The 72,089-nt window shown below is 42.3% G+C and overlaps 2 protein-coding genes and 1 long non-coding RNA gene across 4 annotated transcripts in view; 2 read left to right on the top strand and 1 right to left on the bottom strand.

Moving 5' to 3' along the window:
- wars2 (tryptophanyl tRNA synthetase 2, mitochondrial) overlaps nt 1–13,923 on the top strand; it is a gene marked incomplete at its 5' end in the record, with an annotated part of 27,882 nt that extends 13,959 nt beyond the window's left edge. For both annotated transcript variants that reach the window (XM_083997165.1, XM_083997166.1), the window contains 5 exons: nt 1,554–1,817; nt 5,555–5,635; nt 7,908–7,990; nt 9,126–9,244; nt 13,390–13,923. In XM_083997165.1, coding sequence (XP_083853291.1) covers nt 1,554–1,817; nt 5,555–5,635; nt 7,908–7,990; nt 9,126–9,244; nt 13,390–13,838 — 996 coding nt within the window. In that variant the 3' untranslated portion in view covers nt 13,839–13,923. The remainder of the gene's footprint in view (nt 1–1,553; nt 1,818–5,554; nt 5,636–7,907; nt 7,991–9,125; nt 9,245–13,389) is intronic.
- An 8,581-nt stretch (nt 13,924–22,504) lies between these two features.
- On the top strand, nt 22,505–65,278 carry tbx15 (T-box transcription factor 15; the record flags this gene model as incomplete). The annotated part of the gene is made up of 8 exons (XM_083997157.1): nt 22,505–22,998; nt 29,895–30,105; nt 38,216–38,317; nt 47,320–47,491; nt 53,918–54,085; nt 54,593–54,657; nt 61,591–61,688; nt 64,425–65,278. Exons 1-8 carry the CDS (start codon nt 22,812–22,814, stop codon nt 65,276–65,278), a joined length of 1,857 nt encoding a protein of 618 aa, XP_083853283.1. The 5' UTR covers nt 22,505–22,811.
- Nucleotides 31,772–32,731, bottom strand: LOC311004550. The gene is made up of 3 exons (XR_014596312.1): nt 32,584–32,731; nt 32,370–32,458; nt 31,772–31,863 (listed from the first exon to the last, which is right to left on the bottom strand). It is a non-coding gene; the product is annotated as an uncharacterized lncRNA (long non-coding RNA).
- Nucleotides 65,279–72,089: the final 6,811 nt, after the last annotated feature.

Genomic DNA, 72,089 nt, shown 5'->3' with positions numbered 1-72,089 from the left:
CATGTTAGGGCTGGTTGGGTTCTGTTTAATCCTGTTTGTTGGGTTATTTTGGGTTCTATTGACTCATTTTGGGTCCTGTTAGGTAGTGTTGGTTCCCGTTTGGTCATGTAAGGTTGTGTTAGCTACATCGTGTCTGTTGTAGTTGGTGGTTGGGTTCTGGTGGAAACTATTTATCTTGGGGCCCTTTAGGTCCTTTTGGGTTCTTCTGACTACTTCTACTGTTGGGATGAACCAAATTATTCAGAGCTGGACTTCCTGTTTTGTTCCATTGTCTTGTTAATACCTTTAGCATCACACCTGTAACAACACGGCCCATTGCACTGTATCAGAACCATATTCTGTCTTTTCATACGTTGTAAGTAAACTCTCTCTGTCACTGTGTAGATCTAACCTCTGTGCAAGAGGTACGTTTTTCATCCAGCACACACTCCCACCCCCCCCCTCCTCACCCCAACAAACACACGATCCCCTCTCACCTTCTCACCTGTGAGTCTGAGCTTCCTGCCAAGCCACAACACAGCTCCTCGGCCGGGAGCTGAATACCGGTCTCCACTCCACTCTGAGCTCTTCATGTCCAGGCACCAACAAAAACACACAGCTCCTCCTGGTCTACTCTGAGCCTTTGAGTTTTTCCGCTCTGTCGAAGCTCTAATCTACTGTGAAACGGCTCTGGTGAAGAAGCCTTAGATTTCGGATGCCATCGCGGTTTCATGTCTCATGACAGGTACCGATCTGCTCACCCTCTAATTGTATCATGCGGTGCTCGGTGCCACAAGCGGCGGTTAAGACTCTTCCAGCAGTGCAAGCCGAGGTTCAGCGGAGCCGGTGCCAGGAGAAATGAGGCGGTCTGGCTTTCGACCGGGTTCTGCGAAAAGAGAAACACAATGTTTGCCCAACGCTCCCTGTTTCTTTCAGAGGCGACCTCAGCTCCAACTCTTTTTCAATAAGCTCCTTGTTGTTGGTGTTGGTGATGTTGTGGGCTGCATGTTGTATTGTACATTGGATGTGTTTCTGTGGGCCTGCCTGCCTCCCCCCTCTCTCTCCCCTCTCTCTCTCCCAGTGTCCTCCCCTGTTGTGGTAACGGAGGCCTTGAAGTTGCTTGGATGGATGTTAAGTGTTATTGTTGGCCGGTGAGGTGATGCATTCTTTGTGCTGGATGTGTTTGGGGGAGAACAGAGGTGCTAGCCATGGAGTTAGCATCTCAGTAATACAAGCGTGACCGCAGCTGGCCTCTAACCTGCCAATAGTTTAGCACTGACACTTCAGTCTCTGCAGGCGTCTTTCCAGTTGTGACTTTCTCACCTTTTCACCTTCACCCTCTCTCTCCAAAGACTCCTCTCTGTTTTTATTGCTGCTTTTCTTGTTGTCGAAGACACATTTTTATATTGACAAACTCTTACTTGATGTCATGACTTTAATAGAAGGCAACGGTCCACATCTGGTTGGTTTATAATGATTATCCCAAGATGCAATCATTTCATTTGATCGTTAAATACTCGTGCGAATATCATCACAGATCGTCTTTAGCTCACCAAGTCTCTCGTCTTCTCCAGGAGGCTTCAGGAGGAGGCGGGCGTGTGTTTTCTGGGATCCAGCCAACCGGGGTGCCACATCTGGGCAACTACCTGGGCGCCCTGGAGAACTGGGTGGCCCTGCAGCACCAGTACCCGTCGGTGCTCTACAGCATCGTGGACCTGCACTCCATCACTCAGCCCCAGGACCCGACGCAGCTCAGGACCAACATCCTGGACATGGCCGCCAGCCTGCTGGCCTGTGGCATCGACCCGGAGAGGGCGATCCTCTTCCAGCAGTCCAAGGTGATGCTCCCCTATGCTCCCCTATGCTCCCCTATGCTCCTTGTTTTTATCATGTGAAGCACTTTGAGCTGCTGTGGGCATGAAAAGTGCTATACAAATAAAGCCTGAATGAAATGAAATGAAAGATAACCAGGAATACAGTCATATAGATGTGATACGTTACAATCACAATCGCTTTAATGACAACATAAAGTAGCTAATTAGCATCAAGTGAACAGATGTGCATTTAGTCTATGATGAACATTTGAGCTTGTTTTCCTGAAAATCAAGTATAAAACATAATCATGTAAACATAATCAATCTACCAATAGTCAATCAATTATATTTATTATATTTCATGTAAACAATGCAATACAAAGTGCTTTCCAGAATAAAAGCAGTACAACACAAACAGACCAATTAACAACCAAGTAATAAATAAAAATGTTAGAAATAAATAACAACAGGGTAAAATACTGAAATAGAGAGTTTTATTCAAGAGTCAAACAAGAAATAAAAGAAAGGATTTAAAAACTGCAGCAAAAATGAAGATATGATGGGAATAATAAAATAATAATGTACCAAAAGAAAGCGAGTGTTTCAAAGTGACTAAGAATAAAAAAAAAGTAAAATATCATCAGTGTAAATATCATGCTGTTAGTTTAATCCTGATAAATGTTCCTGAGATTCATTTCCCTCTGCAGTTTGTCACGTATCATCGGTGTGTAATGAATGAGCCACATGTTCCTACACACACACATTCAGCTCACGTCTGCACATTTACTCTGGAACGTCGAGTCAGATCTCAACATAATCATAGCTGCTACACTGAGATGTCAGTGGGTTAGAAATACAACAGTCCTGCTATAAATCCTCCTCCTGACGGTTTATAACGTCCCGGTTCTGTTTAAACTGTGTTGAAGAGGCGCTGAGCTCGCTGTTCCTAATAAACTGACAGCGGACTGTGTACACTGCAAGTCTCTCTGCAGGTTTGTCATCTAGACGTTTGGCTGTGTCAACTGTTTATTTCACTCCTGTGTTTACCTGCTGTCACAACTCGCCAAAAAACGCTCTTGATTCTTATCTCTGCTGCGGCCTCGCACAGAGTGGGCGAAGTGAGACGCATAATGACAGATTCAGTGTTTACAGCTGATTCTGGGTTTTAGGTTCAGATTCACAGCTGTTTCCTTGAGTGTGTGTGTGTTTTGTTTTCTTCTACACAAGTTTAGATAGCTCTGTCCATCTGTGTTTCTCTGCCACCCCCTCCTCCACACACACACACACACACACACACACTCACACACTCACACACTCACACACTCACAGTCCTATTTTTACTCCCGTTTAGCTTCATGCCACATAACTTGGCAGCGAGGGGACCCTCCTGTCGAACACGCCTGCTCCACATGTAAAAATACGTCGGCCGCCCAAAGAAAATACTCAACTCCAGAGCAAGAAAGAAAGAAAAAAAAAGAAAAAGAAAAGAGAGAAAAAGGAAAAAGAAATAAGAGGAGAACAAGTGACGGGCTGAACTCGCTGCTATCAGAGAAGAAGCTGATGAATCAGCAGATCTGTGAGGTTTTTGAGTAGTACTTTGGTAACACTTTACAATAAGGGTCCCTTAATTAACTTATGTTAGTACATTATTAAGCATTAATGAACTGTTTACAGATATTAACAATCATTATGTATTACTTGAATGAATTAATTAATTAATTTATTTAAAACAGGGACAATGCACAAAAAACATTATCTTGTAAAACAAGAAGAGATGCTTTGAGCCAGGTTATAGCAACAATTGCTAATTTCCGCCTGTAGTCACTTAGGATTAGGAAACACATTAATTAATGTAGCCTATTAGTAAGCAGTTAATTAATGTTTACTACTCAAAGTTAGTTACTAAATTATTAGGTAGTATAATAAAAGTTGAATAATGTAATACTTATCATTATGTATGCATTACTCAGCATTAATTAACACATTAGTTTATACATTAATGCTTAATAATACTAACTAACGTTAATTAAGGGACCCTTATTGTAAAGTTTTACCAATAGATTTTTTCTGTGGAGAACCAACTGTTCCTCCTCCTTTCATAAATCATAAGGAGCCGTTGCCATGGCAGCATCATAAGCCGCCGCCGGTGCCGCCATCAGTACGATGATGCGTAACGTTAGCATATCTCTCTTGTTGCGGTGCATTCCTGCCACGCAGCATGAATGGAGGCCTTGTTCTTCCCCTCCAAAGCCTTTAAATATCAGAGTTTTATTGCACTTCAGCCCGTATCCATCTCTTCCTGCGCCGTCAGCGACATCTGTCCCGTCTCTCGTCCGTCTGCAGCCTGTAATGAAAACCGACCCCCCGACGTGTTCGTTCGCCCTCAAATCCGGCTTTATGTCCCCGGACTAGACCCGTCCCCGCTGTCTGCCGCTGACGTCACGCTGCCCAGAATGCTTTTCAAGAGCTGAGATAGAAGAGGCCAGTGTCTATAAACTTTAATTTGCTAAAGCGGGATGATATTTCCTGCAAACACACACACATGCACAAACACACACACATGCACAAACACGCACACATATACACACATGTGCAGTGTTTTCATATCGACAGCCTCCATGAAAGCAGATATGTTGGAGTTAATTTACCGCAGCCAGATGATGCACCAGATACGCTTCATTAACATTCACGTCTTATCATTGCTTATATGATTATTATTATTACTACTACTGCTGCTCTGTTTTTAACCACATGAAAAACGTTTTTATTTAATTAACTGCTTCAATAAACAAATCGACATCTTTAACCTAAAGGGCAGATGCACAGACCTGCGCGACGACAATAAAAGCAGATGGTGCGTTAGAAGTCGCAGGAAGTTTGGAGTGTGTCCCTGCTGAGAGATTTGAAACGCAGCTGTTTACTGTCACACACACACACACACACACACACACACACACACACACACACATAGACACACAGACACACACACACACTGTTGAAAACCTTGTTAAATAAAGAGTTAATAATCATATTAAAATGAAATAAATCATTATATTGATCTCTGAGCTGGAGGTAACGGTGGTGTGTGGTTGGAGTCAGGTGTGAGCTGGTGCACCTGCAGCAGGGAGGGAGGTGTAGAGGGGCAGTACCGGTGTCTGCCACTAGGAGGCGGTAGGGAGTCGCCGCCCTCCTCCTCTTCCTCCTCCTCCTCTTCCTCCTCCTCCTGTGTGACAGCAGAGCTCTCCGTCCATTCATCTGCGTTTGTTTAATGTCTCCACTTAATTCATTTCTTCTGTGAAGCTGCTCCGGGGCTCCAGGACTCAGGCGGTTTGCAGCTTATTGACAAACCTGCTATTAGTCCGTTGTCTAAACTTATATCTACTACATTATTATATTATTATATTATTATATTATTATATTATTATATTATTATATTATTATTATTATTATTATGTATATTGAGTATTTATAGAAATAGTTTCTCTGGCTCATCCAGACTCACAGACCGACTGTGATGTTTGTTCTCAGCTCAGCGGAGATGAAGAATGAAACAAGAGGAGAGAGAAAAACCACAAAAAAAAGAGAACGCAAAAAGCAAATTACAAACTACACAAAGAACAAACAGCTCCGTCCTGTGCAGTGTGTTAATTAACGAGCCGACAGATTTGCAGATGGTCGTTAGTTGATTACAGAGAGTTCTGCTGCTGGTTGGGATACGTAAAGAAACTGAAAACTGTGTGTGTGTGTGTTCTCTCCTGCAGGTGTCTGAACACGCTGAACTCTCCTGGATCCTCGGCTGTCTGACCAGTATGCCCCGCCTCCGACACCTGCCCCAGTGGAAGGTCCAGTATATACAATATTTATATATATATAACACACACACACACACAAAATTGATCAGACTAATGATGAGTCACTGGTAAATGATGTACAGTATAATAAATATCTATAGTAAATATCTACTTTTCTTTTATAAAGAAGCATTTTATGGAGCTAATTTATTCCCTAATTTTGGGGAAGACGTACTGGTGTGGGTGGAGTTCTGTTTTGTTTAGTTTACAATTGAGTAAATACATTGTATGATGACGTCACCTCAGATTATTTTAAATTTTAAATCCTCACTGATTTGATCTGTGATCATATTTACATGTGATTATAGAAACATTGTTACATTATGATAAACATATTTTAACCATTTAAATGTGAACTAGTAACACAACATTTACTTAACGATAATCCTTTTTTAAAGACATTATTACATAATCAACAATTATATAATGTATGTATTATTTTTTTGACCAGTACTGATAATGAATAATTGATTTAAAATATGCTGTACACTGATGATTAATCAGCATTAGATCAACATTAAGGAAGTCAGCTGTAACACACATCAGTGGAGGCTTCTGTACAAACTGATAATAAATGACAATATTGTAAAACACAAAAATGTTCATAGTAAATGATAAATATAAAGTTCATAATATGAAGTTTAAACACCATAACAAGGCTCAGATGTTCACCTGGAGCTCACCTGCTTTACGTTATGGACAGATATTTTTTTTTTTTGTGATCAAGTTTTTATTATTTCATCCCCCCCGCCCGTTTTACAATATGCCCACATTAAATCAAATTCACAGTTACTTAATTGACATATGTACATACACCACCTTAAATCATATATATATATACCACCGTACATCGTACATATACCACCATATACATCATATACAAAATGAGTATGTCATAACCATGTGGGCTATTGTCCCACCCTTATCCCACCCATACCACCCCTACCCCTCTGGCTTATTTCCCTCCCCTCCCCTTCCCCTTGCTGGATTTAGTCTCTGAACATAAAGGGGGAAGTACATCACAGTTCAATTAATTAACACAGAAATGTCAAGTCCCCTTGTCCCTCTCCTCTTCTACTAACAAATGTCCAAAGAGTTATGAGTTACGTTATGGACAGATATTGATGCTGTAGCTCACAGATCTGAAGTTATAGATGATTTATCAAAGCTTCGGGTTCGGTCGGAGAATCAATGTTGTGTTATGATTTTGTGGCCAGCTTCACTGTGTTTTTTGCTCATAATGATAAATACGTATATATATTTTTTAATGTTTATTACATTTTCAAGAGATAGTGGCTTTGTTTTGTTTTCTTTGAGGAAAAATAATTTTTAGATTTATGGAAACTTTTTAATGTTTGTTTGAACTTTTTTAACATCAGGTATATTATAGTTGTATTTGTTAATGTATGACATATTGAAGATGCGATTTCCTGTGCGTATTTTGTGTTGTTCCTTGTGGAGCAAAACTAGTGTGTTACTATGGTACCAGCTAATGGGGATCCTTAATAAACAATTAAACATAAATGACAAAACAAACAAACATTTGGATCACATAATATATAATATGTATATATAAAATGATAGATTTAATCTTGTAGCTGAACACATTTGATACTATTAAAGTCGACCTTTAAATCCAGCTCCTGTTTCTATGGTTCTAAGTTTTCTGAAGCCAAATCAGATGTCAAACAAGCTGAAGATGAAAATATATTCTATATATTATACATTTATACATGTTCTGGGGTTGTAACGGAGACTGTAGGTTGCCCTCCTCTCTCCGTCATGCTGATTTAATTATCACAACTTCAAATTAAAATTATTCTTTCTTTCCCACCACTTTATTCACATCTCTGTTTATTTTATTCTTTTTATTTCTCTGCTCCACCTGCCAGTTTTTTTAATTACAGTTATTTTCTCCGGCCACATGCAGTTTTTAGTTTTTTAGTGTTGTGTTGAGTGGGAGCCAGCCGCCCTCTGAAAAAAAAAAAAAACACCTTTTTATTCTTCTTGTTTTCCCGACAGCTGAGTTCATCTCAAACACGGTGGAAAAACGTCACGAGAACTCGACCGTGGGCCGTTTGTCTGAGAATCAATGAGTCGTAAAAGTGAAAATGGCTCCTCGTGGGGGGAAGGAGAAGTCAGCTGCAGGCTGCGTTTTTAGTTGTTGTTGTTTTTTTTATTATTATAATTTTCCTTTCCTCCTTTTTTTTTCTTTTCCTCTTCTGTCTCAACATGTTTCTCTCCATCCTTTCCTTTCATCCAGATGAAGAGCAAACAGAAGAACGAGGGCAGCGTCGGCCTCTACACGTACCCCGTCCTGCAGGCCGCAGACATCCTGCTCTACAAGTACGTCACTTCTTTCACTACTCAAATCTAATCAGTTCATCCTCGAGTCCAGGTGAAGCTTTTTACCAAATAAAAATAGATAAATAAATAAAATAAACTCCCTGAAGGCATCATAGTTACAGAGATACATTAGACTGGCCTCTTCTCTGCTGGGTTTTTTTAAATCTCTTCTTAAAACCCACCTCTTCTCCTTGGCCTTTGTTCCCTAGTATGACGTTGGCTTGATTTGATTAGATTTTTATCTTATTTTATTGTTTCTTTTATTGTACGGCTATTATTTTACCCTTGTTATATGCCTTTTAAATTATTTTATCCGTTTTTATATGTGTAATTTTATGTAATTTTATTTTATGGATATTCTCATTCATCCAGGTCATCGTTCTTTCTGGGCAAATTGAATCATAGGCAACTGGACTTGTAGTCAACTTGTAGTCCAGTTGCCTATGATTCAATTTGCCCAGAAAAAAAAGTGTAATTTTATGTTTATGTAAGATGTTGTGTCTTTATTTCTGGTACTTTTTTATTTATTATCCTGTACAGCACTTTGGTCCACTGTGGATGTTTTAAAGTGCTCAACAAATAAAGTTGGATTGGATTGGATGAGGCCAAAACTGTGTTTCATGAGGTCACTGTGATCTTGACCTTTGACCTTTTATCACCAAATGCAGATCAGGTCGTCGCTGCATCCTGTTTAACCTTTGAACAAAATTAGAAAGAAGTTGTGTTAAAGAGTTACTGAGATTTAGATGAATATGACGGATGGACGACTTGAAAACAACATGGCCGCTCTGACTGACTGACGCTTAAAAACATATTATTTCACACATTTTTCACAGAATGAGACTTTAAAGCTGAGAAACTGACTCAGGATCAGTGTTTTTTTTTACGTGAGCACAGTGAAAATTAATGTTTCTTATAAGTTGATTTCTTCATCTGTTTCTCTTCAGACCATCAAACAGCTAAAACTCTCATTTCCTGTGGAAGCAGATAAAACTCCTCTGCTTTTATTAAAGACTGAGTGAACGCACCGACGACTCCTCAGGTTGTGTGTCTGTGTGTGTGCATGTTGACACCTGTATGTGTGTATATGTGTGAGTGTGCACATGTGTCAGGAAGCTGTGTGTTTGTGTTTCAGGTCGACTCATGTCCCGGTCGGAGAGGATCAGGTGCAGCATTTGGAGCTGGCCCAGGATCTGGCTCGGATCTTCAACCACCAGTACGGCGACGTGTTCCCTGAACCCCGCGCCCTGCTCAGTACGAACACACACACACACACACACACAGACACACACACACACACACATACATACACACAGACACACACACACACACACACAGATCGAGCCAGTGATCGGAGCATTCGGTTGCTTTTCATTTTTATTTTCTTCCAGTTTGAACCTCACGGCTCATTAATCTCACACTCCAACACTAAAGACGCTTCATTAGCGTCAGCAGCTGTTTAAGTCCGATACGAGTCCTCACACTGCGCAGAGACGTTTATACCGCTCATTAATGTGTTTATAGAAAGTTGAGTCTTTAATGGAGAGAGAGAAGCGGGGATTTCTGAATTAAAATGTTTTAAAGTGTCTTTTTTTTTCTTTTATCCTTTATTCTTTTAAAACAAATGAAAAAAAGGCAAATTTTATTCATTTTGGCCTTCATCTGAATGGACACAATATAAAATGGTACTTATTTTCATAAAAGCATGTATTAAAAGAGTAATTTCTTTCATTTTGAAAAGAATAATAATATAATAAACTTCACTTATTATTCAGTTCAGAGAGTTTGCATCGATCGATCGCAGAGCAGTGATTTATCTTCTTTACTGAAGTTCGGCCGCTCGCTCTGCAGAACAGCCGTCGTCTCATAATCTACAAATCTGGACGGTTTTATGACGTTTGGACGGACTGAAAGTAACTTTTTTACCACCATGTGTTTGTGTTATTGTTGTTGTGTTGAGTTGAACATGTGTGAGGATTTATAAAGACATAAGACTCATACAGAATGTGCCGATGTGAGTGTGTATATGAGCATTTACGCATGCATGCACACGCATTTGTATGAGCTGGAGTTGATCCGTAAACATGTTAACAAAGAAATGAGTCTGAACAGAAATCATCTTGTTTCAGTCAAAAATACTCCTAGAAATTAAAAAGAAAAAGCGTTTTGTTTTGATGAAGTTCAGATCAAATCGTTCAAATTTTTATAAAATAGTTGAAATCGATTGATTTGCATCGGTTGTTTTTACTCTGCACTGACAGATTCTCACTTGTTATTCGAGAATAACATTTTAATTGTGAGTTCGGGGAGGTCGACATCGCTGAGGACTCGTCACTAAAATGAATTCTATCATCAAATCCTGTTTTTTAGTCGCTGGAAACATCTGGAAACATCTGGGAACATCCGGATGAGAAAGAAAAACAACAAATGTGAATCGCTGCGTGTTCGGGATGGATCCATTTATTTAATTTAGATTTTAATTTGATGATCCAGCGGTGGAGACAGGAAACGACAGAGCGTGACCCGCCTCAGAGGTCGGAGCTGAATCAGACCTGACGTGACCTTTGACCCCTCGGCCACAGAATCTCCCTTGTTTTGCAAAAACTTTATTTCACAGAGTCGTTTTTTTTTTTTTTTACTTTACGATCTTTATTTTTAACTCGTGTGTTTTTGTCGTCGCCAAAACCTTGGATGGAGATGAAGAGAGAGGAGGGAGCTTCGTGTTTTCTTGCTGCCGCCGCCGCTGCTGCTGTTGCTGCTGCTGGGAAAAAAAGTCTGTAGGAGGAAATTAAAACGAGAGGGGGAAACTCGTCGTCGTATCTGAGGCCAAACAAAATCAAGACGACCGCAAAATTCGGTGGTAAATGACGGTTGTAATCGTCTCCTTTCATGAGTATTGTTCCGCCTCTTTGTAGCTGTTGTTGTCTGTTCGGGAGACAAACAAGAGAAAAAACAGACCAGTCTTGTTTTGTTGAAGACGTCACATGACATGAGGATGTAAAAGTTCAAATACCAGCCTGCAACCCTCTACTGAACCTTATTATATCATATTTTTGAATTATTTCTATGCTTACTAACATGCACACACATGCACACACACACACATGCACACCCCCTCCCTCCCTTCAGTTTGCCCCCAGTTTGATTCTCCTTGATTATCAGTATCATAAAAGCACAAGATGGAGTCAGTCATGTGTGCAGCGCAGCTTTGATTAAAGAACCGTCGTCTTCCTCCTCGTCTTCCTCCTCTATCAGAACAACAGAGTGATAATAGACCAGAGGGGATGATGTCACCGCGTGTGTGTGTGTGTGTGTGTCTCCACCTTCCCTTTGAAACCAAACCAAAGACTGTTTTTTTTTTTTAGATTTTCTTTCTTTTTTTTTTTTTTTTGATTCGGCTGTAATGATGACGTCTCCGTGGTGATGGAGAGCATGTGATGCGCAGGGCGACAGATGTGAGATGACAGAAAAAGAAGAGCTGCAGCCTGAAGCATGGGAGGAAGGACGGGACGGGACGGGACGGGGTTGATAAATAAGGAGGGAAAGGAAACCCCGACTCCTGCCGTCCGCTCATCACCTCACACTGAGACACGTCTGCTTCACACTGAGACTCACACACACACACACACACACACACACACACACACACACACACACACACACACACACACACACACACACACACACACACACACACTCACACACACAGACCAGGCTGCAGTAATGAAACTGTAGTTGTTCATCCGTCTCTCCAGCGTCGTGCCTCTCACTTTATCGTCCTAACTTCCTCTGACTTTAACAAGACTCAGATCCACATGATGTGTCAAACCGGCAGCTCGTCCACATCTGCACTTCAACAACGTTTACAACAACACGACAACAGGCTAAAACAAAACGTTTTTAGACCCGTAACAAATAAAACAAAGAGTCTTAAAAGATTTAAAACCTTAAAGAGTTTTAAAAGTCTGATTGAAGCAACAGTTTTCCTGTAATTTTCTGTTTTATTCTCTGATGTGTTTTTAGTTAGAAGAAGCAGCAGCAGCTCAGAGTTTCTGCTGCTGCTCCTGTCAGACCTGAGCCATGGCCGTGGCCGTGGCCGTGGGCGCTCTGAGCCCTGCTGCTCGTCTGGCAGGACAAACACAGGCTGTTCTCTGTTCTGCACTGCTGAAACATGTTTAAAGACTTAGAACCACAGTTCATTTTGATTTATAATTAATATTCCTAATTAATACTGTTTTTTTGGATCTTGACTTTCTACGTCTATTTACTACTTCTGCTTCTCCGTCACTTCTAATTCTTGTTGTACCTCTTCTACTGCTTCTACTACTACTTTCTACTTCCTCTCCTATTACTTATTCTACTTCTTTATATTGCTGCTGCTTCTTCTACTAGTTCTCCTTCTTCCACACTGCTTCTTCTACTACTTCTACTTTTTCTCTCTTCTATTTTTTTTATTCTTCTGCCTTCTTCTACTTGTTCTTCTCTTTCTTTCTACTATTTATCCTTCTTCTTCCACACCACTACTTCTGATACTTATTCTACTACTACTTTTTCTTTGTATTGCTTCGTCTACTACTTCTGCTTTTTCTCTTTCCTATTTTTTGATTCTTCTACCTTCTTCTTCTTATTATTTCTACTTCTTATTCTTCCTCTTTATACTACTACTTCTACACCACTACTTCTTCTACTTCTTCTACTTCTTCTTCTACTATTTCTACTTATTTCTCTCTCTCTCTACTTCTAGATGTTCTTCTACTTCTTCTTCCTACCCTACCTCCAGTCTTTGAGCCTCGTCTTGAATTTTTTTTTAAGAGCAGCAGATGAAGGTTTTTCTCTTTTTTTTCTCTCTTCTATTTTTTTATTCTTCTGCCTTCTTCTACTTGTTCTTCTCATTATTCCTACTTCTTATTCTTCTTCTTTCTACTTCTTCTATTTTTATCCTTCTTCCACACCACTACTTCTGATACTTATTCTACTACTACTTTTTCTTTGTATTGCTTCTTCTACTACTGTACTTCTGCTTTTTCTCTTTCCTATTTTTTATTCTTCTACCTTCTTCTACTTCTTCTTATTTCTACTTCTTCCTTTTTCTACTACTTATACTTTCTACTACTACTTCTACATCACTACTTCTTCTACTATTTCTACTTATTTCTCTCTCTCTCTACTTCTAGATGTTCTTCTACTTCTTCTTCCTCTCCTACCTCCAGTCTTTGAGCCTTGTCTTGAGTTTTTTTTTTAAAGGAGCAGATGAAGTTATTTCTCTTTTTTTCTTCTTTACTTTGACACCAGGAGTCATGTTATTAAATCCTGTAGCTGCTATGTGTCTCATTTAGAAATCAATAATTACTTTTTAAAGTCTCTCCTCATCTCTCTCTCCGTCTCGTTCTGCTCCGCAGGTTCCACGCGGAAGGTCAAATCCCTCCGCGACCCCTCGGCCAAAATGTCCAAGTCCGACCCGCAGGCCATGGCGACCATCAACATCACGGACTCGCCCGACGACATCGCGCTCAAAATCCGCCGAGCCGTCACCGACTTCACCTCCGAGGTGACCTTCGACCCCGAGGCGCGTCCCGGCGTGTCCAACCTGGTGACCATCCACGCGGCGGCGGTGTCCGTCGGCGTGGAGACGGCGCTGTCTCAGGCCCGAGGGATGGACACGGGCGCCTACAAGCGGCTGGTGACGGAGGCGGTGGTGCAGCGGCTGGCGCCCGTCAGGGAGGAGATCGGGAGGCTGCGGGCGGAGCCGGCTCACCTGGAGGCCGTGCTGGACCGCGGCGGCGGCCGGGCCCGCGAGCTGGCAGCGCCGGTGCTCAGCGAGGTCCGGCAGAGAGTCGGGTTCTGCTGAGACGCTGCTGGGGCTGGAAAATAAAGCCACATTTATAACTGCAGGTCTCGCTCTGTACTTAAAGGGATAGTTCACCCAAAATTCAAATTTCACTCATTATCTACTCACCCTCATGTCAACTAAGAGCTGCGAGAATTTTCAGAGTCCTCCGTGGCTTCTCTGAGTTACTTGGGGGTCCGCGCAGCAGTATTTGTCCATATAAGTTGTCAATGGATACCAACTTTCTTCGTCCAAAAAGACACACCAAAAAACATCCAAATACCTCCATAGTGCTCGTCTGTAATGTCCGTCTTGTATTGAAGCCCCGACATGAGAAATTGTTCCGCCGGTCACTGCAAATCTCGCGTTATTTGCACTGACACAGGAAGAGCAGTGAACTGAGACACTGGGAGCTTCCGCTACAAACAAGCTTAAAATATTGACTTATTTAATTTTTTTTGGAACAATTTCTCATGTCGGGGCTTCAATACAAGAGGGACATTACAGACGAGCACTATGGAGGTATTTGGATGTTTTTTGGTGTGTCTTTTTGGACGAAGAAAGTTGGTATCCATTCACAACCATTATATGGACAAATACTGCTGCGCGGACCCCCCCGTAACTCATAGAAGCCACAGAGGACTCTGAAAATTCTCCCAGCTCTTAGTCGACATGAGGGTGAGTAGATAATGAGTGAAATTTGAATTTTGGGTGAACTATCCCTTTAACTGCTGCTGCTGCTGCTGATATTAAATTTTATTCCATCGACTGTTTACGTTTCCAGGACGGCGGCGGAGGATGTAACGCATTTATACAGAACCTGTTGAAAGCAGCGTGGAAAAGACTCAACTGCCGATCAGCGTCGCGTTCAGACTGAAACTCTTGAGTTTTTTCTCTTCGAGGGAAAAATACGTCATCTTTGTTTTGTTTTTTTATTTTTTGTTCACGAGTCAGTGTAATTTATTCATCTGAAAACTGATCTTATTGTTGTTACATCCAACATTTTGTCCTCAGTGCTGCAAAAATAATGAAATATACTGTCAATCAAACAAGAAACATGTCCTCATTAAATTATACTTAATTGATTTTCCTGTTTAAACGAGTTGAATTCAAATCACCGGTGTTTAGATCTGATGTTGCAACAATTTGGTTTTAGGTTTCATCAAAAAAGCTTCACAAAACAGAAAGAAACTGAACAAAAGATGACACATGACGTCACAAGGAAACACTGAAAACAGCCACATACGGAAGCCCGAAGTGGCCAAACACTCACACGTTTTATTTCCTTCTTTTCCTGAGACAACAGGATCTTTTCTCCTTAGATCTTAAAACATTACTTTCCCTGAGGCAACAACATAATTAATCAGAGATGTGTCACAGTAGGAGGCAGTGGTGGTTTGCTGCTCGGTGTCCTTCAGTCATCATCATCCCGTGTCCATGGAGACGCCCAGAGCCTCAAAGCCGGTCATCTTATGCAGTCAACAGGTTCACTGAGATAAAACTGAGTGTCTCTATAACCTCTGAGATTCTTCACATTAACGTTAATATCGTCTATAGTGAGGACTTGATTGAAGATGCACTAATCAATATATCACTACATTGAATGTTTCCTTCATTTAAAGAGACACCGAGGAGTTTGTTTTTGGTTATAAAAGAGTCTCATATTAATGTGGGTGAATCTACGTTACCCACATTTTGTTAAGTTATACAGACTTGTTGTTTTGTTCTCTCCAGATCTCCAGTTTCTTATGTTGTTATCTTGTGAAAACAAAGGAAATGAAATGTGTTTTTGTCCCCTAAGGGCTTCCGTACCTACAGACAACGACGACCAGAGCAACAACACAGATGAAAGAATGGAAAGAAAAAGATCTAAAAAAAAAGAGTAAAAATGCTTTAAACTGTTTACAGAGTTAATTGTGAGTAAAAAAAAAAATAAAACTCAGTCGTGGTTTTTAAAATGTGAAAAACAAACTTTACTCCTGAAGATCTGAGGAGAGCAACAAAACTAAAAAGTCATGAGCTGCATCGTTTACAGTCGGCTCAGCCAATCAGCAGCGTCGGCCGGGGCAGGACTGAGGTCATAACTCAGCCCAGACCAACACACACACACACACACACACACACTCTGTGCCCTGCAGCCATGTTGTTGAGGAGTTCACTCTGTCTGTTTACACCACACACACACTCGGTGGCCAGAGATTTGAGTTGTGCAGGTGGAGCTAATAAACATATGTTACTTTTACAGCTTCGCTCCAAAATAAGATCCAAAAATAATATTTTTTTATTTTATTTTAAAAAAGAGCTCAAACTCTGAGAATCTGATTTATCCTCTTTTAGTTTCTCAGGAATCTGACGTCGTCCTGGAGATTTATTTACTTATTTTTTGATGTGACATCTTCAGAAGGGGTTTTACTATTGAAACATCTGGGCGGCAACATCTGCAGGTTCTGGAGTATTTAGTGTTTTATAGACACTGTTTACATACATACAGTGTATATATATATATATATATTTATATTTATATATAATGTAAATACATGTTTGGAGTGTTTGTGTTGTTGCAGCCTCCTGAACATGAAGCTCTTCGCTGCTCTGACCTGCTGCTGCTGCTGCTTCCTCACCTGTCACCATGGAGACGCCACGTGTCACAGAGGTAAACACACTGAGGTGATGGAGACACACACATGCACTTCTTCTTTAGATTTAATTTCACGGTTTTCATTTTTTATTTAAAGTAAAAAATAAATAAAAAACTAAACAGGACACTTTTTGTTTTAGTTTTTTCATGTGTTTGAATCTCAGCTGTTTTTGTTTTTCATCCTCTGCTGTTGAATCCACATTTGAGATTTTTGACCATTGCTCCTCTCTAATTAAACTCTGAACACACACACACAAACACACACATTAGCACATGTGCAGCACACACACTTCAAAGGATACAGATGTGTGTGTGTGGACATAAATCCCCAGCAACACACACTCTCTCATTCATTTGGTTTTTTAACTCTTTCTCTGACATCTATATTAGACTCAGCCTATAAAACACCGACTTTAACACTTTTGATGTCATTAGTCATTTGTTTCCCACTTCACATTTCTTTCTCCTCTCTTTCCTCCACTCCTTTTCTTTCTTGTCTTTCTTTTCTTTTTCACTCCTATTCTCTGGGATTCTGTCTCTATTTTTGTTTTTTTTTCTCTCTCCTCTTTTTTCTCTCAGCTCTGAGGATAAACTGATGGTGATGGTTTTTCCTCTCTTTTTGATTCTTTATATTTTTTATTTTATAGTTTCCTTTCTCTTTTTCTCTCCCCTCTCTCACTCCTTTATTCTCCCTCTCCCCCCTGCAGCTCATCCTCCTCTCTTCTCTGCGCCGTCATGTTTCCTCTTATTTGAAAACGCATCTCTCTCTAGTCCTGTAATATCCCTGCAGGAGCACACACACACACACACACCGTGCAGCAGCCTCGGTGAGAAGCGGCCCCGACTCACTTCTGCTCAAACCGGTGAACGGAGCCGCGGGTTACGTGACGTTACGTCACTGATTTTTAGAGACGTGGTTGTCAATGGAGACGGTGTCACGTGCGACCAGCGACAGACCGAGTGATTAAACATATTTATAGGTGAAAAAATTTAAAACTAGACACCATCAACATGTTAATTAGGGAACAAGCAACTTTTTACAGTTTATCGGCGTTTTATGTAAATTAATTTATGACGTAATCATCACGGTTTCATTTTTCATCACTTTTAACAAAATAAAGGTCTTGGTGTTCAATTTTTTTTTTTTGCATCAGTTTAATTGACATCAGGATTTTATTTAATTAAAACAATAAATAACTCCTATTAAAGAGGATGGATGCTGATCAGATCCATAGAAAACATTTATATTACAAAAAAATAACATAAACTGATAAGATTATATCATTGTCATGTTTAAGGACATTACTTTTTTCTCTTTTTAAAAAAAATAGAAAATACGAATTAATATTTAACAACCAGAACCGGGTTTATTGGTCAGGTGTGTTTTCACAGACAAAGAATTGTATTTTAATACAGACATGCGGTCTGGGACAGGGACGTGTGTGTGTGTGTGTGTGTGTGTGTGTGTGTGTGTGTGTGTGTGTGTGTGTGTGTGTGTGTGTGTGTGTGTGTGTGTGTGTGTGTGTGTGTGTGTGTGTGTGTGTGTGTGATATACTGTATGTAGTTCAGGTCAAGAGGTTCACACTCGTCTTATCTCCCTCTGTTGTAGTCTTGATACCTCCTTTCCTTCAGATCCTTAACTTTATTAGATAATAATCGCCTCATATATAATATATACAGCCTATATGTTTATACAGCCTACCGTATATCATTTATATAAATATTCAGATTTTTTTTTGCTGCGTTTATAATAAAAATATAGAAAATCACGCACATCCGACATTAGTGTGACAATAACAGACTTTATTAATAATCAATATATTTATATATTAGAAGTTAGTACCTGTCAAGCTTTAGATATATAAAATAAAACTATAAGTTGTGGCTTTATTCATCTTTATTGAGATTTATTGTTTATTTTTTCGATATCAGAAAACAGAAGAGGCCTGTGTGGTCGCTAATAGAGAACCATCAGTGCGTTATTTTTTATTATTATTATGGGATGCTTTTTTTTTTTTTTTTTTCATCCATCCCTGTCTTTATATGCGGCTGCTCTGTTGTGTCTAAACCATTTAAAAGTCAAAACTACATTCAAATGTTTATGGAGCTTTATATGTCTGTAATAAAATCAAAAATCTCTTTGATCCTGCGGGAGAATTCAAACATGGCCGCGAGCTGATCACTTTGATCACTTGTTGTCTCGTGCGCATGATCGAAATATTTGAGTGTATCTTTGATGTTTGGATTGTAAGTGTGTAAGTGTGTATGTGTGTGTGTGTGTGTTGTTCAGTCTTCAGGGCACAGAGACAAAGCGGCCTCTCTCAGGGTGTTGCTGTGTCGGTGGACCACGTGCGGCTCTGGAGGCTGAACTTTGACCTTTCAGGCTCTGATCGTCACACATCGATCTCTCACTTTAAAAAAAAAACCCGAAACAGCTGCTTCAGTGTCTCAGAAAAAAAAGGCGTCAGGTGAATTTATCTCCTCCATGTTTCCTCCTCCTCCAGCGACACCGACCCTGCGCTCGGTCAGTGGCCGGGGAGGACGACTCTCCACCCGGCCCAGAACTCACTGTCACCTCGGTGTCCTCCTGGTCCTCCTCCTCCTCCTCCTTCTCTTTGGGGTCGGGCGGGGTCAGAGGTTTTTTTTATCTTTCCTCTTATTGAATATTAACGACACCTTCCGCGTGCTCGTGCAGGATGACGTCAGAAAACCTGCCTATGTAGCCTGTATGTGTGTGTGTGTGTGTGTGTGTGTGTGTGGCTCCAACAAAACCAAAGCAAAGGTGTCTGTCAGTGCGTTTGAGATGAGGATCCTGAAAGTGAGAGGAGGAGGACACAGCCAGAGGAATTCAGAAAATGTTTGAGACAGAGTGTGTGTGTGAGTGCGTGCGTGTGTGTGTGTGATGTGTGTGTGTGAGCCTTATAATAATAAAAACCTCTGGATGTGATGTGGTTCGGTGGAGAATCAGCCTCTGGATGGCTGAGATGCCATCGAGGCTATAAACGGATCTAAACAGCAAACAGTTGGTTTTAGTTTTTACTGCTGCTGTGTAACGAGTTTCCTCCCATCGGGATCTAACACCCCCGCTACACACACACACACACACTGCAGCAGCACCCCTCCTTGTCTTCCACCATGCACACACATACACATGCGCGCGTGCACTTTTCACAGAACATGACGTGGAGCTAAAATCATTCATTAAATTAAAATTAGATCATAAAAGAATCAATGCGCAGCTGATTGAAGACGAGTGAACTCTGATCAAAACCGACACTCGGATCATTTCCTGATTCTTATTGATCCAACATTTAATAATAATAGCCTAATAATTAGTTTTGAGCTCATAAAATAAATAATAGTCGCGTGCGCATGGTTTATATGAACAGTCCAAAAATAATAAACATGACTTAATGTGTCCATCTGTGCAGAATAGCGTGACTTTAATTACACCCTTTGTTGATGATATCTCTCTTTATTATAGGTAATATTATTGTATACATATAGGCTTTATATTATGGTCTGTATAGGCCTATTTAATTATTTATCTGATTAGGACATCGCACATTAATCAACATGTCAGCCAGAGCATCAGTGTAAATATGCCGGAGTTTGCTGCTAATTCACATCCGTTGTCCTAAGGCAAGTCAAGAACATACAAACAGTATAGCCTACCAATATACAAATAGATAAAACACAGTTTTACACAAAAAGTAGGTCCCAATTCACATTAAGAGTCCATATAGAAAAATAGGACAAAGACAAAATATGAGAGCAGGTCTGGCTTGCTACTAACCACTGTTTGAGGGTCTTTTTAAAGGTGGTGTAAGTGGCACAGTCTCTAACATAAACTGGTAATATATACCCGGACTGTGTTCCTCTGATGGACATTTGACCAAATTTGGTCTTGCGCCGGTGTATATCACAGTCACCTCTAGTTATTGTATTATTATTGTATTGATTAATATTAAAGTCTTTTTCTCTAGGCTGTAAAATAATGACATTGCTTTATTGTTCAGATTTATTTATTTATTTTGTCTCATGTTCTTGATTTTACTCCTCAGTTTGTTCTCAGGTGACGTGTGTGTGTGTGTGTGTGTGTGTGTGTGTGTGTGTGTGTGTGTGTGTGTGTGTGTGTGTGTGTGTGTGTGTGTGTGTGTGTGTGTGTGTGTGTGTGTGTGTGTGTGTGTGTGTGTTGTCCGGAGCTCCGCGGTGACCTCTTCACCGCTTCACCTCCACGCTGCTGCAGGCCGCCGCTGCTGCTTCCTCAACCATCATCATCTTCATCATCTTCATCTCTCTCTCTCTGCGGGAGGAAGAGGAGGTGAGTGACGTAACGTTTGATTCCTCCGCGGTGAACGGTGATCAGGTCTCAGGTCTCCGGTCTGTTCGCCTCTAGGCCCCGGAGAGAAGCGACTGAGCGGGAGGAAAGAAAAGGAAAATCTGTTACAGCAGCAGCATCACCTGTCTGCAAGATTATAACTGTTATCGGCTTTATTTTGGTAATAATAATAACGATAATAATAATATTTCATTTAAAGAGCAGAGAGCAGCTTTAATCTGATATATTTATTTACAACGTTATTAATAAAATCTTATTTGCTTTGGACAAAAATCTAAATATTCAGTTTGTTTTTCTGCACAATATTAAAGCCACGAATTAATTTTCTGGTTGTGTGAATAGATTAAATTGTTATTATCAAATTAAATGAGTTACACTTTATTCTATAAATAATTAAGCGCCTTTTTTCAGTCGACAATTAGGCAGCAGCGATTTGATTAAATAAAACCAAAAACTAATAATTATTCAGATAATTAACAGACTGTTAGAATAAACATGTTGTAGGCGTATAACTGGAAAACTTAAATAGAAAATAACTCCCTCCGCTCCGGGTGTGACCTTTAAATGTTTCAGGTTGTTCATTTTATTCTACAGCCTTTATTTTACAAACACGCGTCTCACTCACTAATCTCCTGCTTCTGTGTTCGAGTCCGGGCCGCTGCTGCTCTGAGATCAGTCACCTGTACCGGTGTAGGCCGCGGCTTTTTTCTTTTTTCTTTTACTTTATTAGCAAATATGTACAGAACCAACAAGGTAGTATAGCTACATTCATGTGGAACAGCACATCAAACATGAAAGGACAGTACAATGACTGAGTAAATGATAAAATATAGTTTGAATAAGAAGTCATAATATAAATAATGAAGCAGTGAACCTGTAACGTAACTTTAATTGTCCTCAGTGGTGACGCAGTCCGCGGCTCCTTAGCCCGGCTCGGCTCGGCTCGGTTCAGCTCTCTGCACCATGAAGCTGTAATGTTTTTTTTTTGTTGTTTTTTTTTAACTTTATTAGCAAATATTGTATGTACAGAAGTTACCAACAAGGTATAGCTACATTCATGTGGAACAGCAGCATCAAACATGAAAGGACAGCAGCTACAATGATTGAGTAAATTATAAAATATAGTTAGAATAAGAAGTCATAATATAAATAATGAAGCCATGAACCTGTAAGGTAACTTTAATTGTCCCTCAGCGGCTCCTCAGCCCGGCTCGGCTCGGCTCTCTGCACCATGAAGCTGCGTCCTGAAGACGCTCCTCAGCCGGCGGCGACTCCCTGGTATCCGGGCCGGGAGGTGAGCTCTGGGCCGCGGCCTCAGACCTGCCGGAGCAGCGGGAGGATGCGGAGATAACGGAGCTGCTGCAGAGGTCAGTGAACGCATCATTAAACTCAATCAGACACAGTGTAATGATTTAATAATTGGACTGTTGTGTTGGTGTCGGTGCACTGAGAGAAAACTTCATAATTGAGTGTGTGTGTGTGTGTTAGTGTGTCTCTGTGTGTGTGTTTTGCAGCTTGATGGAGGCTCCATCAGCTGCTGCCTCAGTCCGGATCGCGGCTCCTCTTCCACGACGCGCCGCCATTGGTCGGAACACTTTGTCTCGGTGTCTGTTCTCACTCCTGATTGGCTGCGCGGCTTTGACAGGGCGCGAGAGGGCCGCCCTCTGCGCCTGGAAAAAAGAAAAAAAAACTCCTCCAGAAGTGAGTATCAATCAGAGAGAAGTTGGGGGGACAGAACGAGAAAAAGAAAGACGCGGAGTGGAAGCAGCGAGAGACGCGCGAGGCGGCAGACCGCATCAAAGCGATCAGGATGACACAGTCACTGCGCGCGCTGCGGCGTTTCTAGTCTCAGTGTGGATTAACTTTGGACACTTGGTGAGTTTGCGCCCCGCTGTAAACACTGACGTGTGCATTTTTTTTTTATTGTTTTGCTTCGCCGCGTCGGACGGACGGACGGAGTGAGTGGGTTTTTCGCCGCGTGCCTCCCTCCCCCCTTCGGGTGGATTTGAGAGAAATGAGCGAGAGGAGGCGATCTGCCGCAGCGCTGAGCTCGAGAGCCCACGCTTTTTCCGTGGAAGCCCTGATCGGCTCCAACAAGAAGAGGAAGCTGCGGGGCTGGGAGGAGAAGGAGCTGGAGTTGTCCATGGAGAGCCTCGCGACGGACGGAGAGGAGCCCGCGCACTGTCTGGACATGGACCCGGGTCAGTGACCGACACCACGGAGCTGCGTTAGAGCTGCGTTAGAGCTGATCACTGCTGCAGCGCTAAGCAGAACAAATATACACACATATAAATAAATATATAACCACCGAGTCCCCGCGAGTCAAAACATGGCTCCACTGTCAGTGACCCAGCCCGAGGCTCCACGCGCTCCACGTGAGAGCGGAGGAGAGTCAGTTGGAGCTGCAGCACCAGGACTCATCCAGACAGAGCTACAACTACAACCAGAGCTACAGTTACAGCTGGTTGGATGAGTCCTGGCTGCGGGTCACGGCGGGTCCAGGGGCCAGGTCTTGACTCCGGGCTGGTGGGTCACAGTGGGTGACGTCAGGAAACACGTAAAAAAAAAATGCTTGAATGAGTGAAAACAAAAGAAGTGTGTAGAAAGTTGTGCTGCTGCTGTTGGCTGCTCTCAGATCAGATGAGATGAGGTGAGGTCGTGGCTGCAGCAGGCTGCTCTCAGGCTGCTCTCAGGCCCGTGCTGAGGCCTCACGAGCCTCATCCAGAGAGGAGACACGGACAGGTTGAATCAGTGGCGTTAGAAATGACTACTATAATACTATAATACTAAAACTCTGCAGGCGGGAAGCTGCTGTGCGTCAAAACGCGTCTGTTTTGTGTTTTTTTTTTTTTTTTTGCGCCAAACGCAGAAAACAAACCGTGAGAGGAACTGACTCCATCATTCATGAGAAATGTCTGATGCGTTTACACAAGAATTCAACAAACAACCAGCCGGAAAAATGTGGTTAATTATGAAGTGCAGCAGCGGAATTATACGGAATATGTGTGTTAGATTAATATTATTATAATAAAGTAGAATTAACAACAGAAACGGAAGGAGGACTTTTAAATTGAAATGCAGCTAAATTAAGAAAAAAAACTAATTATGGAAATTCAGATGAATGAAAACTGTGATATTTTGTCAGATTAAAAAAAATGTTTTTTTCTTTATAATAAACATGATAAAACAGATCATAAAATTAGCCAGAGCTACGGTCTGATACGAGAAATTAATTCAAATGTTTTGGTATTTTTATTTATTTAATGGCTCAATTTTCATCAAGTTCCACATTAATTTAATGATTTTGTATTTGTTCCTCTACTAAGTGAATTAATTGATTTATCACAGTTGTGTTGAAATCTTCTCGCTGCTTCAGATCAGATCAGAGACAAACCTGCTGCAGCTCACTAGAGAAACTTCAGGAGATTTGAACCTCGACGCTTCTTTGACTTTGAGACTGATTTTTTTTTTTAAACAAAACTTTATTTTGAAAATTCAGTGAAACAAACTTCAGACAGTCTGATCGTCAGAGTTTGACTTTATCGCGTCTCGCAGGATTTTTTTTTTTTTAGATTTAGTGAAAGCAAATTTATTCTCTCGAGGCTCGTGGACCCAAAGAGGCCTGGCCTGCATAAATTATTGATTATTGATCATTTAAATGCAGCTTTAACATCACACACATGACGTCATCTTACATGTTCACCATCAGTTCATTAAATCTCCAGGCGGAGGTGAAGCTCTGCTCTCCCTCCTCCTCCGCCTCCTGCTCAAACAGGCCGGGGCCGCCGCGCGCTGACCTCCGCGGCGCTGCGTCTTTACGCACGAAGGGGGAGGCCTCGGAGCTGCTGCCAGTGACCAAGGAGTTAAAGTTTTAAAAACATGAAATACAATTAAATAATAAAAAAAAAATACCAGTGTGAGGAGAGAAGTAAATCAGAGAGGGAGGATCAGAGCAGAGTTGGTCCTGTGGATTCTCACGGGAAGGTTGTTGATGCTGCTGCTGCTGATGGTGGAGCAGCTACATGTCTGCGCTGTGGTTAGAGGAGGGAGGTGAAACTAGACGTTGATTACTAAACAGCTTGTTTGTGTGTGTGTTTTAAAAGGTGAAAGATAATTAACAGAAATGAGCCTCACACGTCATTAAAGGGCCATGACGTGGTTTCTCTTCGTCTGTGTTAGTTACGAGGACAAGAAGCGTTTCTCTGTCTCGGTCTCTGTCTCCTCAATGGTTCTTGTTCCGGCTAACTCCAGCGCTTTGTGACTGAATAAATACCCCAGTTCCCGGCCTCCGACCCCCCGCTCCACCCCACTCACTCCACCCCACCAACCCCTGGTCCCGCTCATTAGCAGGCGGGTTCCTGGCGGGTTCAGCGGGTCCTGCTCGGGTCCTGAAGCCTCCGGCCGCTCTGGCGCGTCGGGCGGCGGTGACCGAGAACAGCGAGTCTCTGTGGTCAGATTATGTGGTTTAGAGGAATCCTTAACGGAGTGATTTTATTTTTACTCAACTCCAGGCGAGGCTGGAAGCCGGCTGGTCGTATAACACGTTTATTAGCCTCAAAGACAAGGGCAGGACTGAGACACGCACACAGGCTCTGACACACAGGCTCGCATTTAACGGGCTCCTCGACAGCTCAGAAAAAAAGTGGTGTTAGACCTCACAAAACTGCTGCAACTACATCTCCCTAATATTTAAGACAACACTTAACAGCTCCGACTACATCCAGTATAAATCCCACATTTATCAAAGGCCTTGACCCAGATTTCGCGCTTCGCAGGCGGCACTTTGCGCTTTTACGCACGGATTACGCACAGAACCAAAACTCTCCAAACACCAGATTTTCAATGGAATATGCGAATTAAAAAAAAAAATCTGTTAATATTTATATAAAATAATTGATTAACATCCTCTCAGTGTTTCTTTAAAGAGCCACCAGATCTGTGTGTGTATATGTGTGTATGTGATTGAAGCTTTAACGGCTCCATCAGTGAGGAAACAGGTGCTCACACCGTGTGCACCGGGTTGTTCACGGATTTCACGGTTGCTACTGTCCTCCTCTGAAATCTGCCACAACCTCCTTCAACATATCAGTTATATAAACTAAAACTCCACAGTCCAGCGTGTTGACCTCCAAAACCTCACGAAGAGTCTACAAGAGGGAAAAACTCCACATAAAAAAAACATGTGCATCTGAGTTGTTATTGAATATTTTAATTCAGGAATTAAATTAAATCCAAAGATGGTCCCTTTTTATTCTTTTGGAAACATTACAGATATAAATAAATCTATTCAAGTTTCATAAACTATTCAAATCTCTGGAAAATGTTTTTTTTGTTTAGTTTTTAAAGATGGAAACACAGCCAAGTTCAAGAGGCTAAAGGAAAAATGAAACTCTCTTCAATCCTAAAACAATGAACTGATTAATCATTAAAGTGACAGTAATTTCCATGCAGATGTGCAGCAACATCTGTCTGCAGCCCCCAGTTTAAAATCTCAGCTTCAGCATCATTAAAACCAGCTCCTCATAACAGGCCTCTGATATTTAAAAAATAAATAAATACAAGAAAAATAATTTATAAATGAAAAATTAAATCCAGTTAAATCGTCACATTTGAAATTATCATAAATATGAATCATAAACGTCCGACAGCAGCAAACATCGTTAAAACTCTTCCTCCTTCTGTAAACTCATGTTTTCATGAATGTGTTAGATGGATTTTAAGTCAACATGGAGCCGCTGACTGAGGCTGGTGTGTGTATAAGTGTGTGTGTGTGTGTGTGTGTGTGTGTGTGTGTGTGTGTGTGTGTATAAGTGTGTGTGTGTTGCACGTGGGCCGAGGCACAGACGACCATTTGATGCTCAGCACTGACTTGATTAAATTCAGACCAATTAGTGGCCTGCTATGGATGTCAGCCTCGTTTTAATGAGGCCTGCCATGGTCTGATTGGGAGCCCTCAACCACAAGATACAGGCCCCATGTGTGTGTGTGTGTGTGTGTGTGTGTGTGTGTGTGTGTGTGTGTGTGTGTGTGTGTGTGAGAGAGAGACGCTAACCACAGCAGATATCAGCGTTGTGCTGACTGGGCAGATTGTTGATGATCAGTAAATGTCAGGTTTTATTCATTCAGTGTAAAAAAAAACAAACTGGATCTTTGACGTAGGAACAAACTGAACCGACCTGCAGAGAGTTCACCGAGTGTTTCAGCTCTTTGACTGTTTTATCATCAGTGTTTGAACTTTGGCTTCAGGCCTGAGGTCTGACTGCATGAACACAGACCCGTGTGTGTGTGTGTGTGTGTGTGTGTGTGTGTGTGTATCTGTGTGTGTGTGTGTTGAGTGGTGGAGGACGGGTCCTTCAGCCTGATGACAGGACGACCGCGCCGAGTCATCAGGCTCCTGTTTGGCCGCTGTTTCCCTCCTCTGGCACATTATCTCATTTAACGAAGCTGGAATGAACCTGATTCCTCTGAACGCCTCATCTCACACACACATACACACACACACACACACCAACATCCACTCACAGCTGCCTGCAGCAGATACAGTAACAGTGGAAAAATGCTCAAGCAGCGTTTAGTGTTGATATCACATACTGTATATCATAGTTTTTACCGTGGAGTCAAATCTTCTTCTTGTCTCAGTAGAAAAGTGTTCACGTCATTAAAACAGTAAATCTGCACTAATGATGAAAAAAAAATCACAATTACTGATCTTTAAATGACAGAAAATACACTGATCCGCCTCAAGATTAAACCAGGTGACTAGATTTATAGTTGTCGTGCATCAATCATCAGTCATTTGATTTGAAAACGTCAGGTATATGTAGATATTCAGAACTTAACAAAAAAAATGCACCAGCAAAACAATAAAAGCAGTCCCCTGTTTAATGTTCTGGCTTTAAATTGGAGTAAATATCATTTGCAGATCAAATGTGTTTTCAACTCTCTGTTATATTTACCGGTTTATCACCAAAACTTAGTTTCTGCTAAAACAAACTGATGCTGAGATCATCAGAGACGTGTCGGCCTGTCACTGCAGAAATAAAAACACCAACGCCACCAGAATACAGGTGTAACACACACAGGGCAGCGATGTTAATCCTCATTAAACTGAATTTGCTCTGTTTTAAACTTCCTGTCAGTGATTGGATAATAAAGTTCTCCAGAACAATCAGACGCCGTTAGAAAACTCAGATGAAATGTTTTTCTGTTGCTCTGCAGACGAGTTGTTGTTGTTGTTGTTGTTTCTGAGGAGGATCAGAGCTGCTGGAGCCGTCGATCCGTCTCCGTCCTCTTCCTCTTATTCTATTAGAGCTAAAGTATTTGCATGGAAAGTGAATAGACAGCTGTGTCTGTGTGTGTGAGTGTGTGTGTGTGTGTGTAGAGGAGTTAGAGTCAGAGGGAGCAGCAGCAGTGATGGTGTGTGACGTGATGCCTTCACTGGCTGCTGTGACATTAAGGATCTCCCAAGAAGAAGCAGATGATGGAAAGTGTCTCTGCCTCACTGTGGTCATTACATCCCCGCCTCCTCCTCTCCTCTTCCCCTTCCTCCTCCTCCTCCTCCCTCTGCTCCTCCTATCTCCATCCCTCCTCTCTCTCCTCTCCTCTCCTCTCTCCTTTCCAGCCTCGGCGTTTGGCTCGGCCCCGGAGCTGCGGTGGTTTTTTCGCCTGGGACTCTGTCCAGTCTCCCAGCAGCTCCGCATTTGCATAACCATATTTGTGTGCCCTTAGTCTGCCAAGTCAACCTCCTTGTGTCAGAGCCCTCAATAAATAATACATTATTAGATCCCCTTCTTTTAGGGGGAGGAGGAGGAGGAGGTGTAGGAGGAGGAGGTGGGGGAGGTGGGGGTGTAGGATATTCAGCTCTAAACTATTTCTGAGAAAAGTGAAATAAGAGCTGCATGTGTTGATGTTATGAGAGTCTCTGAGGTGTCCAGCGTTTTCTCTTTTCTCTCTCTTTTTTTTTTTTTTTTTTAACTTCCCAGCTGGAGAAACTATGATAGATTTTAATATTGAACCCCCCAAAAAGGGTTTTAATTTTATTGTGAAATAACATCGCACCACCAGTGTTGAGTAACATTTAAAGCTGCATGAGAGTGAAGTCAGAGAGGTTTCTGTGTTTCTCTTCAAGTGGGAGGAGCTCCTGCTGGTTTGAAGGTGATGTTATTAGATTCAGTTCAGTTCAGTTCAATTTTATTTATATAGCACGTTTAAAAAACAACCATTGTTGACCATTGAAGTGCTGTACAAGTCATATAATCAGACACATTATATCAAACACATTCAGACTCGGATCCATGACATGACATGACATGACAGGAAACTGCTTGGATTTAGGAGAGATGGTTTTTAATGTGGTGAGGTTTCTTCCTGCTGCAGATGTGGAGGTGGAGGAAAAAGATGCAAAAACAAATGAATAAAGAGAAAAACTGATGCTGCAAGCTGATGAGCATTCAGAGGAGTAACCATACAGACAGGAAGTTGGTGCTGCTCAGGTGTTGTGAGCCCTGTGAGTTGGTTTCTGTTGGTTTAAATGAAGTGAGGGAGGCTGAGGCCCGGGCTCGGTGTCTGGGTCTGAGGATGGAAACCTCTCCTGTAGGTCTGGAGCGGTTTCAGCCCGGAGGTTTTTTTTTTTTTTTTTGTATTAGTTGATGAGTCTGAGCGGTCAGTCTGTAAAAAGGACAAACTTGAAGGGAAACCGCGTGCTCCCTCCCTCCCTCTGGGACCCTTCATTCATTGTGTGGCCCCCAATTTGAAATTAATATTTTCTACATCGCGTTTCAAAAGGCTTCACGCAGCATTTATTCTGCTCTTGACATAAACCCAGAAGCTCCATGACGACGACGAGCCGGGCCTCGCGGCAGCAGCAGCAGCAGCAGCAGCAGCAGCCAACTGGGCCGCCGCTCCGCGTGCTGCAGGCGGCAGGTGATTTGGAGAGAGAGAGAGAGCGCACACACACAGAGATGGAGAGAGAGAAAGGGAGAGAGAGGGAGAGAGAAACCGCTGCGCCAACTTTCCTGCGTAAAGAGCTTATTAATTCCACTGTTTCAGAGCCGCCTCCTCATCTTCTTCCCTCATTCTCCTTCTCCTTCTCTCTCAGACTCGGAGGCGAGTCCCGGCTCGGACGGAGAGGGTCTGGCCGAGCGGACCTCGTGCTCCTTCGGCTCGCCCGCCGAGCTGGCCCCCGGCCCGGGCTGCGACCCCTCGCCCCCGGCCTCCATGGAGGAGATCCAGGTGGAGCTGCAGTGCGCGGACCTGTGGAAGCGCTTCCACGACATCGGCACCGAGATGATCATCACCAAGGCGGGCAGGTGGGGTGGGCCGGACACACACACACACACACACACACACACACACACACACACACACACACACACACACACACACACACACACACACACACACACACACACATACACTTCTGTTGGAAGTAGCCCAAAAAGTTTACGTGCAACTCTGTGGTGGACTAATGCACTCAAAAAAAGAATTCATTGGATGAACGTAATTTAATCATGCCACATATATCCCATCTAAACAAATCATGTTAAGTCAATCTATCTTGATTGTGTTGGTCTGATTTAATTAAATTACGTTAGTACAACACAATTTAATCGTGTTGGATGAACTAATATAGGTTTTGTCTGTTAAACTAATATAAATCATGTTGGATGAACTAATATAGGTTTTGTCTGTTAAACTAATATAAATCATGTTGGATGAACTAAAATAGTTTTTGTCTGTTAAACTAATATAAATCATGTTGGATTAACTAATATAGGTTTTGTCTGGTATACTAATATCTTGTCTTGTGTTGTTTTCACTGCTGGTGTAAGCATTATGTTTAGCTAACATACATAAAACAACAAGCATAAACGTTTACAATTTTTATTTAACATAGGTGCAACATAGACACTTTACCATTGTCTTATTGTCTTTGATGCATCTCCACAATATGCCACAGTACAACTTAAAGCAGAAGTAAGTGATATATTTGTGTTAATATAAGTCTTAAATAGTTATATCTTCCGACAGCAATCACTTACATAGAGTGTTTGGTCTGAAACACGGGTCTCTCAGTCCCTCTGCTCTGCTCTGAGCCGAGGAGAAAACATTTATCGTATCCTACAGTTTTTATCCAATGAGGAGAGAGAACGGCATGCAGGGCTGTGTGTGCAACCAAGGGACGCCGTGAATGTGGCGACGTAGGGACGAGGACTGTTATGGTGCGTTCAAGGAAACTCGTATTTTTCCGACCGTGAAGTGGTACCAGTTCGATCTGGTACGAGTTCACCAGTCGGAAGTTACGAGTGGCCGTTATAGTGACTTTAACAGGTAAAACAGGTCGGAAAAACACGAGTGGGTTGCCTGGAACGCTACAAAGTCGTAAGATGTGACTTGAAGCTGTAATTTACGATTTCAAAAGCCTGGCTGGAACGCAGCATTAGCGAAAACGACCGGACCACTTACTTCTGCTTTAACTGCTGACTAAAACAGTGTCTTAAATCCTTCCAGCACTCAATGAAAAGCACATTTTCTCGAAGACTTGCAACATTTTTTCAACCTTCGTCACAAATGCTTGTAGAATACACAAAAACACTGTTCTGTGTCATCTCCACACACACACACACGAGACTTTTCAACATAGGAGACAACAATCTTAATCTCAGTCCACTGTGCAAACTAAATTGTCTGTTGAAACATTTTTCTTCTAATCTTGAACTTTCAAAAACAAAAATCTGCATTGGCAGAGATGTGGGCAAATGCCATCCTTGAATCAGTCTTCATCAAGCTTATTCAAAAGCTTGTTTTTCAGGAGCTGTGTGCCTTGGATGACAACCTCCACCCATCCAAAGTGCATGTGAGGGTGGGTGGGTAAGCTCAGGTTCAGACAGTCCAAATAACAGAGCACAGGCAATCGCAGTGTCCCCCAAAACACTGAGGACCCCCACACCTTCAATCAGGACGACGATGTCCTCTGGATCATCTCCAGGCTCTGCATCCTCCTTCTGTATGTCGTACACTCCCATCACAGATTGCTCCATTGAAGTCTTGGCCTCTGTGTTTGCGCTCTATGGATTAAAATATGACAATACATACATTTGATATGAGTCTAGACAAAGTGTGGAAATAGGCTTCAACCACAGCAAGAACACTGCATAAAAGTAAATTTTATGAATAAAACTAAGAATTGAGCTCTAATTTATGCTTTCAAAGTAACAGTACTTAGCATCTGTTTGAGGGATGTAAATGATAATGTTACACAACAATCATCAATTCTGGCCAGGATTTGTACTAAATATATTAAAATGGTTAATAATATTGTTTTAGGACATTTAAAACATACATTCAGCCAATTATATCTCTAGTTTTCAACCTTGCAGAAATTTGAGAAATAGCAGATGATGAAAAACAAGGGCAAAGCAAAATGTACTTTATTTATACAGGGTTAGTTGTAGGGTATCACGTTTTAATATGCAATATTTACCACCCTTTGCTTCAAATTTAACACATCCAACAAGTAAATATGTGCTTTCTCTGACTGGCTACTTTGTCACACCCCATGCATGTAACTCACCATATATTATTTCACGAGTTTCTCATGGTCTGTGTTCAGGTAGACGCAAGGACTTGAGGATGCATGCTCGTCTTGTATGTAGTGTCATCCTGAAGAAAAAGGGAAACCATTTTAACAATATTCTGCATTTTAGGCAGCAGTTCCAAAAAGGAACTCCACAGTATTAACAGACTCTCTGAACTTTTGCACAACTTTTGAACAATTAAATACAAACCTTGGAAATGGCCACCATATGTCTAATCTTTTCCCGTGCCGCTCCACCTTTCCCTCGAAAGAGCTCCATCATGTGTGGAGAGTGTTGGTCGAGCTCAGCAAAGAATGTTGATAGCAGAGGTACAGTTGATATGCGTACAGTATGAACTCTTTGTCGATCTGAAAAACATCAACAATACACTCACTCATCCTATTTGAACATCACAACAATATACAACACAGGAAGGATGAACAGTGAATTACTACTGTAGCTGTGCAATCATGATATTATAGAGAGCCTAAGCGGAAGCAGGAAGTAACGGCGCCATGGGACCTCAACTCTGAAAAACTCGCCATTCAAATGAATGAGACTGAACATTTTATTTCGTGATCCGATTGAATTGCGCCATGAGAAAAAAATATGTCCTCTACCTGTTTAAAACATCACGTTTCATGAAGAGAAATAAGCCGTTTATCATAAAACGGCAACAGAAGAATGTATTTTGTGTAAAGACTGCTCTACGGACTACAGATCTGTGTCCCACAAAAAATACGTCACCAACTGACACGGGAAAGGGCGGCATTTGGTGTGTGACGTCACCTACGCGACCTGTAGTCTTTCTGGTTACAGATTCTTCTGAATTTTATTTTACAATAGCTTTACAACAAACTGCTGATTTCTCGGGATGAAACGTGATGTTTTAAACAGGTAGAGGTCATATTTTTTTCTCATGGCACAATTCAAACGGACCACGAAATAAAGTTTTCAGTCCCGTTCATTTGAATGGCGAGTTTTTCAGAGTTGAGGTCCCATGGTGACCGTTACTTCCTGCTTCTGCTTAGGCTCTCTATGGGTGGAAGGAAAAAAATCGATTCACAATACTATCACAATAGTATCAGCTGTCCGTCTGAGGACAGAGAACAGGTAGGAGGACAGAGACGAGGGAGGGGGACAGAGAAAAGGGAGAGGACAGAAAAAAGGAAGGAAGACAGAGACAAGGGAGGAGGAGAGAGAATGATGATCATAATGATGATGTTGTTTATAATGTTTAAGTAATTACCTACTACTCTGGCGACACAAGGCTTGCACTGCCACATACACGTCACTGAAAGAAAAGAAAGAAAATAGAAAAACATTAGCAAATGATAAATGAATGCACACAGACACAGACAAAAATATTAACAACTTACCATGTATTTTTGAGGTGCAAAAATCTCAGGGCATGAGGACACTCCTTTATTTTGGGATGTAGGCTATTTCTGGTAAAAAAGAGAAATTGTTTTAAGAAGGTTAATACAACATAATGTTTCTGTAGTGAATAGGGCAAGTATTACAATATTTGTAATTACATACATTGAAATATGAAGACTATTACTTAACCTTAATGAAACAATTTCTGTTAGCTGGGCAAGGACATGACATGTCTTCATAGAGATGACACATAGCCTCAGTTACTGCACCACAGCTTTCATAGCATCATAGTTTTAAACAGATTTAGACCGTTTGCTACCTTCCCAGACCTGCAGCTCCAACTCACGGTCGTCGATCAGTTATTTAGCCTGCTCTTAGCTGAAAAATGACGAGCCATCACAAACGCCGGTAGAGCGGCGCTGTCACTGTGTGTGGCTATGACTACATCCTGGCACGTCACACGCTGTTTAACCAAAGCACACAACCGAGGCGAACACCCACACACACACACACGCACACACGCACACACACGCACGGACAAGCTAACATGCTAAACGGACTCAGAAACCATAAACAATGATGCCCCCCCCCCCCCCCCCCCCCCCATATTCTCCACTCGTTTTTGTTAGCCATAGCAAAGTTAAGTTAAGTTAGCATTAACTGAGAAAAACGACTGACTAAAATATGTCTCACAAATGTCTAATGTGTACAATCCATCACTCACGCTGTTTAATTTAATACAATACATCTAAATTACTTACCAATATCACAGGTGGCAAACGTCCATCAAACTTTCCACTCCGACTTTTTTTTCTTCTTTTGAAATGTCTCTGCTTCCGGTGGGTGTGGCGCATGCGCAGTAGCTGTCCCTATCAGAGTCATTGATCTGAAGGACCTCAGTCTCATTGGATTGAAATGAATGAATCTAATTCATCTGATTTTTTCTTGATTCATGTTAAACCAACAAGAACAAATCATTTAATGAACATAAACATGATTCATTCATTTAATGTGAACATATTTCTAGTTTGTTAATCAAACACATGCCCTGGGTCAGTTTTTTGAGTGTGGCGCAGACGGACTGTGCGCCAAATGTGCGTAAACAGGAGATTTGCGATTTTCTTTTTATTAATTATTTGGTGAATAGAGAAGTGTTTTCCTTTAGTTTTATTACATTTATATTTTAATTATAATTTTACAAGGTGACGACAACTCAAAGGCACAAATGCGCATTTTATTTTATTTTATTTTTTGCAAATATGCGGAAGTTAAGGCAAGGCAAAGCAAGGCAATTTTATTTGTGTAGCCCGTTTTTACACACAGTTTGTCTCAAAGGGCTTTACATGGCATCATAACAACATCCTCTGCCCTTAGACCCTCACATCGACTGAGGAAAAACTCCATGGAAAACCCTTTTAACAGGCAAAAAGAGGAGAAACCTCAGGGTGAGCAACAGAGGAGGGATCCCTCACCCAAATGTGCAGACGCTGCGACCCGCAAACACCAGAGCGCCATTTTAGAAGCAACACAATTCAGTTAGAGCAGAGCACACACATATACACACACACACATACACACACACGCACCTCTGAGCTGTGTGTGGAGGGTGTTAATGTGTTGCACATGCAGGCCGCCTCGCCGCGCTCATGCAGGCCCGGACGAGGCGGCTGCAGGTTCCTTCTCCTGGTGTCGGAGAGAAACCAGGAGCTGGTTCTGATTAATCTCCTCTAACGTGTTCCGGCTTCTCTCGCGCGCGCTCGGGCCAAGAGTCCAAACCGGCGCGAGAGCAGGAGTTTGACCTGTTGGATCCTGCAGGAAGAACCTTAGTTTTACCCTTCACCCCCCCAGAGCAGCAGCAGCAGCAGCAGCAGCGGTGTGTCCTGCTGCCTCAGCCCGGGCTGCAGCTCCTCCTCCTCTCTTCACATCAGCCTCGGTTATAGATCTGGATTAACTTCTTCATCTTTAAACCTAATTTAACCCAGTTCAACAAGTTCACGTTCAACAAAGCGAATAAACGCGGTTTGCTGCAGACTAGAGACGATTCTTTATTTCATAACCAGTTTTATTTTATGAAATTATTTATTGGATAAAAAAAAAAAAAAAAAGTTTCTCGGTTAAATTTGCTGAATTAAGTGAAGTAACAGCTGCTGGACGACCATATTAATTAATAATGAAGAAAATGTAGTTTGATTACCTGTTTTATTAATTTAGTATTTTTATTCCAGTTATTTTTTATCCATTAAATCCTTAAATTCTCTGTCGAGGCTTTTACGCGCTTTTTACGCATCAGAATTTTCCATTCGCGCCATCATTTTATTATCATCTATATAGTTATTAATTGTATGTGTGGCCTTTATATAAAAATATTTTATTCCAATTAAAGCTCTGGTTTTTAACTTTTAAAACGAGAATTGGGTTTTCTCCGTGTCGTGCTCCTCAGCTCTTCCTCCTCCTCCTCCTCCTCCTCCTCCTCCTCCTCACAGTCCACCTACCGTTATAGACTGTACTCGGCTGCTTTTATGAATTGGGTTAAATTGGTAATCAGCTCATAAACAGAGCAACAATCAGTTCGCGCTGAAGCGGAGTGAAGCCGGACACGACCGTCGCCGTGTGTATTTCACGGCCTGCGCGTAATAAGGCCATAAATCCCGAGGAGCAGGGAAGCAGGAGAACAGTCCTCTCCTCTTCTCTCATTAGCCGGGCCCGGATTTACGAGCTCCAAATGAAAAGGGAAAAAACTGCAGCGTTTGAAGTGCAAAACGAGGAATTAAGTAGAAATGTCTCCCTCTCCATATACAGACCGTTATTTAATAGAAGTGCCGCTTTTTCCTCCTTTTTCATTTAAAGTTTTTTTTTTTCTTTTCTTTTCTTTTTTTTTCTTGAGGTTTGAATCAGTTTCAGCAGCAGCAGCTCAGAGCAGAGCAGAGAGCAGAGGAGAGGCTGCTAAATATAGAGCTCAGATAAAAATACATCTCTGCCTATTTATATAAATCACATTTACAATTACAGGGTGTTTTTTTTTTTGTTTTTTTTGAAGCATCATAATAAAAGAAAAACTAAGAACAGGCAGAGTGATCCTAAATCACTGGACCACAAAGGTCAGAGGTCACAGTGGGTTTAAGAATAAGCAGAGTTTCACTACGACTATGGAAAAACTGTAGAAATGTGCAAAGAGAAAGATTGTTATTTGTAACATTATTATGTATTCTATAAATTCACAGAGTTTAAGATAAGAGTCAGATAACGGCGAAGTGATAATTGTGAAATAAAAATGTGATTAATTTGATTTTTATTCAGTTAAAGTTCTCTCTGCATCTCCTCATTCAGACGACGTTCCTGCAGGTCGTCAGTCAGAGGAGTGAGAATCAGAGTGAAACGGCAAAATATAAAAATAAAAGAAAACATAGTACATGCATCTTAATATAAACACTGACAATAAAATGCTTAAAAATCCCAAAACAGTTAAAATTCTCTCTGCACATATTGAAAAACGAGTGACATTAATCTCAGGTCGTTTCTGTGTCTGAGCGACGAGGCGTTCGAGTTCATGTAGAAAAAAAAAAGACGTTTTCTGTGTAAAAGCTACAAATCCAACTAAAGTGACGGTAAAACATCAGCACTCAGAGTTTTTATCCATCGCTATTTTATTACTCATTGCTTAGGGTACACTGCGCTTTTATACATACAATAATAAACATGAAGTTGAACTATATCCAGTGAAGACGACACAGACACTGGGTATTTTCTGTCATTATTCAACAGTCTCTTGTGCAGCTCCCTACTCACACATATGCACACACAGTTTCAATAATCAATAGTTTTTCATCATAATAAAAATCAGAAGAATTCATTTACTTTCAGTTTTGACACTGACACTGCGGCGCTGCTGTTTTTTATCAGGCTGAAGCGTTAGTAATGTTCTTTGTTAGTGCGGAATTTCCTTTGTGTTTTTATTTCTCTGGTTCATATTTGACTTTACTTCACTATTCGAGCCTATCAACAGTTTATTTTCAGTGTTTTTCTTTGACCCAGTCTCGTTTATCGGTTATTTTCTTATTGTGTAGTTATTATTATTATGACGACACGGCGAAACACTTGCTCTGATAAAATAATATTAATCGACCTCGGGTTCCTCCACAGCTGCGGCGAAGCGACATGAAATCAGAGTTGTTATGTGTGGAGTTGGTGCGTTCATGCTTTTTAGAGTCTCCTAAATGAATTAAACACAGTTTGAATGTGTTTTGTGGGTCGATCGGCTGCAGAGCAGCTGCTGACGCTGACAGAGTGTCAGCAGCTGACACGGCTCATCAGGCCTCGGCCTCAGTGGAGCTGCTGCGCCAGGACACTTGTCAATTTCACAGGTGTTAAAGAAAGAGAAGGAGAAAAAAAAGGAGGAGAAGAAAGACAGAAACAAATATTTATTTTTCATTTATTTGTTTGTGTTGCTGTTTTTTTTTCTCAGGAGGATGTTTCCTGCCATGAGGGTGAAGATCGCAGGTCTGGACCCTCATCAGCAGTATTACATCGCCATGGACATCGTCCCCGTGGACAACAAGAGATACAGGTACCGTCCTCACACACACACATATTGTTTTAGTTTTTGCACACTTCCTCTTCCCGTCACCCTCCTAATGCAGGAATGTTTCTATCTCCACCAAACCACTGAGGCCTGAGCGCTTCAGTCAGAGCCACAGCCAGAATTGAGTTGTGGTAAATATGCTGAGTAATTGTAATTTTTTTCCCTCAGCATGAAAACTGTCAAGTGTAGCCTACAGATGCTGCTCATCAGCCGAGAGAAGGGACGCTGCAGTCTGAAAGCAGCCGTCTCTGTCCTCAGAAGTGTCTGTTGTTATTATAACGCATGCACAGCTGTACACAATAAGCACTGTGCTGCTGGGTCGTAGCTGCATGTGCACGATGCACGAGGCCGAGGCAGCAGCAGCAGCAGCAGCAGCAGCAGCAGCAGCAGCAGCAGCTGGACACACAGCTCTGTTTTCCTGGACCGTTCTCAAATGTCAGAGCCGAGCATAAACATCTTGACCTAGTTGGATTGTTCTCGTCTTCATGGCATCTCTCATGTCAGACTCGTGTGTAACGAGGATTTGGAGCGAGCGAAGATATTCCAGCTCTGTCTTAATTTTCTATTTTATTCTCTCTTCTTTTTAAAAAAAAGATTTCTCATAATTGCTGTGTTTTTCCCGGCAACACACTGAAAGCAGTTACGCCCATCATTTGCATCCGTGAAGTGAAGCGAAAGTGATTAAAGTGTGCATGTGCTGGAGGAGAGAGGGTGTGTGTGTGTGTGTGTGTGTGTGTGTGTGATGGATCTCTCTGGATATGTAATAAGACTGATATCCTGGCCCGCGGCTCTGAGGCCTGAAGTCAGAGCCAGAGAGAGGAGATTGAAATGTATTCATCATCTGAGGGGCCAAAAGCTGCAGATGCAGAGTCGGCCGGCCGGCCTGCAAAATAGGATAACTCTCAACATTCAGGTCTAATGACGGAAATGAAATGAGAGAAGAAAAAAGTTGGAGATGGAAAGAAAACGTGCAGCAGCAGCAGCAGCAGGTAGTGGTACATGCAGCACATGACGTACCTGTGGAGGTTTAAACTTTATATACACGGCTGCTTTTACGGCTCTGTATCATCTTCTCAGGTGTCGGGGGGAAATAAGGAAGTGAGATGATGATGATGAGATGAGAAAAGTGAAGTTTCAGGGCTTCAGACTAGAAGCACAGTGGCCCATTTAGGAGCACAGGCAGAAAATGTAGGGGTGCACACCGTAAATCGACGTGCAAAGCAAAGATTCACATTGACCTGACACCTGAAACGACAGATACCAGATTTTTTGAGTCGCCACTTTCACCAGTATTGAAAAAAAAACAGCAAATTTTCTGGTTGCACATGCGCCAGTAGATGAAACATTTACTTGCACACTCACTCTCAAATGTTCGGTTCAGCCTGGAGCCCTGAGTTTATACCAGCAGCGGTTAGACGCTGACGCGGACGCAGACTGTTGTTGTCGCTGTGTGTGATGAAGTGATAATTTGGTGAATAACCCAGAGTCGCCTCGTTTCATTCAGAGTTGTTTAAACAGTGAAGAAGCTGCGGCCGCTGCTCTGACATGATGGAGGAGACTTTTAATGTGAAAGAAATATTCAAATATTTTTTATTATTGTTCACAAATCAAATGAAAAGACCAGATCTAATGTCGTTTTTTAACAAACCTTCACTCCAGCAGTAGTTAACAGGGAACTTGTTGGGGACTATTTTCCCTTGCGGATTAATACACAATTGAATACAGAATTGAAGGAACCAGGACTGAGAGTGTTTAGACTGGTGAACTATGGTTGATCATAGTGAGTGACAATGGAGGAAACAGCAGAGTGGCTCATAGAGGAATAATAAAACTATAACACATCAGCAGGTGTGTGATATACAGCATCCATGAAGTCCAAATTACGTTATACTCATAGTTTAATTCAACCTGATGCTGAAAAAATTGGCACCTGATGGTTAAACTGCAGAAAATTGAAGAGTCTATTGTCTCTACATTTGCTTAATAATAATGATTTAAGATGAAAACAAAGCAATGAAACAAGCCACTGACCTGAGATTCAAAGATTAATCTTAATAAATCCCTAATTTCCCTTAATGTTTTAAATAAAACACTCTTATATTGGAGATTAAACCTGATCACACGTCCTGTTGCAGCGCAGGATTTGTTGTTTAATGGTGAGAAAGTGTTAACAGCTCATTAAGGCCGTTATAAATCCAGGACACCTTAAAAAAAAAAGAAGAAAAAATACAGAGAATAAATTGACACTTTCTCTAACATCTGAAATTCAAATGAACAAACAGCATTAACAACAGCAACCTGATGTTTCAACTTATTCCTTTAAAAAACCCAGCAGATAATCCCCCTGATGGGCCGGTCCATGTGTCCAGGTCCAGGCTGCTGAGCCGTGTATCAGATGCATCGTCAGTGTTTTTTAAAGGCCTACACGGCCGCTGCTGGCAGCTGCCGAGCATATTTTAAAGTTCAATGACATAAAACATGTTTACGGGGGAGTTAGTGCTGTTTTCCTGCGTTGCTATGCGAGAGTGAATATTTGATTAAAGAGCGAGTGCCACAAATACATCCCCTCCCTCTGCGCAAAACAAAAACCCTCTCACAGGAGAAGCCGAGAAGAGGCTCGTCTCCCCTCCGTCCGTCACAGCAACAAAGCAAAAATTAACGAGAATAAAGCAAAGTGTGAGGTGTGTGTGTGTTAGTGTGTGTGTGTGTGTGTGATGCGTATGGTTGTTTATTAATGTAAAGTTTTCCACCAGAGCGTATAGCAGGCAGGCGTTCTGCCCTGCCGCCTCTCCTCTCCACGCTCTCTCCCACCGGCGAACCAAGACATCATGGAGGATTTTTAGAGGCCAGAAGATCTTGTAAAATTAAATAGGATTTTCTTCCTGGCTGGGGAATTTACCACAGGGCTTTGCAAACTGAGCTGGGAGCTGTCACTGGTGTGTCTCACGGCCCCGGAGAGCTCGGGGGGCTCTGGAAATAAGGTCTTTATTGGAATCGACTTGCTTTACTTGGGCTCCCTGCCCCTCTTTAGGAACGACTCATTGGTGCTGCGCTCATTAAATCTCCATATATTACTGAGCTTTTATGTGGACAGTCGAGTCGAGTCGCTCGGTTCGCTCCGAGCTCCAGCCGCTGAACGCTGGAGGCTGTCTGGCTCGTCCAAACATACCTCACTCTCTCGACTGTGTCAGAGCAACACACACATACACACTCACACACACACACACAGTCAGGTATCCACACACAATTAGAAACATACTCAAAGCTGATAAAACACACTAAAGGTCATGTTTTGTTGCACTTTAATTTGATTAACTGGCTTTTTTTGGAGGATGTTTGGTCCTCAAATACAAAAACACACACACATACACAGGTGTTAATGTTGCTATACATGTGAGGACTGACACCGAATACACCTGATCACAAGCCTGAATCTGATCTTAACCCCAGTTTGAATCAACTTTATCAAAATCAAAATATATTTTGTGTTTGAGGGTCTGTAAACTATTGTTATCTTTGTTTTTTGTGCGCACACATTTAGATATCCTGTGTGATGTATCTAAGCAACTATAGTTGTGAGGACATTCATTGAACACAATCTCCCTCTAAACTCAACCCAAACGTGACACAGATATTAAAAACAACCAATAAACTAAAGGACCTCGAACTGACCGACAGTCAAACCAGACTGGACTGTATTTGTGAGGCCATGTGGTTTTAATAAATACACACACACACACACACACAAACACACACACACACACACACACACACACACACACACACACACACACACACACACACACACACACACACACACAGGTCCATTTTTTCATGTAACCACTTTGTCTGTACACACACATAGAGGTAGATATTAAAGAGGTAATACACCCAAAAACACCCAAAGGCGTCTGTTTTCCTACTTTAGAGAGCGGTCATTGAATGCATCTGATCCAACAGACAGCCACAGTCATCTAGTCCAGTGGTTCCCAAACTTTTTTGGCTCGTGACCCCATTTTGACATCACAAATTTCTGGCGACCCTGCGATCACATGCAGTCACGTGAACTCGATTTATATTCGAGACAGTGAAAGTATAGAATACAGTTGTTTAAGATTGTGTGTGGTGTTTTAATCATAATTATAAAAAGAATAATAATTAGTTAAAATATATATATTTTTATCAGTAATTTTTTTTAAATCAATTACTAGACATTTCAGGCGACCCCATTTGAAATCCAGGCGACCCCACGTGGGGTCCCGACCCCAAGGTTGAAAAACACTGATCTAATCCCATGTGTTTAACCCGAAACTAACTTTAAACTAACCTGATGATGTTGCAAAATCTAAATATGACCCGATAAACACTGATTGTAGTCACAGCTGGCCAGATGTTACTGTCCATCTATCTCTGTGAGGACATTTGAGAGGAAAACAAACACAAAAACACTCAGACTTTATACCTTTTTATTCTGTTAATTACAGAAACTGAAGAACTCACACCTGAATGATCACCACACTAAATTAATGACATTAAAACACACCTTGTTATATCTGTGAGGACGATCGATCAGTGACGTCAGAGCTCTAAGATCTCCATGTTTTTATTATTCCACTATCTTTGTGAGGACATGTAGAAGTATAGAAATAGAAGAAGCACATACACACACACATACCTCCATGGAAACACACGTACAGGTTTTTAGATTAGATTAGATGTACTTTATTCATCCCACAACGGGGAAATCTAGTTGTTACATCAGCCAAGTTAAAAAAGAAAGTAGATAGGGCTAAAAAAGAACAAGTACTGAGGATATAAGGTGGCCTGATATAAAAGTATTGATAGGTAAAGTGACTATGCAATGTAAGTGCCAATGATATACATAAGTATAAATACTACTACTGCAGGTGTGCATGAAATGAGAATATTGTAATGTAAAGTGACCATTGATATAAAAATATTGCAAAGTAAGTGACAATGATATACATATAAGTATAAATAATATACATACTACTACTACAGGTGTGCATGAAATAAGAATATTGTGATGTAAAGTGACCATTGATATAGAAATATTGCAAAGTAAGTGACAATGATATATAGATATGAATATAAATATACTAATAGAGCAGGTATCAGGACCAACTGAAAGGCTCAGGCCGTAAACACGACTCGGTGTGGAGGTGAGAACTGGAGACATGTCACCATCTCTCTGTCTTTGTGAGGACATTTGGTCCTCATAACTACAAGAATCCAAGCTGACGGTCTTCTCTTACAAAACACAACACACACACACACTCATATATACACACACACACACAGCGGTCCACCCTGCGAGGAAACTCTATAGCAATATTTACTCTGTCAGTACAGTAACCTAATATACAGGCTGCGTCTGGCAAGTGTGTAAATGTGTGTTTTTATGTGCGTGCCTGCTTGTGTTACTGTATATGTGTGATGAGATGAGCTGGGCGTGCACACACATATACACACACACACACACACACACATGAAAACAGCTTGTGTGTATGGGTGTGTGTGTCTCAACGTGTGTTTATCACAGCGGGTGTTATTGCGTGTATGTGTGAGAAAAGAAGAAAATGAGTCTATGTGTGTGTTGCTGTGCAGTTTTGTCAGCTGTACAGTTTGGTGTCGGCTGAGAAGGGAAACGACTCCCCCACTCCTTCCTCCTCCCTCCTCCTCCTCCTCCTCTCTCCCCCCTCCCTCCCTCCCCCATCTGTCCAGTAAGAGTGTCACATAAAGTCCAGTCTTTATTGATCGTGCCGGTGCCAGATGGCAGATTTATGGAAGATGAAAGCGGGGGGACTAATCAGATTTCCAGTCCGGTTTGGGGCTAAAGTTTCCTCGTTCCTTAACACTTTCCCTGCTACGCCGAGCGTAACCCTAAACAGCGCTCCAAACAGGAAATTACAGGAACGCCTGGCACCCCTTTGTGAGCACATATATACATATATGTGTTAGCGTGTGTGTGTGTGTGTGTGGATCTGAGAGGTGTGTGTGTTCAGAACTGGCACAAAGCTCAAAGTCTCTGTTGCATTTCCTTGTTTTAACTGATATCAAATTATAATGTGCTTTTTTTTTTTTACATGCAAATGTTGCAGTTGTGCAAAATAACACTGATGGTCACTCGTGTACTTGTACAGCTATACATGTGAGGACCAGTTTGAGTTTTAAACCATCAGAGTGAGGACATTTTGGGAAAGTGAGGACATTTTGGCCAGTTCTCACTTTCTCAGACCCCTTCCAAGGTCTTATTTGACTTTATAATAACTAGGTTATTAGGTTTAAGTGAGGTTCAGAGTAATGGTTAAGGTTAGGCATTTGTTTTGGATGGTTAAGGTTAGGGTAAAGGGCTAGGGAATACATTATGTCGATGAGTGTCCTCACAAAGATAGCCATACAAACATGTGTGTGTTTGTGTGAAAGCTCAGTGTGCTGCTCACTATAAACCTCTGACAGTGTTTCATATAGGGAGTGATTGTGGACGCAGCCAGGGACCAACGTCAGATCTCTTAAAGCGACAGGCGCCGTGTTGAACACGACAGAGCTGAGGTTTCCGTTTGTCTCTTGAACTCACCACAGGAACACGGTTAATGATCAGGATCGTTAAAGTGACAGACATGAGACCTGATTGATAATGAGTCTAATAATCTGAAGTTTGAGCAAGTGAGGGTGTTTTTCATCCACCTGTTTTTGTGCGATTTTACAATTTGTGAATAAAAAGTGGAATTTTTTAGAAATGTCAAGCTTGTGCAAAAAAAAAAGAAAAGGTATTGGCTCGAGGTGGAAAAGTTGGTGCATTTTCAAAAAAGATAAAAGTAAAATAAGAGTGGAAACAGAGTGAGGCTGAGAACAAATCAAGCGTACATGACCCAACTTTTCTCTGCAGCGAGCGAGAACGGCTGCAGATGAAGACATCAGATCTGTGCAGCAGCAGCGGCAACAGCAACAGCAACGACCCGACTTTAAATTTATGCGTGAAGCAAACACACACAAACGCCACATTTCCATTATCTGACTTTTTAATTGCATCATCGTGTCGTGCGGCAGCTGAGAATTAGAGTCAGCTGCTGTTCGAGCGCTTTCAATTCGCTGAATTTTCCCTCACAATCTGGTTAAAATTTGCATTAAAAGTGGGATCCAGAGAACCTGAGTGGTCTGATAATGAGGTAGATTTGTTTACAAGTGTAGTATTAGAAACCGAGCTGCTGAGCTGTTCGCAGTCGCTAAGAGCCGAGCGAACGTCCAACATGGCTGCCAGAGGGTGGGTTTGCCAACATGCCTAAAAACGCCCCCGATGCTTTTTGAGAGTGTGCGTTTGTGTTTCGCTGTGGCAGAAAAGAGGCTGAGTGTGTATTTTTGTACTGCATTTGAATGTACTTATACTTTATGAGTGTGTATGAGTGTGTGTGTGTGTGTGTGTGTGTGTGTGTGTGTGTGTGTACAGGGTGGTGCAGCTCTTTGTGGCAATAACAAAAGGACCAAATGAGAGTTTTGTCCATGTTTCAGGAGTGAGTGATGACTTTGGCAGAGACGCAGCAGATAAAACACTTTCGACCGAGTCCTGGGCCAGAACTAAAGGCAAACAGCTGTGCTTCACACTCGCTCTCCTCCACTCACTCTCTACCTCGCTCTCCCACTCTCTGTGTCTGTGTCTCTCTCTCTCTCCTCTTCTGTTTTACCTTTCTTTTATCTCTCTCTCTGTCTCGTATCGTCTGTATCTCCCTCATTCTCTGTCTCTTTATTTCTCGTCATGACTCTGGCGGATTGTCTCGATCTGACTTCACTCTCTCCAGCCGTTCGTGTCTTTGTTTCTTCTTCTCTTGCATTTTTAATTCCCACCCCCCCCTCCTCTTTTTCCTTTGTCTTCCTTTTTTCCTTTTCTCATTTATTTTTCAAACAGTTTGGGTCAGACTTGTTTTCAAAATGGAGGGAGATCGTCATTTTCTTTCTTTCTCCCTCTCTCCCTCTCTCTCTTTCTTTCTTCTCTCCCCCTGCTGTTTAATGGGTGGGACGCCCCATTGTACCCAAACTCACACACAACATCATCAAATATTATGGCTCGCCTTAATTGAAACTATGCAGCCGACTGTGTGACTGCATATGGAATATTTTATGTCGCGCTTGTTAGAAATTTCAAGCACAATGAAGAAACAACAGATGAGTTTTGGAGGCCGGTGTTGTGGCAACGTGGCCGAGTGTTTGGAGTTTTGTTTTTGCAGCCTAAAGAGTCTAAAAAGGCACAGAGGCGTTCGACCCTGACGTGACCTCAGACGTTCTCACAACAACGGGGGTGATTAGGGAATATTAGTCCTGGAGGTTTTAACGAACCTTCAGAGGGGGGGAGAAAAAATATAAAAACACGACAAAGCGAATGCATCTGAAAGAAATCAGAGGAGGAGGATGAAGTGGTTGTTTCAGGACGTTAATGTGCTTTTTCCACTTTGTGCCGACATTTCAAATAGCTCAAATTGAAGCCTTGCAAAGCTCCACGACCGCTCGTCAAACGCTGTCTGTACAAACTCAAACAGGCAGGTTTTTTAAACATGAAATTTAACAAAGTCGTCGTCGTTGCTACTGTTTGGGATTAAAAGACTTTTACTCTGAGGTGACGTGGCAGCTGAATGATTGGGGCCCTGAGCTCTGAGGGGTGAGTCCCCTGTTCGACTCCTGGAGGACGGACTCGTCAGTGCAGGTCGTTCATCTGCTCTTTGTCGAGTAAAAGCAGAAGATACTAAAAAATAAAACTGAAAACTGTTAAAAAATACTATAAAACTCACAGTGAGTGCATGAAAATGCAACAATAAAACCTGTACAAGAGCAAAAAGCTGTGCTGTTTCTACTTCCTGTACCTGAAAATATGCACTTACACTCACCCTCCGGGCTCATAGGGTGTAAAGTTACCATAATAAAACCTCAGATTTAGTTTCGTTTCACTGTCTAACGCTCGGCTTCCTCTCCTGCAGGTACGTGTACCACAGCTCTAAGTGGATGGTGGCTGGAAACGCCGACTCCCCGGTGCCTCCGCGGGTCTACATCCACCCAGACTCTCTGGCCTCAGGAGACACCTGGATGAGGCAGGTGGTCAGCTTCGACAAGCTCAAGCTCACCAACAACGAGCTGGACGACCAGGGACACGTAAGTTCACAGTTTGCCTCTTTTTTTCTGCAGCCGAACGCTTTTACCTTCACATAGGAACAGTTTTGGTTGATAAACGCTGCAGAAAAAACAACAAAAACTAAATCTTCTACAGGGTTTGCATCATATTTAGTGCTAATAGTTCCTCTTCCTGTGTTGTTTGCTCATGCATTGTTAATCCTGATATTTCCTACGTGACCTAAAGGTAACATGAGACAACAAGAGAGAGGAAGCTCTTCTTCAATATTACGCCAACAAAGAGGACGTTTGACATCAGGGTTTAATGTTTAATGGAGATCGTGAGGGTTGGATGCAGCTCAGAAATCAGCTGTGTAATTACATTGGACACATTTCCTGTATCCACGGACCAATCAGACGTCAGCGTTTAAAGATGGTAGTTGTTCCAGCTGAGAGGCTCTGGGACTGAGAGCGTTGAAGCTGTGATCCATTAGTTTCATTTTTGTGCCTTAAACCTCATGTCACTCCGGGGTGCTGCAGAGTGAGTGAATGCACTCTTGGAGCTGGGAGGCTTTTTCTTTTTTTTTTCTTTTTCTTTTTTGGATGGGAGTGTTTTTGATGCGTTTGCTTGAAAGGAAAGTTGACACTGTTCTTCATGCACTTTATGCCGTCATGACTCACTGAGCCATGAGACTTGTTCAGAATTGATTTTCTGCGATACAGTCCGATCTCCCTCCCTCACACGCTCTGTTTGAAGATGGTCCACTCTGAGCCGAATAATATTAGGTTCTCCTGGATTAGCGTGCAGAGATATTAGAGGTCTGGGATTTGAACCTGTGCCCTTGTTTTAACATGTAATATTCATTTCCTCCGTGGCTCCGTGAAGCATTTTGTAATGAAACGGTTTCGTTAAAAGGCACTTAATGACTGCAGTTGATTTGTAGTTCGCTCCGGCGGCCACACCACCGAGCTGAAATTCACGTCTGACCACAGTCTGTCTAATTTACTGCCTCGCCTGGCTGCGTCCAGTCAGTAACAGAGGTGGTGAGCTCAAGTAGAGTCTCTTATTGGCTCTGGGCCGCTCTGAATGTGTCATGTGGCTTTTTGTAGGTGAAATATTTAACTGCAATGCAACAAGTTTCGGCCACAATTTGTTTGATTTATTGTCGTCTTTATGTAGAATCAGCAAGTGGGCAGCAAGTTGAAGTTGGTCCCTCATTTTCACTTTCTAAGTCTCGATCAAAGGGAAAAAGGGACAATTTTGACGAAGAAAACTGCGCTTTAGCTTTTGGTTATTAGGTGAGATTGGACCCATATTTCAACCTGTGAAAATACTCAGTAAAATCTATATAAAAAAAAAACATGAAAAAGACCAAACGGTGCTGTCAGAGTCACTGGGGCAGCTACAGCAATGATCCTGGGAAGCTAATGCTAGCACGCTAAAGCCAGGGAAAAGAAATGAGAAACAGACTCCAAATGAGCACTAATACTATAACTACTAACTTTAGTTATTATTTGAATGATTTACAAGGAAAACACTATCCTGTTTTATTGTTTTATATCTGAGTCTTGAGTGCAGCTGTCCACTCATGAGGTTAGCCTGGGAAGCTAATGCTAGCACGCTAAACCCTGAGAAAAGAAATGAGAAACAGACTCCAAACGAGTAGCCTGCTTAATACGATATTAGTTTATCTGAAGGATTTACTGTATAAGGAGGAAACTATCTTTATTTTTATTGTTTTATATCTATCAAATTCAGGGTAAATAAAAAAAGCACAAACTTGATCCAAAACCAACAGATAATGGCTCAATGAGTCATCAGTAGCCTATCATTCACACAGCTAAAAAGTCAAATTTGGCAGTTTTATGTCTTTAAATCTTTGATGCATTTCCCATTAGATTGTTTATATCCTTTTATTTAAGACATTGTTCCTCTTGTCTTGATCCTATGATGAGATCTGAGAGCGCATTCCAAAATCCATTTGTTTATAGGTTATAGTCGCCTGTTGCATCACAAAACACAATAGTTAGACTTTCATAGATAGCCTATACATAGGCCTACATAAATGCACATACTTACTGGCATGTAGGCTAGTAGATAGCATATGTTGTCATGTTGAGGAGCATTAAAATGACTTTTCCATTTGCTCCAGTTATTAGTAGTAAATTTGTCCAGACATAGATTCAGGAAGAAGACAAGTTTCTCCATGTTTTTTTTTTTTATATTTCTTTCATGATTCCCGTCTGTTCCCCCTTTTGTTGGGGGCGCTCTGTATTTAGCCAACATTATTTTAATAGGCAACAGTCTTAAAATCCCAGGATGTGGTGGTTACTGTGTTTTCATGGTTCTCTGTCCCCCGGTGACCAAGATTAGTAAAACATATTTTAACCTCAGGCTTCCAATATTTTTTTATTAGCGATCAAACCTAAACTGATTTTAAACCACAAGGTCATGATGTGTCGTTAATATTGAGAATGCATTATTCATGCTGACTCTAAATATCACATCCTACATGGCTCCTTCACATGCAGCAGGTAAAACTCCAACAGCCCCGACCGCCATCTTCACGGATAAATGGAAGAATATAGAAGAAATATTTAACTTTTTAATTGATATACAGACAAAATATGAACTAACAGTGGAATATACACAGTGTAAAAGGTTAAACAACGTTACACTTGTGCAATAAAACTGTGAATAACAGCGTCCCAGAGTGAACGTGAACCTCGTAACTCAAAGCTGCAGCAGAGTCTCGGTGCAGCGTGAACTCCGACTTCTTTTATGAGCTGATGGAAACAGGAGAGGACACGCTGTCTTTCCTATCAGGTCGTCTGAGCGTCCAAACGGTGGAGGAGGAGGAGGAGGACACAGACCACGCTCGGCCTTCAGATGAGTCTGAGCTTTACAGCCTGAGATGCCGCATCGGTTTCACAGTCGTTACAGTCGAGCGACGTGAGGTGACGGCGCCATGACAGCGAGGTTTCCCCTGCAGGCGCTGAGAGAAAATGGCGGCGTCCAGTTCAGTGCATGGGTCTGGCAGGTTCCATGGTTGTGTTGCAGCTTTGCAGATGATCACATCAGCTCAGTGGTGACAAATGTAATAACATATGGGTGTTAGAGGAGGATTCAGAGCTCAGGGTCCTGGTTCCTCTCCCACCGCTCAGTTTGAGGCCTTTTGTTTCCCCGAAGGAGCTTCAGGGGCCAAAGGAAATTAATTTGGGAGCTTCCTGTGTGGGAAAAACCTCACCGCTCCTCGCTCATCCTCCTGACTCGTGGTGTGGTGAATTGTCTTCCTCATAAGAAACAGACACTGTAGCCTACATGTCGTGAATCACGAGACGACGTCGCAGCAGCACAACAGGAGCAGAGTCTCGCATTTATTTTGTCTCAGGCGGCGCGTCGTCCTCCACAGCGATAAACAGCGTCTTCACCGGTTTGTGATTTTTTTTGTGATGAGATCTGCAGGTTTCAAACACGACGGCACTCATAGCAAAGATTGAACGAACTGTTTTATTAGTTAAAATATCAAATATCTGCTCCGTAAAAACATACTAAAATAAAAAATAAGTCAACGTCAGCAGTTGAACGAACTCCACAGTAACTGATGCTTTACAATTCTTCAGTTTTTCCTTTGGATACTGATCAATACTTCACCCAAGTATTCAACTATAGTTTCCAGCTCTGTGTATAGATGAATTAACAGAAACATCTTCTGATCATGATTGATTAATTGATTGAAAATACACAATAGCAATAGATAGATAGATACTTTAAATAAAACATAATATTATAACAATGTAAAGGTTTTCATCTTAACAGCGGTAAAATCAACAAAAAAAATACACAAATGTTCAAAATAAAAATACTGATAATGCAGAGACTGTTTATAGCATATTACATTGTATTGTATTGTAAAATTGTATTGTTATTATTAACGGTGCATTCATTTTGGACTTCAATTTTAACATAGCAACTGATCAAAGTGAAGCTAATTTGAATTAGGCCTATTTAATATTTAGCTTTGCATATTATATATAACACTTAACACAATAAACTATGCAACTGTAACTACAGGTGTCATAAACCTGTGGTGAGGTAAATGTTGTAGCATGTAGTTTATAAGGTGTATGAAACGGCAAAGAGATAACTGAACTTAAAAGCATCACTGACTCTGGTCCTCCTCATGTGGATTTACAATGTAAATACTAATAATAATGATCATAATGCTGGTAATAGTTTAATTCTGATCCCAGGGCTTTTATTTTGAAATGTAATGCATTTTAAACTGACACCTACAAACTGTCTTTAATACACTTTATATATAAGTACCTACAGATATGGTAATTCTTCTCCTTATGCATTTGTGTCTACGTCATTACAGACATCAGTCAATTAAAGCTGCACCCTCTTCCACGTCACCACAGGTTTTTTTCCCTTCAGCAGTAGTTTTGTGTCACTCTGGCCTGTCCTTCATCTCCACTGTGTCCATGGGAAACAGACGATAAAACAGAGAAGCTGAGGCCGAACTGGACCAAACTCTTCTATTTATTTTTCGTTATTGCTTTTCTGTTAATGATTCACTGCTTTGTAATGTGTCAGAGCTGCTGCTGCTGCTGCTGCTGCTGCTGCTCCAGACAGACTCAGACTCAGGCTCGAGCTGCCATGAACATCGGCCTGTTTTTCCTCAGCGTGCTGAGCAGTAATGTGAGCGAGGAGCCGGAGCTGGAGCTGCACTGTCACGGCTCACAGTCTCATTGTTCTCGCCTGTAACGAGTAATTTCACAGGGGAAATCACGGGAGCTCCACCACCACGGACTGTGATTAATTCTTTGATCACTAAACGGTCACGGCCCGTTAAAGTGTTTTTTTAAACTGTTGCTTGAAAATCAAAAATCAACAATCAGTGTGACCCGATCCCTGCACTGGACATCTGCGGGATGTGTCGGTGTCGCTCTCATCCAAGATGCTTTGAAAGGGAAGCGCAGGGTGGGGTGGTGGGGGTGGGGGGGATTAGACCCACGTCACTATCCATCATGGAAAAACAAAAACGTTGCCCTAATGGTGTGTGAGCGTGAACAACTGTCGGCTGAGGTGATCTGGCTGCTCTCTCACTTGTATGTTGTGAGTTGAGCGTGTCGATGAGCGATCTGCTTTTGACTTTACATCCCCTCAGGTTGGCTCAGGGCTCGGAGTGTGACTCCTCTGGGGCCGCGATGCAGCTGCGTAGCGTCTCTGTGTGGAAATCCACCACTGATTCAACCTGTAGCAAAGCTGCTATTCACTTTGTGATGTGCAAGTTATCACACTGACACTTTCCCCTCTTATCAAGCTGCTTTGAATCCGTAGTTCCCGACCGTTTTGCAGGAGAGAAACAAACCGACTGGATCTGAAACTTAACTCTCTCTCTCTTGCAGCCGTGCAGGAGATGAAGGTTTCTTTCTTTTTTTGGGGGGGGGGAGAAGAAAACGTACTTTTGCGCAACATTTACGCAGCAGCCGAGGAAAAAGACACCACGGCGACGCCCACACGCGCTTTGATTGACATGCGATCTCTGAGCAGAGTGTGCAGAAAGAAACCCCACAGAAACAGGGTATTTTGCAGATTGGAGCGTGCATGTGTTCTCTATGCAGCAGCTCGGTCATAATATGTGTGTGTAAGTGTGTGTGTAAGTGTGTGTGTGTGTGTGAGAGATTTGAGGTCTGGAACGTTAAATGTAGTGTTTCTGATACTCTGAGCTGTTTTTCCCCCCACGGCCCCGGTTTGAAATGACCCCCTCTGTTGTAGCAGAGAGGGGAGGTCGGTGGGGAGGATGGGGGGGGGTGGGGGTGTTTGGCTCTGGGGAGGTTTTCTCACTCTCAGATTAATCAAGAGCAGACCGGGGCCCTGAGGCGAGGCTGGGGCCGACACCGGCTGACGCCTCCGCTCCGCTGTGAAATAATCCTCTGCCCTCCTGCGAGCGTCATCGCAGTGTGAACCCTGGTTTCCGTTTAATGTCGTTGCGCTCCGATAGAGAACCAGTGCAGCTAATTGATGTCATTAAGGAGGTGCAGGGTTTTTTTTTTCAGAGAGAGGAGAGTTTAAAGGTGCAGGTTGGAGGTTGTTGTCGGAGACTTTCGGTTCGTTCACTTCCTAAACTCTTGAGCAACCTGATCCAGCTGTCAGGAGGTTAAAGAGGTTTTTTGATGTCACTTCAGTTTGACTTTGAAGGAAGATTCAAATCCGAGCTTTATGTGTTTTCTCTGGATATTTATGTGTTTTAAAAGCAAAAACAGATTAAAAACAAATAAGAATAGGATTTCTAGCGTGGCCTGTACTGACTAGAACTAGTTCAAAGGATTAAAAAGATGTTTATTATCATTATTTTTGTCAATTTTCCAAACACATTCCCAGACTGCAGCGCTTCATCTTCTGCTTTCCCACTAACTGAATGATAACTGACTTCACCTCCTCTCCTCTCCTGCTTCCAGATCATCCTCCACTCCATGCACAAGTATCAGCCTCGCGTCCACGTCATCAGGAAGGACTTCAGCAGCGAACTGTCCCCCAACAAGCCTGTGCCCAGCGGGGAAGGGGTGAAGACCTTCAGCTTCCCTGAGACCGTCTTCACCACCGTCACCGCCTACCAGAACCAGCAGGTACGAGGCCGCAGCTCCCATTTGATTTCCTGCTGTAACTCAATCGCTGCGCTGGGTTTTTTTCAACCTTGAGCTTCCAAGGATGGATGGAAATTCAAGAAATCCCTGAAAAAGTCAATGCAACTTGAATTTAAAGAACGTTTTTTTGTCTTTCTGTCGTTTTACTTGCACTTTTTTGAGTTAAAATAAGAATACAGAGCCTCAATCTCTGTGTTTTCTTGTAACTACAGTAGGAAGAGTTAGGGTTTGTCTTCCTAAACCGACCATATGGATCATGGAGCCAGTTGGAAATAACTCACGGCACAGTAGGAGCCCACGATGTTTCCTCCTTCAAGGTTTAAAAACAAGCAGAGACTCGCAACTTTTCAGTATTAACACAATTTATAGCAAAGTAACTCGGAGCAGATGACGAATCTGAGTGTTTTTTTGGGGGAAAAGTTGCAGCTAATTCATCTTCGGCTACAACAATCACACAAATCTTCTCTTCCACGTTTTTCTTGTTTGCAGATCACCAGACTAAAGATCGACCGCAACCCCTTCGCCAAAGGTTTCCGGGACTCTGGCAGAAACAGGTAGAGTGTCCCTCGTCATCGTCGCAGCAACAACAGCAGCAGCAGCAGCAGCAGCATCTGTTTACCAACTGAGCAGCCACACAATACGGCCTGTCACAGTCGTTTCCATGCTGCACCACAAAAATCGCATCCTTTTTTTTTTCATGCACCATCTTTAATATGGAAATAACCCTCTGAAGATAGGACTTAGTACCAGATGCCGCTCTATATAAAAACAGCTGTTCAGTCGGGTGCCAAGAGGAACAGTTCAGATCTGCAGCGCAGAGACGCAGAGTGATTGGTCGACCGCTCTTTATCTCTCTTTATCTATTTGTCACTGTCTCGTTCGTGTCGTTAAAAGCTCATGAAGTCTCAACGTGCAAAAGAATACATAAATTAAATCTGGAAAATATATTAGTGCTGTCAGTTCATTCACATATTTAATCTCAATTAAGCACAAACTACGCGCACGTTTTTCATTTCTTTCAAATCGGACCGTAAAGGGACATTTTTTCATGTGTTTAATAATAGACAAATATGCTGCTGTGTGTCAATTTAACTTTATTGTACATGACCCAGAAACAATGAGAAATATTACCCAGAAACCCTCAAAGGCCTCACTTCATGTGGCATCAACAACACGATCAAATAACGACATGACGGCCCCATGTGAGTGGTAACTGTTAGCAGAGGCAGAGTCATTTCAGGCCACTGATTCAAACAACAGGTCAAAGGTCAAATTAACAGGATATGCGTTAATTTGCTTCAACTGATTAAATGATGTGGCGTTTAAAGGAATAGGCATTTATGTGTCATTATCACATGAACTTTTACAGCCTGAAGATATTTAAATGAATCGCTAGATTAGCGTCAAATTCAGCGCGTGTGTTGTTCTTTATCAGGTCACGTCATGCTCTGTAATTATTTACCTCAGTGTAGTTTAGTGGTGTAACGTGACGACTGAAGCCCGTAGATAACAGATATAACATCACTTCACTCTCAACAACCTCAACTGAGACGTAGCAGGAGCAGAAACACATCTGCCACGTGAAGTCTCCGACCGTCACTGCAAAAACTCAAACATCTTACCAAGAATATTTGTCTTATTTCTAGTCAAAATGTCATTTCTAGTCAAAACAAATCTCTTTATACTTAGAATAAGAAACATCACATAAAAAGTAGCTTGTTTTTAGACAGTTTTTACTTCTTTCAAGCCTATTTTCACTTGAAATAAGTAGAAAAATCTGATAGTGGAGTTTTTCTTCCTTATTACAAGCACAAAAAACTTTCACTGGCAGATTATTCTACTTATTTCAAATGAATATTTGTTTGAAATGAGTGAAAATTATCTAAAAACAACTTAATTTTTAAGGTGATGAGTCTTTTTTTAAGTGGAAAGAGATTCGTTTTGACTAGAAATTAGACATTTTGACAAGAAAAAGGACAAATATTCTTGCAGTGTAGATAACAGATACAGTACAACATCACTTCACTCTCAGCAACCTTCACTGAGACGTAGCAGGAGCAGAAACACATCTGCCACGTGGAGTCTCTGACCTTTAATCTCACCTGCGTCAGCCACTTTTTCCTCATGATGTAAATATTCAGTGTGATTTGTTGATGTTTTGTGTGTGTGTGTGTGTGTGTGTGTGTCCACTGCGTCCACACCGAGCTCTTGAGTCTCGACTGCTTATGAGCTCGTGTCGCGTCTCCGTCCTGTCGCTCTCTCTCTCCCGTAGGTTAAAAGTCGTCTGTCTGAACAATATTTTTTTTTCCGACGGTCACATAAAACCATAAAAAAGTATTTCAACACGTAGTTAGGACCTGCTAGAGCCTGAAATATACCGTAGTCGTAAAACGCAGTGGGAACAATGGTTAAATGTGATTTAGTTTATTTTAACCTAGACATAGTCTAGACATCTTTTGACCTGCAAAGCACCGAATCCGCTCTCACTCTCGCAGGGTCATTAACACTCCGACTGAAGTCATGGCTTTTCATTACACAGTCCCACACTCTGTGCCACTCAGGAAACATCGCACACTTTCAGGCGGCTTTCGAAAGAACCCCGGCTCTTTGGGACGTGCCAACTCTCACACATACACACAGTCAGACACGCATACATACAGGTAATACTCAGAAAATTAGAATATCGTGAAAAAGTTCATTCACTTCCCCATGATTGCGAACTGTACTGAACCAGACAGAGAGCTTTTAAAGGCTCAGGAACCCTTTGCAGGTGTTTTGGATTAATTGGCTGACAATTTGAGCTACAACATTGAACTTTTTCACGATATTCAAATGTTTTGAGATTCTGATTTTGGGGTTTTCATAAGCTGTAAGCCATAATAATCAAAATTCTAACAAATAAAAGCTTGAAATATCTTGCAATGCCTGTTATGAGTCTAAATAATATATTCATTTCACCTTTTAAGTTGAATTACTTAAATGAATGAACGTTTTCACGATATTCTAATTTTCTGAGTATTACCTGTACATACACACAGACACGCAACACTCAGGCGGGAGCAGAGAGGATGTAGCCGAGTGTTTGCGGTGTCAACGTGCGACAGTAAACAGCTGCCGGTCTGACTGGTCCGATCGCTCTGTCCTCTGTCAGCAGTTGCATCAGCTGTGATGATGATGATGATGTCAGAGAGGAGGAGGAGGAGCAGCTCTCCCATTGGCTGCTGTGCTGACACTGTCGAGTCAAAATCTCAACGTTGCTCATCTCGATGAAGCGTCTTGACCGAGCGAACGACGACGTTTAGGAAATACTGTATGTTTGATTCGGTCAGGAAAGACAAACCCTCGCTTTCTCTCAGGGGCGCTCGTCTTTTATCGAGTTTCCCCCTCTTCCTCTTTTCCTTCGATTCCTCTCAGTTTCTGAATTATCATATATAACGTTAGTGGAGGGGAGGGAGAGGACGGGGCGGGAGTGTACTGAACCGCACATGAAAGCAGCCCCCTCATCTGGTCTGCATTATTGGCACACAGATATTTGAGACATCTTTTTTCATTTTTCAAACAATAGACTGTTTGATTTATGAAGTGGCATTAGAATTTCATTGCAGAAAAGCTACAGATGAAAAGATAACGGAGGATGAGATATTTGTCCGTGGAGAGAGAAAATGAAGTTACTCTCACGTAGCGCTGCCGGTTACCTCCCTCCCTCCCTCCCTCCCCCCCTCGGCCCCGTGGGGATTCAGACTCTGTCACCTTAAAGAACCTCCCTGAGCCGCGCAAAAATCTTCAGATTTCACGCCGTTTGTCTTTGATTAGTCATGAATATTGTTAGCGAGCTGCAGCTCTGACCTTTGTCCTTTCCTCTGCTGCCGTTGCATTATTATTCAGAGGGTGTAATTGGTCACATACAGTCAGGTCAGGGCGGATGAGGGCGTGTGCTCTGCATGAAATATCACCGGAGATTCAGCCGTTTGTACCTTTTTTAGACTTCGCACCACAGCTGCAACTTTAAATTTATTCTCCTTCCATGTGGCTCAGATCTTTTCTTTATTAGTTTTTTTTTTTTCATGCACAGATATCAATAACAAGTACAAATGACAGTGGAGTTAATGGTGTTCTGTGGTTATCTATTACAAACCCCCCCACTCACACACCACCCACACCAGTTCTTTCCAGTTCCTCCTCCTTCCCCTCCTGGAGGTCGTCCCTCTTCCCCCCTATACGCTGCCACTCAAGACTCTCATTCACACACATGCACAACAGGACAGAGAGGGGGAATATAGAAGAAGTATATGAATAATAAAAGACAGAAAAAATGGGGTTAAATAAATTGTTATGACGGGTGCAATAGAAATAATGATTATAATAATACATTTTATTTGTAAGCGCTTTTACAGATGCTCAAAGACACTTTACACTTTAAAAATCATAAAATAGAGCAAAGTCAGAGTGAGATACAGTTAAAAACAACAATAAAACAGTATAAAACACACAAAAGTATATATTAAAAGCTCATTTAAAAAGGTGAGTTTGAGCATGGTCTTGAATGTTGGGAGGTGTGTGCAGATACGGATAGAATAGAATAAAACAAAATTCTGCGGAGGTTCAGTCTAACCAGACAAGTATTTCTAAGATAATGATGATAAAAGATAATGTGCTTTATAGTAAATTAAAACTACACAAAGAAATAAAAATGGTACAAATCAGAAAAACAAGACCCACTCTGACATTTAAAACAACATGCTGCCTTTCAGACTTATTTCTCGATTGATTTAGATCAAGTGTCAGTATCAATATCAGTTTAATAAACGTGTGATCAGCTCCCGTGTGCAGCGAGTTGAACATCATTTGTTTTTTCACTTTAACGAGGAAGTCACATCACGTTTTATAAACACGGTTCCTTATGAGAAGCTGCGTTAATGGAGAAAACATGGAGACATGTGATCAAACAGGAGCCAAATGCTGAGAAGGAGGAAAAATGATGAAAATGAGTTTATTTCATCTTTATTTCAGCTTCTCGTTCTGATTCACATCACAGGTGTTACGAGGAATCTGAACGCCAAACCACTTTGTTTTGCAGTCATATGTTGTACGCTGTGTTTATAATCAAATTTCCGTTTAGGTTTTCAAAAAAGAAAAATAAAGTTAGATGAAACATTTTTCACCCTGACAGCAGCACATGAGTTTTGCATCTGTGTGTAATTCACCAAAATATCATATTAATACTAAATATTTAAAGTTGGAAGTCCTTTGGATCAAGGCTCTAATTGAAAGTGCAGCTTGGTGGATTTGAACAATGAAACATTGTGCAACATTATAGGTTATAGTGGCCATAAAGGTTAAGAGTCAAAGTTTAAACTACAGTAAGAAGAAATACAAAAAACTTAACAAAAAAATAGAAAACAAATGTCTTAGTTCAGTGACAACAGGCATTTGACCAGTTCAACAAAATGAAAAATAAAACGATATTTTCATACTAAAATAAAAAATCTGCAGCCTCAAAACAGCTCAAATGTTGCTCGACAACAGTTTATCTTGGATAGGAGATTATTTCAGGTCCACCATCCCTTTGCAAAAACAAAAAAACAAAAGTAGCAACAGCATGAAATAGAAAAGGTGATTGAAACAAGGTCATTAAACTGGTGGTAAAACATCAGGTTGTCCTGATGTACGGTGGCCCTGAGAGGTCAATGCAACTTGACAGGAAACACATGCAAATACACAAACATGATGCAAATTCAGAAAACATCTTCAGTCTGACAACACACAAGGTGCAAGAAAAAAAAATCACAGCATAATTTAAGTGTTTCTAGGGGACTTTGTTCATTTGCGTGTGTTTTGTGTCAAATTCAAGAAGATGTTTTCTGAATTTGCAGCATTTATATGTATGTATATGCATGTTTGGACTCTAAGGCCACCGTACAGACACGAGCTACATTAACAGTCACCAGAAAGAAAGAGAAAAAGAACAAGTGTGACTTTTCTTTGGGTTTTAACAGCAGCAGCAGCAGCAGGTCGACGCGTGCGGACGCAGCCTGTTTGCTGTGGAGCGTTACCAACCAACTCCACACTGAGGGGAAAATATTAATTAATAGAAAAGGGCAAAGCTGCGCTGCTAATTCTCAAATTAAGCACCGGCGTGTTTTTCTATTTTATTTTTATTAACAGCATCTTAATATAGAAGCCGTTACGATGGTGTCGTCACCTGCGTCTGCCGAGCCTTCGGCTTTACGGCCCGGCGGAGGGATACAGCTCATTTGTTGGGATTTGGTCCCACTGCAGACTAGTGATGGTATGAATGAGTGCAGTGATGGCGAGGGGCCGGGCTCGAGCCTGAGCCTGCATGGGCCCGGGCCGATTAGCGCGGCGCTGTAACGAGCCTGGGCCGCGGCCGGGGACCTGGTGGCCCTAAAACAACACGGGCAGCGTCGGCCGGCGCGGGGAAGTAAATCAAGCAGGAAGGAGAAACCGTGTTCAGAGTGGAGATGAAACGTCACCAGGATTTATGTGCTCTGTAAAAACTCGCTCCTTTTTTAATGGCTCCAGTTTCCTCCGAGCAGGACTCAGTTTCTCCCGCCCTCCCTCCTCTCTCTCTCTGACTCTCTCCATTTATTCAGATGCTCTCTCGCCCAGTCTGACTCATTTACCACCAACCCCTCTCTCTTTTTCTCTCTCTCTCTCCCATTCACACTCAAATATCCATGAGCATCACTTCCCGCTCTGTTCAAGTTAAGCTCCTCAATATTTTTGCTGTTACTCACTAATCCTGTCTCTGTCACACACACACACATACACACCTGTACCGGTCATATATTTTATGGCTGTTAATATAAAAATATTTTCATTTTCTTAGCACGTCCTCGGACACGGTCGGTGTTATAAAGCAGGCTCCACTTTATTAGATACACCTGTGCAGCCTGTTGTAGTTCATTACAACAGTTCTCTGCTCTCTTTCGCCTCATACCTCAGGTTTTTTGTTGTTGACATTGTTGGAAATGTGCAAAATGTGAATTGAACGTTTACTACTCGGGTCAGTTAAAGGTGCTGTTTTATTGGACCGCATTATAGAGAAGGTATAATATTAAAGTTCACCTCTGAATCCAGTGCCACAGTATGACCTCACTAGTGCTGAGACGTATAATTTAATTTAAACGTCCGTGAAAGCGTGAAAAGAACATTTACACACATACATTATAGAAATCACATGGCAGAAAATGTGTGTTAACTTCCATTATATTGATTATATTGTTGTTATAGGTCAAATGTGACAGTGAAACAACAGAACTGATGCACGACACATCATCACACCACAAGATGAACGAGTATCATCAGATTAGAAATGACGCCGTCTACATCGTTGCATGAAAGAATTAGATGAATATCAGTGTAGATTTTTAATTTTTCAATGAAGAACATCACAATAAAATCTTATTATCAGCCTAAATCCAAATCAATCTACATCTAAATCTGTCTTTCTCTCTCTCTATCAGGACCGGCCTGGAGGCGATCATGGAGACTTATGCTTTCTGGAGACCTCCTGTCAGGACCCTCACGTTTGAAGACTTCACCAACATGCAGAAACAGCAAGGTGAGTCAAATCTAACAGGAAAGAACAACAAACGACATCTTAACGCATAATTAAACAAAGTTCGGGGGTCAGATCTTTTACCTCCAGAGTAGAAACTTGTCTCTGTGACTCAACAGTGTCTTACTGTTGAATCTCTGTTTTATTTTGAAAGGACGGACATTTCACAGTCACTTATTTGACCCGCGTGTGACCTCAGATATGAACGCAGCATTGCTAACACCATTTCTCAGGGATGTTAAGATGCTTCTTTATGGTAGAAGTATGAAGTATGTATGATATCTTGCTGACAGTCACCCGACAGACACGTAACGTTGAAGCCCACCGGCCATGCACTGATCGGCCTTTTTCCCCCTCCTCAGCAAAACTCATATGGTAAAATCTTCATTCCTGAGCCGAAGCACAAGCTGCTCTAGTAAACGAAGGAACTAATGTAAACTCATGATACTTCAGAATCTTTTCCATTGAACAGTGAAATCAAACTGTAGGCTACTCCTCATTTTTCCTCCTTAGAGGTCACTTCAGCGTCCACCATCCTTCTCAATTCATTGTTTTCCTCATTTCGATGAAAGATAAAAATCATCCAATTTGAGACAGAGGAGCAGGAGTTGAGGTAATAACGATCCAGGAGGAACGTGCGGCGGTAATTAGCGTGACTTTGGTGCATGTGTGCTGTCCCAACCTGAACTCTCCCTCTTGCATATTTTCCTTGAATATCTCACCACACACTACATCAGCTACGGTTGTCCTTCATTTGAGCTTGGCCATACGCGGCTGCTGCTGCTCCTCTGGCAGGTCGGGCCCCGCGTCTGCTGAACTTTTCACATCTCGCTCGAGCCCTTGAAAATAAAATCGTTAAACAAAGCCTGTGGCTTTTGGACGGCTCCAGCGACACGAGTCAGCGTCAGCCGGGCCACCTCCCTTTGTGTCGGCTCCAGCGCCGGCACGAGGTCTTAGTCATGGCTCATATCAAGGGCCCTCGCTCACTCGCTTGCTCTGTGTTTCCTCGCTGACCCCTCTCTCTGTCTCTGCCGGTCAGCTCTGGAGGTCAGCATGACGTGACGCTCCCGTCTGAGGAGGCGGACATGTGTTTGTTATCATTAAACTCCTCCAAAGTGATTAGGATTTAATTAAAGTCCTTGCACTGCCAGCGAACCCATGTGTCACCCCTGCGCGGACGCCGTGGCGTACGTGCGCAGTGTGAACAACCTCTTTTTCCCCCTTTAGCTAATCAACTCTTCCACTGAAGCACCTTGAGGAGAAAACATGACATCACCAAACTATCATCCTCTTTCTTTTTTTCCCTCATACATGTCTTTCTTCCTTCCTCTTTCTCTCTCTCTCTTTCTTTCTCTCTTTCTCTCCCACCCCTCACCCCCCACCTCATCTCATCTCCCCCACCAGTGCAATATTATCGAAGGCATATGGTGCAAAATCAGAACCCCAGCCAAGCGAGTCCTGGATTATTTAGTTATGCCTCCTCCTCATTCTGGTTTCAAACTGAATTTCTCCAACAGCAAGATGAACCCCGGCCAAAGTCTCATTAATAGAGAAATATGCGATTGATATCCCACAGCTATCATTTCACTATGAAAGGCTTGACTTAGTGGATACACTTTGTGCCAACCCTTTTTTTTTTTTCCTCTGCGATGGAGCTCTATACATATTCCCTCCTCTTTTCCCCCTCTGGGCTCTAAAGTACATGTCTAAACTGCTTGTGGCTTTTTATGGAGGGAGGGACTGTTGACCAGACATGGTCAAAACTGAATCCATATTTATCCCCACATACCAGCGCTATATATTTTATGATATGGGTTCATGGGTTTTTTTGTTTTTTTGCAGGTTCAAAGAGTGGCCTGCAATTAGTCTAAGGGGTCGCAGTTTTAAAAAAAAAAAAAAAAGGAAAAAAGAAAGGTCCATGTGGATCTACGAGGTCATTTATTACATTGGCAGCAGGTGAATTCATAATGTAGTTTACTGCTTAGTTTATTAGTCTGACTGGATGCATGTGGACCACTGGGAAGTTCTCCCATTAACAATTACTACTGCGTCGTACTCCTGCCTGGATTTAGGTCGAAAGAAAGAATTGGATTTGAAGATACTACGTCCTGACCCTTTAATATATTCTGTGCATATAGAAGAAAGAAGAAAAAAAATCAGTCTCTTTCCACATTCCAACACTTTTCCTCCTCCTGCCGCACTGCCACAGGGTGGAAAGGATGTGGACGTCTGGAAAGGAGAGACTAATACTAATACCTCCCCACAGGGAAATCCTGTTTGTTTCTTGCTACCCTCCACAGGGAGGTCAAAGTGAGACAGGCAGGGATTCATGTCACTTTCCCATCATATCGAATTTTTCCAAAGTGGGGGGAAAGGGGGAAAAAAACTGAAAAAAAAAGGTTTGTGGGTGTATGATAAAAAATGGCACCTCTTTTAGGTGTTTTACGTTATGTAAATAAACAGGAAGATCGTATAACTTATGTTAATTCTAATAATAAACTAAAAAAAAAAGAAAAAAAGGAGCCACACATGTGTTTGGTTTGTTTATGGTTGAGTAAAATAAGTGAACAACTACAGTGTGATTTATGATGATCCACGGTGAATACTTGAATGGAGCAGAAAGTATTTTAACCGTTATATGGAGCTGCTCTTGGACCCGTCTCCTCACTAAGATAAAAGCGCCTATAAAACGCCACCGTATTTCATTCCTTGTCTGTTCTGTGTATTTGTGTTTTCCAGGTGGGAGCACCGGCACGTCGCCCACCACCTCCAGCACGGGAACCCCCTCCCCCTCGGGCGCCGCTCACCTCCTGTCCCCTTCCTGCTCCCCCACCACCTTCCACCTCGCCCCCAACACCTTCAACGTGGGCTGCAGGGAGAGCCAGCTCTGCAACCTGGGCCTGTCCGAGTACCCGGCGTGCGCCCGCAGCAACATGGCGGCGCTGCAGGCGGGCTACGGCGGCCTGGCCGACGGCTCCTACGGACGGCTGCAGGCCGCGGGGGGCGGCGTGGCCTCCGCTCAGCCCTCCGAGTCCTTCCTGCCGCAGAGGACTTCCTCCCTGATCGCCGCCGGGATGCAGGGCGGCTCTCACGCCGGCTCCCACGGCGGCGGCGGCGGTGGCGGCGGCGGCCCCGGGGGCAAGATGGACGCCTACAGCGGTCAGCTCGGCTCCTTCCCGGCCTCGCAGCTGCAGTACGTGATGCAGGCCGGGGGGAGCTCCAGCGCCGCCTCGTCCGCCGCCTCGTCCGGGTCCTCGCCGGCGTCCTCCGCCCACATGTTCGGCGGGAGCCACCACCACGTGCAGCAGGGCTCCTACGCCAACGCCTTCTCCCTGCACAACCCTTACAACCTGTACGGATACAACTTCCCCACCTCTCCTCGCCTGGCCGCCAGCCCCGAGAAGCCGCAGGGAGGCCTGCTCTGCTCCTCCTCCCCCGCCGGGGCCTTCGCCGAGCGCCAGTACCTGTCCAACGGAAGTATGGACGCCATGCACATGATCGGCAACACCGGCGGCGGCCAGCAGGGCGGCGGCGGCTCCTGCGACGGCCGCCAGTACGGCTCGTCCTCTCAGATGTCCATGCACATGGTGTAGAAAACTCTCCTCTCGAAGTCTCTTAAGGCTGAAAAGCAAAATCTCTCTGACGTATGAACCCGGTTTGACGTACTGAGTTACAAAACAAAAACCTTTCAGAAAAGGACTTCATCTCATGTTTTTGTTTTTTAAAAGACTCTCACTCACCACTTAGGCTACACAGCAGTAATAGAGGGAGTCCAAGTATTATTAAGTTATCTATGCATTAAAGAATTGGGACAGCAACTTGACTCTCTTTACTGTTTACGAGAGGAAGGAAACAACAAACTCAGATCAGTGTGAGGAGGAAGAAGAGGAGGAGGAAGAGGAGGAAGAGGAAGAGGAGCCCACGTGCTCCGGTTCAGGAAGGATTGTCAGTTGTGAATATGTAGTGGTGCAATAGTAGCAAACAGCCTCTTCAAAGTGACTCATCCTTGATGTTTTTTGGTGTTGGGCGACGAGGACTCGGCGGCTCGAAGGCGATCAGGTCACGACGTCGTCCCTGTAACCAAAGAATCTTCACTGTGATCCAGAAGTTTTTCACTCCACGCAGCACTTGTCGTGTTGTTGTATCTTCGTTTTTTAGAAAGAAGGCGGCGGTGGGGTCTGAAGTTCTGGCTGCAGAATGAAAGGAACAACTGGACGAGATCAGTGTGTGACTCACCGCTCTACATATATACGCTGGGGAGTCTGTGTGTGTGTGTGTGTGTGGTGGAGCGTCTGGGCGCTGGGTGGACACAACACAACAACACAACACAACACAACGACACGTGGACGCAGTCGGTCAAGAGGAGCGCAGGCCAGGTCATCTGAGGTGCTCTCACACGGACGCGAGGGCTCAGGACTCTTACCACACAACTTCAACCTGTTCTCCTCATGGACTGGGATGGCTTCACTATTTTTGAGTGGATTATGTTTTTAAGCATATATATAAATAAGATGGCAAATGCAATCAATAACATAAGCTTAAAGGTTGTCGTGTGAGAAGTTATAAAAAAAAAAAAAGAAGAAGCAATAGCAGAACAGAGTAATTAAAGTATGTTTTGGTGTGTTGTAGAGATGTGTATTTAAGTGCTGATGAGCAATATAACAATTTTACAGGCCGATCTGTTATGAAAAATGTGTGGGAGAAAAAAAAAAGGGGAAATAGCAAATTAATTCTTTTTTTTTTTTCTTTTTCCTTTGGAGGCATTTTGAAAAAATGTAAATACAGGTGCCAAGCACGTAAAAAAGCTCAATAAACGTTTTAATTCATGTACATCGTTTTGATTTTTCTCTTCATTAGCAGTAGGTTTTCATAGTGAACCTGATATTTAAGACAATTATTCTGCAAAAATGAGGAACATACTGTGTCAGAGGAGCAGGCAGCGATGTTTTTATTTGTAATTCGCCATGGAGAAAATTTCCCCCAGAACTCCAATGAAACAGGAGTTGCTTATACTGAAACCGTTTGGAGCGCATAAAGCAATACAAATTATAGTGTTTACAGTAGGTAATCAACAAAATAAGGTACCGGATATTCTATATTTCACAGTTATTTTATAATTAGATTTTTGGAAATAAACTGATAAACGATTCTTTTACAAACACACATGATGCCTCCTGGAGCAGCAGCAGAGTGAGAGTTTTTTAAAGCAGCTCCCCCGGGCTAAAACAAATGACATGATTATTAATCACACAAGAAAAGTGCTCTCCACTTATAAAACACACACACATCTGCTCTCCTCCACATCACAGACATGGGCTTCAAACGCTGACGTAATGCATCGATCATAAACCAAACTGGAGGAAAAAGACCCCAAAAAAAGAGAAAGAGAAAGAAAGAGAGAGAGAGAGGGGCAAACTTTTCCCCTGCTGGTTCTGTTTATTACAAGAATGAAGAATTAAGCTCTGGTGCCAACTGCACTCAGCTGCCCTGCTGTTGTGCTCGATGCACATAAATATGGCACCTGTTTAAAGAGACAGAGAAATCCCCCTGTAATCACTAGAGGAGGGGAAAAAAAAAAACATGCAGAGTTTAGGATCATTCCTGCAGCTTTGTGGTTCCCCCTCTTGTTACACAGGAACAGACTCGGGGGGATTTAGCCGGGGGCCAATCAGCATCCATTACACGGATGTCTTCTGACCGGCTCTCCCCAATCACTTCCTATCATGTGTACGGCCCCAGCCATGAAATATCATATCTGAACCATCATAAGAAAATGAAGGGGAGGGAGGGGGGATTGGGGGGGTTGCAGGACCGTGGAGACAACGGCCCAGTATTGGAAACACCTGTTTTTCCAGAGCATGACTTCAAATAATGAGCCGGGTGATGTACCGGAGAGAAGCGCATGATTTCATAATTTGGCTCCGCTCCATCTATCTGGACATTATTTTCAATAATTATTCACATTATTTGTCTGATATACACCCCCCCCCCTCTCTCTCTCTTGTTCCAGCAGCATTCAAAATCACCCCCCTCTTTTTTTACCCCCCCTCCGCCCGTCTTCACTGCAAATTTACTTCAGGCCCTGTTAAATTAGGAGATGTATTTGTAAAGAGGAGCAGTGCAGAGCAGCGGCATGACATAATGCACTGCAGGTCTGTTTTTATACCGTAAACTATCCATCAGGTCCCTAAGTGGAAAAGAATGGCCGGGGCTTGAGTAACAGTAACAGCCACTCTCTGCCTTTCATCGTGGCGTCTTTCATTAGAAACAAAATATGCAAACGATCCCATTGACTGATTAATGGCAGAGTGAGGCCGGCTCGCCATGCATGAAAAAAAAAACATGAAACTGGAACAATTGGGAGATACAGGACCGGGGTTATTTTAACGAGACCCTCTGACAGAGATGAGAGGGGATCTGGTGCCTAATCTGCGGCTTTGAGCCCGTTCTGAGTGACAGCACGCTGACTGGAGGGTATCCCATAATCCAACCCCCCCTGTTTCAGCCATTGATCTCTCTCTCCGAACACATTTTGGACATTTTAACAGACCCAGAATGGCCCTCTGGGGAACTCTACTGGATGCACGTCCAGCAGCCCAGGGGGGCAGCGGGAGCAGGGGAGGGTGGTTGTGGGGGGGTTTAGTGGCCATATGCAAAAGAGAGAGGAAAAAAAAAAACACTGCTTTAATTTGTTGGATGTGAGCGTCTGGTTTTGATACGAGCAGAGTGTGAGTTTATATGAGACACTCCAATCAGGAATTCCTGGTAAACTATTGCCCTCTTGTGTTTATTCCTCTCTTATGCTTGAGATTCCTCAGCCCGACTCATCTTCACTGTAAATTATTGCTGACAGGAGACGTGGACCCACTTCTCTGAGGTGTTACACTGCGCCTGACAAGTGTATTGAAGCACTAAATCACTGCTCTTTCACAAAGGGCTTTCACATACCTTCAGCCGCCCTTACTCCAGCGTATGTGTGTGTGTGCGTGTTTTTCTCCTTCAGAGAACATCTTGAAGCTGTTTAAGGATTGATAAAGTCATGATATAGATGTCAAGCTAAGAAAAAGAAACATACAGACTCTGGTGATGTGGCCTGTGTTTTTGCAGCCACAGTAACGCGGATCTCTGAAGCCAGAAGAAGTGGAGTTAATTATCTCATCTGACAGAAAATATATAAAATCTTATCATCGCAGTCTATCATAGAGACTCCCTCTTATGACTTAAACTGTTTTTATTCGAATAAAAGCTGGTTTTGAAAAGGAGGAAACACTCAGGATCAGTGACGCAGGCCTTTGAACCAAAGTAACAGAAACCGAGCTTTTGATCTTTGCTCATGTTTTGAGAAGGAGTCTGTGGCTGGGATTCACTTCTGTCTGATGATTATTGACAACATTATAACACCAGAAACATGTTTTTATCCAATAATCGCATTAAGACAGTATGTAGTGCTGCGATCCCACTAATATTAATGACACTGTCTTGCTCGTGACATGATTGTTGCACAAGAAAGATGAAAAAAAAGGATCATTTTGGCCAGAATAGTGAGTCAAAGTCATGATAACGATCTAATGTTGTCTTCACCTCAGTTCAAAGTCTTATTATCTTACAGGGTCAAGAGTAAAATCAGTGTACCAGAATGCATTGCAGTGCTGTTGGTGGTTTTTGGGGGGATTAAAACATTCAGCTTCTGTTGATGTTGTCACGTAACAAACATGATCAATAAACCACAAACTCGTTCCCTCACAGACTCACATGGAAAAGTTTCTCCTCATTGTTGGAAAAATTCTCATCACAGACAAAAACATTTAGAAAAAAAGAAAAGAAAAGGAGAATCTGTAAAACTTTTGTTCCTCTCTACATACGGTTGTCACATTCCCTGTTTTTTTCCCCTCTCTCTCTGTCTCTGAATGGAAGAAAGATGGACAGTCGAGGAAAAGTAAATTTACAACAGATTTGCAATTGACAGATGAGTGGAAGAGCAGAAAAGGAGATCTGGAGACAGCTTCACAGCTTCCTGGATGCAGGAAATCTCCTGCACCCCTCAGTCTCCAAAAGTGGGTAAAAAAAAAACCCACACATGTAGAACAAAAACTATAAACACAAGAGGAAAAATCGAGTGCATTGTCTTTAAGGAAACAATTAATGATGTGTGATGTTTGCAGAGAACATGGTGACTTTGACCTAATGTACTGAATCATTACAGTAATTACAGCATATGGTGTGTTGACTTGTATTCATAACAGATTGTATCATATAAATCTGATATTTAATCTTATAAAATGTTGTAAGAATTGTTTTCTCTCATGTTTAAATGCATATTAATGAACATACAATTAATACAGGATTTGTTGTAAATACACCAGATTTAGCACAATGGCTAATTTCCATCCGTAGTCCCAGTGGTCCCTACTCCACAGACATAAAACCAATGTTACAGACATTAAAAACAGTACAATATCACATGCAAATACAATACAAACAACAATTGCAATTAAATAAAACAGTGCTAACAAGGTATAGCTACCCAAAAGTGCTAGATTTTAAAGCGCTTACAAGGCAGTGTCTATCATAAAGTATTCCTATTCTTAAAGATACACAGTATAGAAAAAGTAATGTAATATATGCAGTATGGACACTTTTCTGTCTGCTTTGTTTTTATTACATTTCTCCACAGTCAAGACAAAAAAGAAAGATCTCCTCACTTAGAAACCTCTTTATATCTTGACTTAAATTTTAAATAGTTATTAGCGTTAAGGAAACCACTTTTGCTCACAGCATGTGTTTGTAATGATGTAAGTATCACTGCCTACAAAGGCCTTGTTATGACTACACTGGTTCCCTTATATCCAACCATAATTCTAGCCTGTAAATGCCAAACCTCAGCCTGTGTCCTCTATTAAAGACATCCCCTTAATCTAAATCCTCCATCTCAAAGTATAGAGACATGTTGTAGTACTGAGTGAGTGGTGATGCTCACTAACACACACACACACACACACATGAAAAAGGGGGAAATAAAACACACAAACATTTACACACTCTCTGAGAAAAGAGGCCTCAGTGATGGCATGCAGGTCAACAGGAAACCGTCTAAACGATTTTTTTCTCTTTCCAAAAGGAGGGAAAAGAGATGTTTGAGATACGATCGACCACCGCGGGCAGGTGGTTCTGATAAAACGTCCCGGCCCAGATGGAGACAGGCCCCGTCCCCAGGCTGTCCCGTGGTGCCGCGCCTCGCTGTGTACAAAGACACCCCGCTGAGAAGCCCCTGTGTCTTAAATGAGAGAGGTCCGGTGCTGCGTGGCAGTTTGCAGTCGGGTCCTCGGAGATCCAGCGTATAGTGTGACTGACTGGGCAGCTGACCTGGATATTGAGACCCCCGTGGAGGGTTGGTTTCAGAGTGTGAGAACCGGAGCGGTGGTGGTGGTGGTGGTGGTGGAGCAGTAGACGGATGTGGAGTAGTGAAGGTAGACTTTTTAGTGAGGTTGTGCTTAAACGTAGCTGATCGACGTAATAGTCGACTAATAAATGTCAAATATTTGCCGTGTTTAGTTACTCAGATGCGAAGATTTAATACTTTTCTTCGCTTTGCGTAATCAGAAACAGATTCTTATGGACAGTGGGCTACTGTAAGTTGAAAAGTTTATGTTGTTTTAGCTGTTATTTGTCTTGGTTAGAAATAACTGTTGCTTCAACAGCTTTTGAATATATCTTGATATGAAGCAGATCTGACCTCCTTAAAGAAATATACTGTTAAATAACTAAATATATCTTAGTGTAAACATATCTTTTGCCAGTTCAGCCTTTGACTTTTTGCAGGGATGTGAGTATCCAGGGTCCAACATGGGTCAGGGAACTCCCTCGAGGCTGAGACGAAGAGCAGGACACCCGGGGTGGACAGCTCATGGTGGGCGAGAGCCAGAGAGCTGAGGACCTTGGGCAGACTGCCTGAAAGGTTGGACCGAGACCGGAGGAAGGTGGTGGCGTCCAAAGTAGGTACAGCTGGTGACGGGGGTCCTGACAGGCCAGCAGGTGAAGCTGAAAACCACTGGACGCACTGGAGGTTGGAAAGTGAAGTGAAGCATCCAGCAGACACCTGACACAGCCAGGCAGTGTGTCGGGGAAATAAGGGTGGTCATTGACGATAACTCTGGGACTAAGGCTGGTTGTTGGTGCCTTATAGGAGCAAGTAGGTTGTCACAGCTGACACAGGACCAGGTTCAAGAAGAGGAAAGGGCTCAGAAATAACAAGGCTGGGATCCAGGAATGGGGCAAGACCAAACTGGGCCCTTATTCACAACCACACCTTTTGCTGTAACTGACAAATAACCTATATATATATATATATATACAGCTTTATCTCTGTGTTCTTGTCAGTCTCACCTGTTGCTTCTCCCACTCCCA

Source organism: Trachurus trachurus, assembly GCF_905171665.1.
Source record: "Trachurus trachurus genome assembly, chromosome: 21".
NCBI classification, from domain to species: Eukaryota; Metazoa; Chordata; class Actinopteri; order Carangiformes; family Carangidae; genus Trachurus; species Trachurus trachurus.
The sequence above is the reverse complement of the archived record's forward strand: the minus strand, read 5'-3'. Positions and strand labels throughout refer to the sequence as shown.